Source organism: Balaenoptera acutorostrata, chromosome 1 (genome assembly GCF_949987535.1).
Source record: "Balaenoptera acutorostrata chromosome 1, mBalAcu1.1, whole genome shotgun sequence".
Classification (NCBI taxonomy): domain Eukaryota; kingdom Metazoa; phylum Chordata; class Mammalia; order Artiodactyla; family Balaenopteridae; genus Balaenoptera; species Balaenoptera acutorostrata.
This window is the reverse complement of record NC_080064.1, coordinates 126,807,013-126,879,101: the sequence shown is the minus strand read 5'-3', so window position 1 is coordinate 126,879,101 and position 72,089 is coordinate 126,807,013. Positions and strand designations below refer to the sequence as shown.

Here is a 72,089-nt window from a genome sequence, read left to right as displayed (position 1 = left end):
TGGCTGTTACCAGTATACATCCCACTTAGACCGAGAGTGTACACTATTCTCCACAACTTCTTCAACATCTATTGTTTGTTGACTTTTTGCTGATGGTCATTCTGACTGGTGAGAGGTGATACCTTTGTGTAGATTGGATTTGCATGCGACTAATAATTCCTGATGTTTTGCGTTTATCAATGTCCTTTTCATTTTATTTTAAGATGGAGCTAAACTTACAACTTCAAATTGCCTTCTTGAAAAATTTGCTGCCTTTGGATTTTTCTGGCCATTCCCTACCCCAGGACAGTTGTTGAGGGCATGAGTCATTTACAGCCCTGCAGTCCTTGTGAATATTAGTGACCATTAGCAGTGGATTTAAAGCTGCTGTTTGAGGAAACGGCCTTAGGGTGGCAGCATTTCTACGTTGCCATCTCTGCTTGCTAGGGAAACAGAACCTGGCTGCAATTTGTGCTTTTAGGTTGCAGATTAGAGGAGAAGGTGCCAGGACAAAGCCCCATAATTTTTAGCCTCCTTAATTCTTCTTTGTGCTTTAAGTTGTAGTTTATCTCAGAGTAAATTTGATTGAAAAATATCTTTTGTTCTAGGTGTACAGAATGTTGTCCATTTACACATATACATACATCTATTGATCTTTGGGTCCTTTTCCATGTAGGTTATTACAGAGTGTTGATTAGACCACTCTTGGTACTCCATAGGTCTTTGGGGATGATATATTTTATATGTATTAGTATACGTTTGTTACCCCCAATATCCCAATTTATCCATTCCTCACACCTTTTCTTTGGCTTAACCGTAAGTTTGTCTTCTCAATCTGAGATTGTCTTTCTCTATGGAAAGACGTTCATTTTTATGAATTTTCAGATAATATAAATGATAGCATAGGACATTTGTCTCTCACCTTCTGACTTATTTCACGTGGTGTGATTATCTCTAGGCTCATCTGTGGTGCTGCATATGCCATTCTTTTAATTTTATTCGTGGTTGATATTCCATTCTGTACATATACCACTTTTTCTTTGTCCATTCATCTGTTTGTGGACCTTTTTTTTGCTTCCATGTCTTGGCTATTTCAGTATTGCTGCAGTGAACATTTGCCTGCCTCTGTCTTTCCCTTTCTGGTGGTCGTAGGTTATAGGCCCAGAAGGTGCCCTGCCACATCATATGGTAGCTCAGTTTTTACCTTTTCAAGCAGCTCCATTTAGTTTTCCTTAGTGCTGTTACCACTTTACATCACACCAGCAGCTAGGAGTTACAGAGTTCTCTAAAACCCCTTCAGGATTTACAGTTTGTAGACTCTTTGCTGATGGGCATTTGACTGGTGTGAGCTGAAATCATTTTGGAGGTTGGATACGCATGTGGCTAATAATTGCTTATACTGAGCTTTAGGCATATACTTTTTCTTCTTTTCCTTTTTTCGTTCAACAGTGAGTACAAATTCCTTCTTCATATTGACTTCTGAAACATTTCTCATGTGTTGAATTTTCTTGCCTATTCCCTACCCCAGGGCCTTTTTGAGGGCAGGTGTCCTTTAGAGCCCTAAAACCCTTGTGACTATTAAACAACCAGTAGCACTGGGTTTAAAGCTGCTGTTGTGGGAAACAGCCACAAGGTGGCAGCATTATTACGTTCTCAACTCTTGTTACTAAGGCAACAGGGTCTTCCTGGAGATAGTGTTCCGAGGTTGTAAACTAGAGTGGAATGTTCTGGGACAAGCCCCCAGAAGTTTATGTCTCCTTACTTATGTTTGTTTATTAAATTTAATTTCTATTTCTTATTGTAGTAAATTTGATTAGAGTGTTTTGCTTGTCTGGCTGTACAGAATCTGCTCAAAATTCATACATATGTCTGTTCATCTTCGGATCGTGTTACTATTTATGTGATTAGAGAATGTATATTTTAAAGGTATTGGTGATTATATAATTCATATAGTTTATATGTAATATGTTTATATACATTCAACATACATTAGTATATGTATGTTAACCCCTTAGTCCTAATTTACCCATCCTCCCACCTTTCGTTTTGGCTAACCATTAGTTTATTTGATAAGTCTCTGAGTGTCTTTTTCTGTGGAAATATGTTCATTGGTAGCAATCTTAGGATAACATGTATAAATGAAATCATAGGATATTTGTCGTACCCTTTTGACTTACTTAACCTTATATGATAATTTCTAGGCTCAACTGTAGTCCGGAGAACGGCATTTTTCATTTTTTTCACGAGGCTACTATTCCATTTGGTACGTATACCACTTACTCTTTCTCCATTCATCTGTTTATGGACCTTTTTTTGCTTCCATGTCTTGGCTATTTCAATATTGCTGCAGTGCACATTTGCCTGCCTCTGTCTTTCCGATTCTGGTGGTCTTAGGTTATAGGCCCAAAAGGTGCCCTGCCGCATCATATGGTAGCTCAACTTTTACCTTTTCAAGCAGCTCCATTCACTTTTCGTTAGTGCTGTTACCAGTTTACATCCCACCAGCAGCTATAAGGTGCACAGTTCTCTAAAACCCCTTCAGCATTTATAGTTTGTAGACTTTTTGCTGATGGTCATGACTGGTGTGAGCTGAAACCTTTTTGAATTTGAATTTGCATGTGGCTAATAATTCCTTATACTGAGCTTTAGGCATGTCCTTTTTTTTCTTTTCCTTTTCTTTTTAAAGAGTGAGTACAACTTCCCTCCTCTTATTGACTTCTTGAAAATTTTCTCATGTGTTGAATTTTCTTGCCTATTCCCCACCCCAGGTCATTTTTTTGAGGGCAGGTGTCCTTTAGAGCCCTGCAATCTTGTGACTATGAAGCAACCATTAGCAGGGGGTTTAAAGCTGCTGTTGTGGGAAACAGCCACAAGGCAGCAGCATTATTACGTTCTCAATTCTTGTTATTAGGGCAACAGAGTCTTCCTAGAGGTAGTGTTCCGAGGTTGTAAATTAGAGTGGAATGTGCTCGCAGAAGCCCCGAGAAGTTTATGTCTCCTTACTTATGTTTGTTTTTTAAATTTAATTTCTATTTCTTATCGGAGTAAATTTGATTAGAGTGTTTTGATTATCTGTCTGTACAGAATCTGCTCAATGATTCATACATATGTCTGTTCATCTTCGGATCCTGTTACCATTTACTTGATTACAGAATGTGTATTTTAATTATTTAATTTATTTATTTTTGGCTGTGTTGGGTCTTCGTTTCTGTGTGAGGGCTTTCTCTAGTTGCGGTGAGCGGGGGCCACTCTTCATCGCGGTGCGCGGGCCTCTCTTGTTGCAGAGCACAGGCTCCAGACGCGCAGGCTCAGCAGTTGTGGCTCACGGGCCTAGTTGCTCCGCGGCATGTGGGATCCTCCCAGACCAGGGCTCGAACCCGCGTCCCCTGCACTGACAGGCAGACTCTCAACCACTGAGCCACCAGGGAAGCCCAGAATGTGTATTTTAAAGGTATTGGTGATTATATAATTCATATAGTTTATATGTTATATGTTTATATACATTCTACACACATTAGTATATGTAAGTTAACCCCATAGTCCTAATTTACCCATCCTCCCACCTTTCATTTTGGCTAACCATTAGTTTATTTGATAAGTCTGTGAGTGTCTTTTTCTGTGGAAATATGTTCACTGGTAGCAATCTTAGGATAACATGTATAAATGATATCATAGGATATTTGTCATACCCTTTTGACTTCCTTAACCTTATATGATTATTTCTAGGCTCAACTGTAGTCCTGAAAATGGCATTGTTCATTTTTTTCCCGAGGCTACTATTCCATTTGGTACATATACCATTTCGTCTTTGTCCAGTCATCTGTTTATGGACCTTTTTTTTGCTTGTATGTCTTGGCTATTTCAATATTGCTGCAGTGCACATTTGCCTGCCTCTGTCTTTCCGATTCTGGTGGCCTTACTTAATAGGCTCAAAAGGTGCCCTGTCGCATCATTTGGTAGCTCAGTTTTTACCTTGTAAAGCAGCTCCATTCCTTTTTTGTTAGTGCTGTTACCACTTTAGATCCCACCAGAGCTAGGAGGTACAGAGTTCTCTAAAACCCCTTCAGCATTTATAGTTTGTAGACTTTTTGCTGATGGCCATTTGACTGGTGTGAGCTGAAACCTTTTTGGAGGTTGGATACGCATGTGGCTAATCATTCCTTATACTGAGCTTTAGGCATACCCTTTTTCTTCTTTTCCTTTTTTTGTTAAAGACTGAGTACAACTTCCTTCTTCATATTGACTTCTTGAAAAATTTCTCATGTGTTGAATTTTCTTGCCTATTCCCTACCCCAGGGCCTTTTTTGAGGGCAGGTGTCATTTAGAGCCCTGCAATCCTTGTGACTCTTAAGCAACCATTAGCACTGGGTTTAAAGCTGCTGTTGTGGGAAACAGCCACAAGGCGGCAGCATTATTACCTTCTCAACTCTTGTTACTAGGGCAACAGAGTCTTCCTGGAGGTAGTGTTCCGAGGTTGTAAACTAGAGTGGAATGTGCTGGGACAAGCCCCCAGAACTTTATGTCTCCTTACTTATGTTTGTTTTTTAAATTTAATTTCTATTTCTTATCGGAGTAAATTTGATTAGAGTGTTTTGATTGTCTGGCTGTACAGAATCTGCTCAATGATTCATACATATGTCTGTTCATCTTCGGATCCTGTTAGGATGTATGTGATTACAGAATGAATATTTTTTTTTTAAAGTTCAACTTTTTTTTTTTTAATTTTATAGCTACTTTATTTATTTATTTATTTATTTTTGGCTGTGTTGGGTCTTCGGTTCGTGCGAGGGCTTTCTCTGGTTACGGCAAGTGGGGGCCACTCTTCATCGCGGTGCGGGGACCGCTCTTCATCGCGGTGCACGGGCCTTTCACTATTGCGGCCCCTCCCGTTGCGGGGCACAGGATCCAGACGCGCAGGCTCAGTAGCTGTGGCTCACGGGCCCAGCTGCTCCGTGGCATGTGGGATCTTCCCAGACCAGGGCTCGAATCCGAGTCCCCTGCATTAGCAGGCAGATTCTCAACCACTGCGCCACCAGGGAAGCCCCAGAATGAATATTTAAAAGGTATTGTGATTATATAATTTATATAGCTTATATGTTATATGTATATATATGTTTAACAAACATTACTATATGTATGTTAACCCCATAGTCCTAATTTACCCATCCTCCCACGTTTCATTTTGGCTAACCATTAGTTTATTTCATAAGTCTCTGAGTGTCTTTTTCTGTGGAAATATGTTCATTGGTAGCAATCTTAGGATAACATGTATAAATGATATCATAGGATATTTGTCATACCCTTTTGACTTACTTAACTTTATATGATTATTTCTAGGCTCAACTGTAGTCCTGAACACGGCATTGTTCATTTTTTTTCCGAGGCTACTATTCCATTCTGTCCATATACCACTTCTTCTTTGTCCATTCATCTGTTTATGGATCTTTTTTTGCTTCCATGTCTTGGCTATTTCAATATTGCTGCAGTGCACATTTGCCTACCTCTGTCTTTCCGATTCTGGTGGTCTTAGGTTATAGGACCAAAAGGTGCCCTGCCACATCATATGGTAGCTCAATTTTTACCTTTTCAAGCAGCTCCATTCAGTTTGCGTTAGTGCTGTTACCACTTTACATCCCACCAGCAGCTAGAAGGTACACAGTTTTCCAAAACACCTTCAGCATTTACAGTTTGTAGACTTTTTGCTGATGGTCATGACTGGTGTGAGCTGAAACCTTTTTGAATTGGAATTTGCATGTGGCTAATAATTCTTTATACTGAGCTTTAGGCATATCCTTTTTTTTTCTTTTCCTTTTTTTTTAAACAGTGAGTACAACTTCCCTCCTGTTATTGACTTCTTGATAATTTTCTCATGTGTTGAATTTTCTTGCCTATTCCGTACCCTAGGGCATGTTTTGAGGGCAGGTGTCATACAGAGCCCTGCAGTCCTTGTGACTATTAAGCAACAATTAGCACTGGGTATAAAGCTGCTGTTGTGGGAAACAGCCACAAGGCGGCAGCATTATTACGTTCTCAACTCTTGTTACTAGGGCAACAGAGTCTTCCTCTAGGTAGTGTTCCGAGGTTGTAAATTAGAGTGGAATGTGCTGGGACAAGCCCCCAGAACTTTATGTCTCCTTACTTATGTTTGTTTTTTAAATTTAATTTCTATTTCTTATCGGAGTAAATTTGATTAGAGTGTTTTGATTGTCTGGCTGTACAGAATCTGCTCAATGATTCATACATATGTCTGTTCACCTTCGGATCCTGTTAGCATGTATATAATTACAGAATGTATATTTTAAAGGTAATGCGATTATATAATTTATATAGTTTATATGTTATATGTTTATATACATTTAACAAACATTACTATATGTATGTTAACCCCATAGTCCTAATTTACCCATCCTCCCACCTTTCATTTTGGCTAACCATTAGTTTATTTGATAAGTCTCTGAGTGTCTTTTTCTGTGGAAATATGTTCATTGGTAGCAATCTTAGGATAACATGTATAAATGATATCATAGGATATTTGTCATATCCTTTTGACTTACTTAACCTTATATGATTATTTCTAGGCTCAACTGTAGTCCTGAAAACGGCATTGTTCATTGTTCATATAAGTGACCTGGAAGGCAGAATGGTGGAATTCACTGCTGCGGAGCAGAATAAAGAAAAAAGAATGAAAAGAAATGAAGACAGCCTAAGAGACCTCTGGGACAACATTAAACGCAACACCATTCGCATTATAGGGGTCCCAGAAGGAGAAGAGAGAGAGAAAGGACCAGAGAAAATATTTGAAGAGATGATAGTCGAAAACTTCCCTAACATGGGAAAGGAAATAGCCACCCAAGTCCAGGAAGCGCAGAGAGTCACATACAGGATCAACCCAAGGAGAAACACACCGAGACACATAGTAATCAAAGTGGCAAAAATTAAAGACAAAGAAAAATTATTGAAAGCAGCAAGGGAAAAACGACAAATAACATACAAGGGAACTCCCATAAGGTTAACAGCTGATTTCTCAGCAGAAACTCTGCAAGCCAGAAGGGAGTGGCATGATATACTTCAAGTGATGAAAGGGAAGAACCTACAACCAAGATTACTCTACCCGGCAAGGATCTCATTTAGATTTGATGGAGAAATCAAAAGCTTTACAGACAAGCAAAAGCTACGAGAATCCAGCACCACCAAACCAGCTCTACAACAAATGCTAAAGGAACTTCTCTAAGTGGGAAACACAAGAGAAGAAAAGGACCTACAAAAACAAACCCAAAACAATTAAGAAAATGGTCATAGGAACATACATATCGATAATTACCTTAAACGTGAATGGATTAAATGCCCCAACCAAAAGACATAGACTGGCTGAATGGATACAAAAACAAGACCCATATATATGCTGTCTACAAGAGACCCACTTTAGACCTAGGGACACATACAGACTGAAAGTGAGGGGATGGGAAAAGATATTCCATGCAAATGGAAATCAAAAGAAAGCTGGAGAGTAGCTATACTCGTATCAGATAAAATAGACTTGAAAATAAAGAATGTTGCAAGAGACAAGGAAGGACACTACATAATGATCAAGGGATCAATCCAAGAAGAAGATATAACGATTATAAATATATATGCACCCAACATAGGAGCACCTCAATACATAAGGCAACTGCTAACAGCTATAAAAGAGGAAATCGACAGTAACACAATAATAGTGGGGGGCTTTAACACCTCACTTACACCACAGGACAGATCATCCAGAATGAAAATGAATAAGGAAACAGAAGCTTTAAATGACACAATAGACCAGTTAGAGTTAATTGATATATATAGGACATTCCATCCAAAAACAGCAGATTACACGTTCTTCTCAAGTGCGCACGGAACATTCTCCAGGATAGATCACATCTTGGGTCACAAATCAAGCCTCAGTAAATTTAAGAAAATTGAAATCATATCAAGCATCTTTTCGGACCACAACGCTATGAGATTAGAAATGAATTACAGGGAAAAAAACGTAAAACAGACAAACACATGGAGGCTAAACAATACGTTACTAAATAACCAAGAGATCACTGAAGAAATCAGAGAGGCAATCAAAAAATACCTAGAGACAAATGACAATGAAAACACGACGACCCAAAACCTATGGGATGCAGCAAAAGCAGTTCTAAGAGGGAAGTTTATCGCTATACAAGCCTATCTCAAGAAACAAGAAAAATCTCAAGTAAACAATCTAACCTTACACCTAAAGAAACTAGAGAAAGAAGAACAAACAAAACCCAAAGTTAGCAGAAGGAAAGAAATCATAAAGATCAGAGCAGAAATAAATGACATAGAGACAAAGAAAACAAGAGCAAAGATCAATAAAACTAAAAGTTGGTTCTTTGAGAAGATAAACAAAATTGATAAGCCATTAGCCAGACTCATCAAGAAAAAGAGGGAGAGGACTCAAATCAATAGAATCCGAAATGAAAAAGGAGAAGTTACAACAGACACCGCAGAAATACAAAGCATCCTAAGAGACTACTACAAGCAACTTTATGCCAATAAAATGGACAACCTGGAAGAAATGGACACATTTTTAGAAAGGCGTAACCTTCCAAGACTGAACCAGGAAGAAACAGAAAATATGAACAGACCAATCACAAGTAATGAAATTGAAACTGTGATTAAAAATCTTCCAACAAACAAAAGTCCAGGACCAGATGGCTTCACAGGTGAATTCTATCAAACATTTAGAGAAGAGCTAACACCTATCCTTCTCAAACTCTTCCAAAAAATTGCAGAGGAAGGAACACTCCCAAACTCATTCTATGAGGCCACCATCACCCTGATACCAAAACCAGACAAAGACACTACAAAAAAAGAAAATTACAGACCAATATCACTGATGAATACAGATGCAAAAATCCTCAACAAAATACTAGCAAACAGAATCCAACAACACATTAAAAGGATCATACACCACGATCAAGTGGCATTTATCCCAGGGATGCAAGGATTCTTCAATATACGCAAATCAATCAATGTGATACACCATATTAACAAACTGAAGAATAAAAACCATATGATCATCTCAATAGATGCAGAAAAAGCTTTTGACAAAATTCAACACCCAGTTATGATAAAAACTCTCCAGAAAGTGGGCATAGAGGGAACCCACCTCCACATAATAAAGGCCATATATGACAAACCCACAGCAAACATCATTCTCAATGGTGAAAAACTGAAAGCATTTCCTCTAAGATCAGGAACGAGACAAGGAGGTCCACTCTCACCACTATTATTCAACATAGTTCTGGACGTCCTAGCCACGGCAATCAGAGAAGAAAAAGAAATAAAAGGAATACAAATGGGAAAAGAAGAAGTAAAACTGTCACTGTTTGCGGATGACGTGATACTATACATAGAGAATCCTAAAACTGCCACCAGAAAACTGCTAGAGCTAATGAATGAATATGGTAAAGTTGCAGGATACAAAATGAATGCACAGAAATCTCTTGCATTCCTATACACTAATGATGAAAAATCTGAAAGAGAAATTATGGAAACACTCCCATTTACCATTGCAACGAAAAGAATAAAATACCTAGGAATAAACCTACCTAGGGAGACAAAAGACCTGTATGCAGAAAACTATAAGACACTGATGAAAGAAATTAAAGACGATACCAACTGATGGAGAGATATACCATGTTCTTGGATTGGAAGAATCAACATTGTGAAAACGAGTATACTACCCAAAGCAATATACAGATTCAATGCAATCCCTATCAAATTACCAATGGCATTTTTTACGGAGCTAGAACAAATCATCTTAAAATTTGTATGGAGTCACAAAAGACCCCGAATAGCCAAAGCAGTCTTGAGGGAAAAAAATGGAGCTGGAGGAATCAGACTCCCTGACTTCAGACTATACTACAAAGCTACAGTAATCAAGACAATATGGTACTGGCACAAAAACAGAAACACAGATCAATGGAACAAGATAGAAAAGCCCAGAGACTAACCCACGCACCTATGGTCAACTAATCTATGACAAAGGAGGCAAAGACACACAATGGAGAAAAGACAGTCTCTTCAATAAGTGGTGCTGGGAAAACTGGACAGCTACATGTAAAAGAATGAAATTAGAATACTCCCTAACACCATACACAAAAATAAACTCAAAATGGATTAGAGACCTAAGTATAAGACTGGACACTATAAAACTCTTAGAGGAAAACACAGGAAGAACACTCTTTGACATAAATCACAGCAAGATCTTTTTCGATCCACCTCCTAGAGTAATGGAAAGAAAAACAAAAATAAACAAATGGGACCTAATGAAACTTCAAAGCTTTTGCACAGCAAACGAAACCGTAAACAAGACGAAAAGACAACCCTCGGAATGGGAGAAAATATTTGCAAACGAATCAACGGACAAAGGATTAATCTCCAAAATATATAAACAGCTCATTCAGCTCAATATTAAAGAAACAAACACCCCAATCCAAAAATGGGCAGAAGACCTAAATAGACATTTCTCCAAAGAAGACATACAGACGGCCACGAAGCACATGAAAAGATGCTCAACATCGCGAATTATTAGAGAAATGCAAATCAAAACTACAATGAGGTATCACCTCACTCCTGTTAGAATGGGCATCATCAGAAAATCTACAAACAACAAATGCTGGAGAGGGTGTGGAGAAAAGGGAACCCTCTTGCACTGTTGGTGGGAATGTAAATTGATACAGCCACTATGGAGAACAACATGGAGGTCCCTTAAAAAACTAAAAATAGAATTACCATATGACCCAGCAATCCCACTACTGAGCATATACCCAGAGAAAACCGTAATTCAAAAAGACACATGCACCCGAATGTTCATTGCAGCACTATTTACAATAGCCAGGTCACGGAAGCAACCTAAATGCCCATCAACAGACGAATGGATAAAGAAGTTGTGGTACATATATACAATGGAATATTACTCAGCCATAAAAAGGAACGAAATTGAGTCATTTGTTGAGAAGTGGATGGATCTAGAGACTGTCATACAGAGTGAAGTAAGTCAGAAAGAGAAAAACAAATATCGTATATTAATGCATGTATGTGGAACCTAGAAAAATGGTACAGATGAGCCGGTTTGCAGGGCAGAAGTTGAGACACAGATGTAGAGAATGGACATATGGACACCAAGGGGGGAAAACTGCGGTGGGGTGGGGATGGTGGTGTGCTGAATTGGGCGATTGGGATTGACATGTATACACTGATGTGTATAAAACTGATGCCTAATAAGAACCTGCAGTATAAACAAACAAACAAACAAAACAACTAATACTAAACTTTCATTGGGTTATTTGTATGGAAATATGTTAATATAAATGTTTCAGACATTACATGAAATTTCTAAAAATCTTCTATGTGTATTTGTATGGAAATATGTATGGAAATATGTTAATATAAATGTTTCAGACATTACATGAAATTTCTAAAAATCTTATATGTTCTGGTATAATGTTATAAGTAATAATCCTAGTTATTACTTTAAAATGTATATCTCAGAAATAACTAATTTTCTTGTCAACTGCATTATTATGAACTTTCATCAAATCTTTAACTGTGGTCGTTTTTAAGTCTTTTCTCATTTACAGACAGTTCTGGGTGTACTCTGATGCTTTGGCAAATATGTTCCTAGTAAAGGGTTTCGTCTTCAAGAAATTCATGGCAAAGACTCTGACAAGTACAGGGTTCTGGTAACTGACTGTACTGCTGAACTGAATGAATAAGCATTTTCAGCACTCTAATGAAAAACTGGGGCTTCCCTGGTGGCGCAGTGGTTGAGAGTCTGCCTGCTAATGCAGGGGACACGGGTTCGAGCCCTGGTCTGGGAAGATCCCACATGCCACGGAGCAGCTGGGCCCGTGAGCCACAACTACTGAGCCTGCGCGTCTGGAGCCTGTGCCCCGCAACGGAAGGGGCCGCGATAGTGAAAGGCCCGCGCACCGCGATGAAGAGCGGTCCCCGCACCGCGATGAAGAGTGGCCCCCACTTGCCGTAACCAGAGAAAGCCCTCGCACGAACCGAAGACCCAACACAGCCAAAAATAAATAATAAATAAATAAATAAAGTAGCTATAAAAAAAAAAAAACTGATGAACTCAAAAAAGTGCTAACAAAAGATCAAGATGAAAAAAAAAATTTAATTACGTGGGACTGAGTGAACTGAGGAGGATGAGTATAATTTTTGTGACTTTCTGTCTGAATTTAAAAGAAAATCCCACAAGGACTCAGAGGCAAAGAATATACAAATCAATTTTCACTGCAAAGTAAAGGAGCTGTTACAGTGGAGGATTACTGGACTGAATGTCAATATTATGACATAGTATGAGTGTGTTTCAGGTTTGGTCATTGCAATCGTTGTTGCTTTTGTTGTGGTCATCCATGTACAATGCTTCGTGTCAGTCTATTTATCTCTTGTAAAAATAAAATACACTGTGTGTGTGTGAAAAACAATGTCAACAAACAATAGGTGCTGAAGAAGTTGTGGAGAAAAGCGTAACCTCTCGGTCTAAGTGGGATGTAAACTGGTAACGGCCAAATAATAGGAACAGGACGGCAGTGCCTTTAAAGGTAAAAATTGAGTCACCATATGATCTGGAAGGCCCACTATTGGGCCTGTCACCTGTGAAAGCCAGAATCAAAAAGGCACGGGATGGAAAACCGTGTAATGCAGCAGTATTTACAACAGCCAAGACATGGAAGCAAACAAAATGTCCATCAACAGATAAATGGACAAAGAAGAAGTGGTACACATACCAAATGGAATAGTAGCCTCGGGAAAACGATGAACAATGCCGTCTTCAGGACTACAGATGAGCCTAGAAATCATCATATTAGGTTAAGTAAGTCAAGAGGGAATGACAAATATCCTATGATATCAGGTATACAATGTTATTCTACGATTGCTACCAATGAACATATTTCCACAGAGAAAGACACTCACGGAATTATCAAACAAACTAATGGTTAGCCAAAATGAAAGGTGGGAGGATGGATAAATTAGGACTATGGGGCTAACATACATATACTAATGTATGTTAAATGTATATAAACTATATGAATTATATAGTCACCAATACATATAAAATACATAATGACAAAACACCTACCAAATACCAAGGGAGGTCTACTCAACATTCTGTAATAACATACATGGTAACAGGATCCGAAGATGAACAGACATGCGTATGAATCATTGAGCAGATTCTGTACCAGCCAGACAATCAAAACACTCTAATCAAATTTACTCCGATAAGAAATAGAAATGAAGTTTAAAAAACAAACATAAGTAAGGAGACATAAACTTCTGGGGGCTTGTCCCAGCACATTCCTGTGTAATTTACAACCTTGGAACACTACCTCCAGGAAGACTCTGTTGCCCCAGTAACAAGAGTTGAGAACGTAATAATGCTGCCGCCTTGTAGCTGTTTCCCACAACAGCAGCTTTAAACCAAGTACTAATGGTTGCTTAATAGTCACAAGGACTGCAGGGCTGTAAATGACACCTGTCCTCAAAACATGCCCTGGGGTAGGGAATAGGCAAGGAAATTCAACACATGACAAATGTTTCAAGAAGTCAATATGAAGAGGGAAGTTTTAGTCACTCTTTAAATAAAAAAGGACATGCCTAAAGCTCAGTATAAGGAATTATTAGCCACATGCAAATCCAACTTCCAAAAAGGTTTCAGCTCACACCAGTCAAATGACCATCAGCAAAAAGTCTACAAACTATAAATGCTGAAGGGCTTTTAGAGAACTCTGTACCTTCTAGCTGCTGGTGGAACGTAAAGTGGTAACAGCACTAACGAAAACAGAATGGAGCTGCTTTAAAAGGTAAAAATTGAGCTACCATATGATGCGGCAGGGCACCTTTTGGGCCTATTACCTAAGACCACCAGAATCGGAAAGACAGAGACAGGCAAATGTGCACTGCAGCAATATTGAAATAGCCAAGACATGGAAGCCAAAAAAAAAAGGTCCATAATCAGATGAATGGACAAAGAAGAAGTGGTATATGGACAGATTGGAATATCAGTCACACAAAAAATAAAAGAATGGCATCTGCAGCACCGCAGATGAGCCTAGAGATAATCACACAACGTGAAGTAAGTCAGAATGCGAAAGACAAATGCCCTATGATGTCCCTTATGTTATCTGAAAATTCATAAAAATGAACATATTTCCTAGAGAAAGGCAATCTCAGATTGAGAAGACAAACTTATGGTTAAGCCAAAGAAAAGGTGTGAGGAATGGGTAAATTAGGATATTGGGGTTAACACACATATATTAATACATAGAAAATATATAATCCCCAAAGACCTATGGAATACCAAAAGTGGTCTACTCAACACTCTGTAACAACCTACATGGAAAAGGACCCAAAGATCAATAGATATATGTATATGTGTAAATGAACAAGATTCTGTACACCTAGAAAAAAAGACATTTTTCAATCAAATTTGCTCTGATAAAAACTACAACTTAAAGACACAGACAAGAATTACGGAGGCTAAAACTTATGGGGGTTTGTCCTGGCACATTCCACTCTAATCTGCAACCTAAAAGCACAACTTGCAGCAAGGTTCTGTTTCCCTAGCAAGCAGAGTTGGCAACGTAGAAATGCTGCCACCCTAAGGCCGTTTCCTCAAACAGCAGCTTTAAATCTACTGCTAATGGTCACTAATATTCACAAGGACTGCAGGGCTGTAAATGATTCATGCCCTCAAAAAATGTCCTGGGGTAGGGAATGGCCAAAAAAATCCAAACGTGGCAAATTTTTCAAGAAGGCAATTTGAAGTTGTAACTTTAGCTCCATCTTAAAAAAAAACGAAAAGAACATTGATAAACGCAAAACATCAGGAATTATGAGACGCATGCAAATCCAATCTACACAAAGGTATCCCCTCACACCAGTCAGAATGACCATCAGCAAAATGTCAACAAACAGAGCATTAACCAAGATGGCGGAGTAGAAGGACGTGCTCTCACTCCCTCTTGCGAGAGCACCAGAATCACAACTGGCTGCTGGACAATCACTGACAGGAAGACCCTGGACTTCACCAAGGAGGATACCCCACGTCCAAGGACAGAGGAGAAGCCACAGTGAGACGGTAGGAGGGGCGCAATCAGAGTAAAATCAAATCCCGTAACTGCTGGGTGGGTGACTCACAGACTGGCGAACACTTATACCACAGAAGTCCACCCACTGGAGTGAAGGTTCTGAGCCCCACGTCAGGCTTCCCAACCTGGGGGTCCTGCAACGGGAGGAGGAATTCCTAGAGAATCAGACTTTGAAGCCTAGTGGGAATTGACTGCAGGACTTCTACAGGACTGGGGGAAACAGAGACCCCACTCTTGGAGGGCACACACAAAGTAGTGTGCGCATCGGGACCCAGGGGAAGGAGCAGTGACCCTGGGGGAGACTGAACCAGACCTACCTGCTGGTGTTGGGGGGTCTCCCGCAGAGGCGGGGGGTGGCTCTGTTTCACCGTGGGGACAAGGACACTGGCAGCGGAGGTTCTGGGAAGTGCTCCTTGGCGTGAGCCCTCCCAGAGTCTGCCATTAACCCCACCAAAGAGCCCAGGTAGGCTCCAGTGTTGGGCTGCCTCAGGCAAAACAACCAACAGGGAGGGAACCCAGCCCCACCCATCAACAGTCAAGTGGATTAAAGTTTTACTGAGCTCTGACCGCCACAGCAACAGTCAGCTCTACCCACCACCAGAGCCTCCCATCAAGCCTCTTAGATAGCCTCAACCACCAGAGGGCAGACAGCAGAAGCAAGAAAAACTACAATCCTGCAGCCTGTGGACCAAAAACCACAGTTACAGAAAGATAGACAAGATGAAAAGGCAGAGGGCTATGTACCAGATGAAGGAACAAGAAAAACACCCAGAAAAACAACTAAATGAAGTGGAGATAGGCAACCTGCCAGAAAAAGAATTCAGAATAATGATAGTGAAGATGATCCAGGACCTCGGAATAAGAATGGAGGCAAAGATTGAGAGGATGCGAGAAATGATTAACAAAGACCTAGAAGAATTAAAGAACAAACAAACAGAGATGACCAATACAATAACTGAAATGAAAACTACACTAGAAGGAATCAATAGCAGAAAAACTGAGGCAGAAGAACGGATAAGTGACCTGGAAGACAGAATGGTGGAGTTCACTGCTGCGGAGCAGAATAAAGAAAAAAGAATGAAAAGAAATGAAGACAGCCTAAGAGACCTCTGGGACAACATTAAACGCAACAACATTCGCATTATAGGGGTCCCAGAAGGAGAAGAGAGAGAGAAAGGACCAGAGAAAATATTTGAAGAGATGATAGTCGAAAACTTCCCTAACATGGGACAGGAAATAGCCACCCAAGTCCAGGAAGCGCAGAGAGTCCCATACAGGATCAACCCAAGGAGTAACACACCGAGACACATAGTAATCAAAGTGGCAAAAATTAAAGACAAAGAAAAATTATTGAAAGCAGCAAGGGAAAAACGACAAATAACATACAAGGGAACTCCCATAAGGTTAACAGCTGATTTCTCAGCAGAACCTCTACAAGCCAGAAGGGAGTGGCATGATATACTTCAAGTGATGAAAGGGAAGAACCTACAACCAAGATTACTCTACCCGGCAAGGATCTCATTTAGATTTGATGGAGAAATCAAAAGCTTTACAGACAAGCAAAAGCTACGAGAATCCAGCACCACCAAACCAGCTCTACAACAAATGCTAAAGGAACTTCTCTAAGTGGGAAACACAAGAGAAGAAAAGGACCTACAAAAACAAACCCAAAACAATTAAGAAAATGGTCATAGGAACATACATATCGATAATTACCTTAAACGTGAATGGATTAAATGCCCCAACCAAAAGACATAGACTGGCTGAATGGATACAAAAACAAGACCCATATATATGCTGTCTACAAGAGACCCACTTTAGACCTAGGGACACATACAGACTGAAAGTGAGGGGATGGGAAAAGATATTCCATGCAAATGGAAATCAAAAGAAAGCTGGAGAGTAGCTATACTCGTATCAGATAAAATAGACTTGAAAATAAAGAATGTTGCAAGAGACAAGGAAGGACACTACATAATGATCAAGGGATCAATCCAAGAAGAAGATATAACGATTATAAATATATATGCACCCAACATAGGAGCACCTCAATACATAAGGCAACTGCTAACAGCTATAAAAGAGGAAATCGACAGTAACACAATAATAGTGGGGGGCTTTAACACCTCACTTACACCACAGGACAGATCATCCAGAATGAAAATGAATAAGGAAACAGAAGCTTTAAATGACACAATAGACCAGTTAGAGTTAATTGATATATATAGGACATTCCATCCAAAAACAGCAGATTACACGTTCTTCTCAAGTGCGCACGGAACATTCTCCAGGATAGATCACATCTTGGGTCACAAATCAAGCCTCAGTAAATTTAAGAAAATTGAAATCATATCAAGCATCTTTTCGGACCACAACGCTATGAGATTAGAAATGAATTACAGGGAAAAAAACGTAAAACAGACAAACACATGGAGGCTAAACAATACGTTACTAAATAACCAAGAGATCACTGAAGAAATCAGAGAGGCAATCAAAAAATACCTAGAGACAAATGACAATGAAAACACGACGACCCAAAACCTATGGGATGCAGCAAAAGCAGTTCTAAGAGGGAAGTTTATCGCTATACAAGCCTATCTCAAGAAACAAGAAAAATCTCAAGTAAACAATCTAACCTTACACCTAAAGAAACTAGAGAAAGAAGAACAAACAAAACCCAAAGTTAGCAGAAGGAAAGAAATCATAAAGATCAGAGCAGAAATAAATGACATAGAGACAAAGAAAACAAGAGCAAAGATCAATAAAACTAAAAGTTGGTTCTTTGAGAAGATAAACAAAATTGATAAGCCATTAGCCAGACTCATCAAGAAAAAGAGGGAGAGGACTCAAATCAATAGAATCCGAAATGAAAAAGGAGAAGTTACAACAGACACCGCAGAAATACAAAGCATCCTAAGAGACTACTACAAGCAACTTTATGCCAATAAAATGGACAACCTGGAAGAAATGGACACATTTTTAGAAAGGCGTAACCTTCCAAGACTGAACCAGGAAGAAACAGAAAATATGAACAGACCAATCACAAGTAATGAAATTGAAACTGTGATTAAAAATCTTCCAACAAACAAAAGTCCAGGACCAGATGGCTTCACAGGTGAATTCTATCAAACATTTAGAGAAGAGCTAACACCTATCCTTCTCAAACTCTTCCAAAAAATTGCAGAGGAAGGAACACTCCCAAACTCATTCTATGAGGCCACCATCACCCTGATACCAAAACCAGACAAAGACACTACAAAAAAAGAAAATTACAGACCAATATCACTGATGAATACAGATGCAAAAATCCTCAACAAAATACTAGCAAACAGAATCCAACAACACATTAAAAGGATCATACACCACGATCAAGTGGCATTTATCCCAGGGATGCAAGGATTCTTCAATATACGCAAATCAATCAATGTGATACACCATATTAACAAACTGAAGAATAAAAACCATATGATCATCTCAATAGATGCAGAAAAAGCTTTTGACAAAATTCAACACCCAGTTATGATAAAAACTCTCCAGAAAGTGGGCATAGAGGGAACCCACCTCCACATAATAAAGGCCATATATGACAAACCCACAGCAAACATCATTCTCAATGGTGAAAAACTGAAAGCATTTCCTCTAAGATCAGGAACGAGACAAGGAGGTCCACTCTCACCACTATTATTCAACATAGTTCTGGACGTCCTAGCCACGGCAATCAGAGAAGAAAAAGAAATAAAAGGAATACAAATGGGAAAAGAAGAAGTAAAACTGTCACTGTTTGCGGATGACGTGATACTATACATAGAGAATCCTAAAACTGCCACCAGAAAACTGCTAGAGCTAATGAATGAATATGGTAAAGTTGCAGGATACAAAATGAATGCACAGAAATCTCTTGCATTCCTATACACTAATGATGAAAAATCTGAAAGAGAAATTATGGAAACACTCCCATTTACCATTGCAACGAAAAGAATAAAATACCTAGGAATAAACCTACCTAGGGAGACAAAAGACCTGTATGCAGAAAACTATAAGACACTGATGAAAGAAATTAAAGACGATACCAACTGATGGAGAGATATACCATGTTCTTGGATTGGAAGAATCAACATTGTGAAAACGAGTATACTACCCAAAGCAATATACAGATTCAATGCAATCCCTATCAAATTACCAATGGCATTTTTTACGGAGCTAGAACAAATCATCTTAAAATTTGTATGGAGTCACAAAAGACCCCGAATAGCCAAAGCAGTCTTGAGGGAAAAAAATGGAGCTGGAGGAATCAGACTCCCTGACTTCAGACTATACTACAAAGCTACAGTAATCAAGACAATATGGTACTGGCACAAAAACAGAAACACAGATCAATGGAACAAGATAGAAAAGCCCAGAGACTAACCCACGCACCTATGGTCAACTAATCTATGACAAAGGAGGCAAAGACACACAATGGAGAAAAGACAGTCTCTTCAATAAGTGGTGCTGGGAAAACTGGACAGCTACATGTAAAAGAATGAAATTAGAATACTCCCTAACACCATACACAAAAATAAACTCAAAATGGATTAGAGACCTAAGTATAAGACTGGACACTATAAAACTCTTAGAGGAAAACACAGGAAGAACACTCTTTGACATAAATCACAGCAAGATCTTTTTCGATCCACCTCCTAGAGTAATGGAAAGAAAAACAAAAATAAACAAATGGGACCTAATGAAACTTCAAAGCTTTTGCACAGCAAACGAAACCGTAAACAAGACGAAAAGACAACCCTCGGAATGGGAGAAAATATTTGCAAACGAATCAACGGACAAAGGATTAATCTCCAAAATATATAAACAGCTCATTCAGCTCAATATTAAAGAAACAAACACCCCAATCCAAAAATGGGCAGAAGACCTAAATAGACATTTCTCCAAAGAAGACATACAGACGGCCACGAAGCACATGAAAAGATGCTCAACATCGCGAATTATTAGAGAAATGCAAATCAAAACTACAATGAGGTATCACCTCACTCCTGTTAGAATGGGCATCATCAGAAAATCTACAAACAACAAATGCTGGAGAGGGTGTGGAGAAAAGGGAACCCTCTTGCACTGTTGGTGGGAATGTAAATTGATACAGCCACTATGGAGAACAACATGGAGGTCCCTTAAAAAACTAAAAATAGAATTACCATATGACCCAGCAATCCCACTACTGAGCATATACCCAGAGAAAACCGTAATTCAAAAAGACACATGCACCCGAATGTTCATTGCAGCACTATTTACAATAGCCAGGTCACGGAAGCAACCTAAATGCCCATCAACAGACGAATGGATAAAGAAGTTGTGGTACATATATACAATGGAATATTACTCAGCCATAAAAAGGAACGAAATTGAGTCATTTGTTGAGAAGTGGATGGATCTAGAGACTGTCATACAGAGTGAAGTAAGTCAGAAAGAGAAAAACAAATATCGTATATTAATGCATGTATGTGGAACCTAGAAAAATGGTACAGATGAGCCGGTTTGCAGGGCAGAAGTTGAGACACAGATGTAGAGAATGGACATATGGACACCAAGGGGGGAAAACTGCGGTGGGGTGGGGATGGTGGTGTGCTGAATTGGGCGATTGGGATTGACATGTATACACTGATGTGTATAAAACTGATGCCTAATAAGAACCTGCAGTATAAACAAACAAACAAACAAAACAACTAATACTAAACTTTCATTGGGTTATTTGTATGGAAATATGTTAATATAAATGTTTCAGACATTACATGAAATTTCTAAAAATCTTCTATGTGTATTTGTATGGAAATATGTATGGAAATATGTTAATATAAATGTTTCAGACATTACATGAAATTTCTAAAAATCTTATATGTTCTGGTATAATGTTATAAGTAATAATCCTAGTTATTACTTTAAAATGTATATCTCAGAAATAACTAATTTTCTTGTCAACTGCATTATTATGAACTTTCATCAAATCTTTAACTGTGGTCGTTTTTAAGTCTTTTCTCATTTACAGACAGTTCTGGGTGTACTCTGATGCTTTGGCAAATATGTTCCTAGTAAAGGGTTTCGTCTTCAAGAAATTCATGGCAAAGACTCTGACAAGTACAGGGTTCTGGTAACTGACTGTACTGCTGAACTGAATGAATAAGCATTTTCAGCACTCTAATGAAAAACTGGGGCTTCCCTGGTGGCGCAGTGGTTGAGAGTCTGCCTGCTAATGCAGGGGACACGGGTTCGAGCCCTGGTCTGGGAAGATCCCACATGCCACGGAGCAGCTGGGCCCGTGAGCCACAACTACTGAGCCTGCGCGTCTGGAGCCTGTGCCCCGCAACGGAAGGGGCCGCGATAGTGAAAGGCCCGCGCACCGCGATGAAGAGCGGTCCCCGCACCGCGATGAAGAGTGGCCCCCACTTGCCGTAACCAGAGAAAGCCCTCGCACGAACCGAAGACCCAACACAGCCAAAAATAAATAATAAATAAATAAATAAAGTAGCTATAAAAAAAAAAAACTGATGAACTCAAAAAAGTGCTAACAAAAGATCAAGATGAAAAAAAAAATTTAATTACGTGGGACTGAGTGAACTGAGGAGGATGAGTATAATTTTTGTGACTTTCTGTCTGAATTTAAAAGAAAATCCCACAAGGACTCAGAGGCAAAGAATATACAAATCAATTTTCACTGCAAAGTAAAGGAGCTGTTACAGTGGAGGATTACTGGACTGAATGTCAATATTATGACATAGTATGAGTGTGTTTCAGGTTTGGTCATTGCAATCGTTGTTGCTTTTGTTGTGGTCATCCATGTACAATGCTTCGTGTCAGTCTATTTATCTCTTGTAAAAATAAAATACACTGTGTGTGTGTGAAAAACAATGTCAACAAACAATAGGTGCTGAAGAAGTTGTGGAGAAAAGCGTAACCTCTCGGTCTAAGTGGGATGTAAACTGGTAACGGCCAAATAATAGGAACAGGACGGCAGTGCCTTTAAAGGTAAAACTTGAGTCACCATATGATCTGGAAGGCCCACTATTGGGCCTGTCACCTGTGAAAGCCAGAATCAAAAAGGCACGGGATGGAAAACCGTGTAATGCAGCAGTATTTACAACAGCCAAGACATGGAAGCAAACAAAATGTCCATCAACAGATAAATGGACAAAGAAGAAGTGGTACACATACCAAATGGAATAGTAGCCTCGGGAAAACGATGAACAATGCCGTCTTCAGGACTACAGATGAGCCTAGAAATCATCATATTAGGTTAAGTAAGTCAAGAGGGAATGACAAATATCCTATGATATCAGGTATACAATGTTATTCTACGATTGCTACCAATGAACATATTTCCACAGAGAAAGACACTCACGGAATTATCAAACAAACTAATGGTTAGCCAAAATGAAAGGTGGGAGGATGGATAAATTAGGACTATGGGGCTAACATACATATACTAATGTATGTTAAATGTATATAAACTATATGAATTATATAGTCACCAATACATATAAAATACATAATGACAAAACACCTACCAAATACCAAGGGAGGTCTACTCAACATTCTGTAATAACATACATGGTAACAGGATCCGAAGATGAACAGACATGCGTATGAATCATTGAGCAGATTCTGTACCAGCCAGACAATCAAAACACTCTAATCAAATTTACTCCGATAAGAAATAGAAATGAAGTTTAAAAAACAAACATAAGTAAGGAGACATAAACTTCTGGGGGCTTGTCCCAGCACATTCCTGTGTAATTTACAACCTTGGAACACTACCTCCAGGAAGACTCTGTTGCCCCAGTAACAAGAGTTGAGAACGTAATAATGCTGCCGCCTTGTAGCTGTTTCCCACAACAGCAGCTTTAAACCAAGTACTAATGGTTGCTTAATAGTCACAAGGACTGCAGGGCTGTAAATGACACCTGTCCTCAAAACATGCCCTGGGGTAGGGAATAGGCAAGGAAATTCAACACATGACAAATGTTTCAAGAAGTCAATATGAAGAGGGAAGTTTTAGTCACTCTTTAAATAAAAAAGGACATGCCTAAAGCTCAGTATAAGGAATTATTAGCCACATGCAAATCCAACTTCCAAAAAGGTTTCAGCTCACACCAGTCAAATGACCATCAGCAAAAAGTCTACAAACTATAAATGCTGAAGGGCTTTTAGAGAACTCTGTACCTTCTAGCTGCTGGTGGAACGTAAAGTGGTAACAGCACTAACGAAAACAGAATGGAGCTGCTTTAAAAGGTAAAAATTGAGCTACCATATGATGCGGCAGGGCACCTTTTGGGCCTATTACCTAAGACCACCAGAATCGGAAAGACAGAGACAGGCAAATGTGCACTGCAGCAATATTGAAATAGCCAAGACATGGAAGCCAAAAAAAAAAGGTCCATAATCAGATGAATGGACAAAGAAGAAGTGGTATATGGACAGATTGGAATATCAGTCACACAAAAAATAAAAGAATGGCATCTGCAGCACCGCAGATGAGCCTAGAGATAATCACACAACGTGAAGTAAGTCAGAATGCGAAAGACAAATGCCCTATGATGTCCCTTATGTTATCTGAAAATTCATAAAAATGAACATATTTCCTAGAGAAAGGCAATCTCAGATTGAGAAGACAAACTTATGGTTAAGCCAAAGAAAAGGTGTGAGGAATGGGTAAATTAGGATATTGGGGTTAACACACATATATTAATACATAGAAAATATATAATCCCCAAAGACCTATGGAATACCAAAAGTGGTCTACTCAACACTCTGTAACAACCTACATGGAAAAGGACCCAAAGATCAATAGATATATGTATATGTGTAAATGAACAAGATTCTGTACACCTAGAAAAAAAGACATTTTTCAATCAAATTTGCTCTGATAAAAACTACAACTTAAAGACACAGACAAGAATTACGGAGGCTAAAACTTATGGGGGTTTGTCCTGGCACATTCCACTCTAATCTGCAACCTAAAAGCACAACTTGCAGCAAGGTTCTGTTTCCCTAGCAAGCAGAGTTGGCAACGTAGAAATGCTGCCACCCTAAGGCCGTTTCCTCAAACAGCAGCTTTAAATCTACTGCTAATGGTCACTAATATTCACAAGGACTGCAGGGCTGTAAATGATTCATGCCCTCAAAAAATGTCCTGGGGTAGGGAATGGCCAAAAAAATCCAAACGTGGCAAATTTTTCAAGAAGGCAATTTGAAGTTGTAACTTTAGCTCCATCTTAAAAAAAAACGAAAAGAACATTGATAAACGCAAAACATCAGGAATTATGAGACGCATGCAAATCCAATCTACACAAAGGTATCCCCTCACACCAGTCAGAATGACCATCAGCAAAATGTCAACAAACAGAGCATTAACCAAGATGGCGGAGTAGAAGGACGTGCTCTCACTCCCTCTTGCGAGAGCACCAGAATCACAACTGGCTGCTGGACAATCACTGACAGGAAGACCCTGGACTTCACCAAGGAGGATACCCCACGTCCAAGGACAGAGGAGAAGCCACAGTGAGACGGTAGGAGGGGCGCAATCAGAGTAAAATCAAATCCCGTAACTGCTGGGTGGGTGACTCACAGACTGGCGAACACTTATACCACAGAAGTCCACCCACTGGAGTGAAGGTTCTGAGCCCCACGTCAGGCTTCCCAACCTGGGGGTCCTGCAACGGGAGGAGGAATTCCTAGAGAATCAGACTTTGAAGCCTAGTGGGAATTGACTGCAGGACTTCTACAGGACTGGGGGAAACAGAGACCCCACTCTTGGAGGGCACACACAAAGTAGTGTGCGCATCGGGACCCAGGGGAAGGAGCAGTGACCCTGGGGGAGACTGAACCAGACCTACCTGCTGGTGTTGGGGGGTCTCCCGCAGAGGCGGGGGGTGGCTCTGTTTCACCGTGGGGACAAGGACACTGGCAGCGGAGGTTCTGGGAAGTGCTCCTTGGCGTGAGCCCTCCCAGAGTCTGCCATTAACCCCACCAAAGAGCCCAGGTAGGCTCCAGTGTTGGGCTGCCTCAGGCAAAACAACCAACAGGGAGGGAACCCAGCCCCACCCATCAACAGTCAAGTGGATTAAAGTTTTACTGAGCTCTGACCGCCACAGCAACAGTCAGCTCTACCCACCACCAGAGCCTCCCATCAAGCCTCTTAGATAGCCTCAACCACCAGAGGGCAGACAGCAGAAGCAAGAAAAACTACAATCCTGCAGCCTGTGGACCAAAAACCACAGTTACAGAAAGATAGACAAGATGAAAAGGCAGAGGGCTATGTACCAGATGAAGGAACAAGAAAAACACCCAGAAAAACAACTAAATGAAGTGGAGATAGGCAACCTGCCAGAAAAAGAATTCAGAATAATGATAGTGAAGATGATCCAGGACCTCGGAATAAGAATGGAGGCAAAGATTGAGAGGATGCGAGAAATGATTAACAAAGACCTAGAAGAATTAAAGAACAAACAAACAGAGATGACCAATACAATAACTGAAATGAAAACTACACTAGAAGGAATCAATAGCAGAAAAACTGAGGCAGAAGAACGGATAAGTGACCTGGAAGACAGAATGGTGGAGTTCACTGCTGCGGAGCAGAATAAAGAAAAAAGAATGAAAAGAAATGAAGACAGCCTAAGAGACCTCTGGGACAACATTAAACGCAACAACATTCGCATTATAGGGGTCCCAGAAGGAGAAGAGAGAGAGAAAGGACCAGAGAAAATATTTGAAGAGATGATAGTCGAAAACTTCCCTAACATGGGACAGGAAATAGCCACCCAAGTCCAGGAAGCGCAGAGAGTCCCATACAGGATCAACCCAAGGAGTAACACACCGAGACACATAGTAATCAAAGTGGCAAAAATTAAAGACAAAGAAAAATTATTGAAAGCAGCAAGGGAAAAACGACAAATAACATACAAGGGAACTCCCATAAGGTTAACAGCTGATTTCTCAGCAGAACCTCTACAAGCCAGAAGGGAGTGGCATGATATACTTCAAGTGATGAAAGGGAAGAACCTACAACCAAGATTACTCTACCCGGCAAGGATCTCATTTAGATTTGATGGAGAAATCAAAAGCTTTACAGACAAGCAAAAGCTACGAGAATCCAGCACCACCAAACCAGCTCTACAACAAATGCTAAAGGAACTTCTCTAAGTGGGAAACACAAGAGAAGAAAAGGACCTACAAAAACAAACCCAAAACAATTAAGAAAATGGTCATAGGAACATACATATCGATAATTACCTTAAACGTGAATGGATTAAATGCCCCAACCAAAAGACATAGACTGGCTGAATGGATACAAAAACAAGACCCATATATATGCTGTCTACAAGAGACCCACTTTAGACCTAGGGACACATACAGACTGAAAGTGAGGGGATGGGAAAAGATATTCCATGCAAATGGAAATCAAAAGAAAGCTGGAGAGTAGCTATACTCGTATCAGATAAAATAGACTTGAAAATAAAGAATGTTGCAAGAGACAAGGAAGGACACTACATAATGATCAAGGGATCAATCCAAGAAGAAGATATAACGATTATAAATATATATGCACCCAACATAGGAGCACCTCAATACATAAGGCAACTGCTAACAGCTATAAAAGAGGAAATCGACAGTAACACAATAATAGTGGGGGGCTTTAACACCTCACTTACACCACAGGACAGATCATCCAGAATGAAAATGAATAAGGAAACAGAAGCTTTAAATGACACAATAGACCAGTTAGAGTTAATTGATATATATAGGACATTCCATCCAAAAACAGCAGATTACACGTTCTTCTCAAGTGCGCACGGAACATTCTCCAGGATAGATCACATCTTGGGTCACAAATCAAGCCTCAGTAAATTTAAGAAAATTGAAATCATATCAAGCATCTTTTCGGACCACAACGCTATGAGATTAGAAATGAATTACAGGGAAAAAAACGTAAAACAGACAAACACATGGAGGCTAAACAATACGTTACTAAATAACCAAGAGATCACTGAAGAAATCAGAGAGGCAATCAAAAAATACCTAGAGACAAATGACAATGAAAACACGACGACCCAAAACCTATGGGATGCAGCAAAAGCAGTTCTAAGAGGGAAGTTTATCGCTATACAAGCCTATCTCAAGAAACAAGAAAAATCTCAAGTAAACAATCTAACCTTACACCTAAAGAAACTAGAGAAAGAAGAACAAACAAAACCCAAAGTTAGCAGAAGGAAAGAAATCATAAAGATCAGAGCAGAAATAAATGACATAGAGACAAAGAAAACAAGAGCAAAGATCAATAAAACTAAAAGTTGGTTCTTTGAGAAGATAAACAAAATTGATAAGCCATTAGCCAGACTCATCAAGAAAAAGAGGGAGAGGACTCAAATCAATAGAATCCGAAATGAAAAAGGAGAAGTTACAACAGACACCGCAGAAATACAAAGCATCCTAAGAGACTACTACAAGCAACTTTATGCCAATAAAATGGACAACCTGGAAGAAATGGACACATTTTTAGAAAGGCGTAACCTTCCAAGACTGAACCAGGAAGAAACAGAAAATATGAACAGACCAATCACAAGTAATGAAATTGAAACTGTGATTAAAAATCTTCCAACAAACAAAAGTCCAGGACCAGATGGCTTCACAGGTGAATTCTATCAAACATTTAGAGAAGAGCTAACACCTATCCTTCTCAAACTCTTCCAAAAAATTGCAGAGGAAGGAACACTCCCAAACTCATTCTATGAGGCCACCATCACCCTGATACCAAAACCAGACAAAGACACTACAAAAAAAGAAAATTACAGACCAATATCACTGATGAATACAGATGCAAAAATCCTCAACAAAATACTAGCAAACAGAATCCAACAACACATTAAAAGGATCATACACCACGATCAAGTGGCATTTATCCCAGGGATGCAAGGATTCTTCAATATACGCAAATCAATCAATGTGATACACCATATTAACAAACTGAAGAATAAAAACCATATGATCATCTCAATAGATGCAGAAAAAGCTTTTGACAAAATTCAACACCCAGTTATGATAAAAACTCTCCAGAAAGTGGGCATAGAGGGAACCCACCTCCACATAATAAAGGCCATATATGACAAACCCACAGCAAACATCATTCTCAATGGTGAAAAACTGAAAGCATTTCCTCTAAGATCAGGAACGAGACAAGGAGGTCCACTCTCACCACTATTATTCAACATAGTTCTGGACGTCCTAGCCACGGCAATCAGAGAAGAAAAAGAAATAAAAGGAATACAAATGGGAAAAGAAGAAGTAAAACTGTCACTGTTTGCGGATGACGTGATACTATACATAGAGAATCCTAAAACTGCCACCAGAAAACTGCTAGAGCTAATGAATGAATATGGTAAAGTTGCAGGATACAAAATGAATGCACAGAAATCTCTTGCATTCCTATACACTAATGATGAAAAATCTGAAAGAGAAATTATGGAAACACTCCCATTTACCATTGCAACGAAAAGAATAAAATACCTAGGAATAAACCTACCTAGGGAGACAAAAGACCTGTATGCAGAAAACTATAAGACACTGATGAAAGAAATTAAAGACGATACCAACTGATGGAGAGATATACCATGTTCTTGGATTGGAAGAATCAACATTGTGAAAACGAGTATACTACCCAAAGCAATATACAGATTCAATGCAATCCCTATCAAATTACCAATGGCATTTTTTACGGAGCTAGAACAAATCATCTTAAAATTTGTATGGAGTCACAAAAGACCCCGAATAGCCAAAGCAGTCTTGAGGGAAAAAAATGGAGCTGGAGGAATCAGACTCCCTGACTTCAGACTATACTACAAAGCTACAGTAATCAAGACAATATGGTACTGGCACAAAAACAGAAACACAGATCAATGGAACAAGATAGAAAAGCCCAGAGACTAACCCACGCACCTATGGTCAACTAATCTATGACAAAGGAGGCAAAGACACACAATGGAGAAAAGACAGTCTCTTCAATAAGTGGTGCTGGGAAAACTGGACAGCTACATGTAAAAGAATGAAATTAGAATACTCCCTAACACCATACACAAAAATAAACTCAAAATGGATTAGAGACCTAAGTATAAGACTGGACACTATAAAACTCTTAGAGGAAAACACAGGAAGAACACTCTTTGACATAAATCACAGCAAGATCTTTTTCGATCCACCTCCTAGAGTAATGGAAAGAAAAACAAAAATAAACAAATGGGACCTAATGAAACTTCAAAGCTTTTGCACAGCAAACGAAACCGTAAACAAGACGAAAAGACAACCCTCGGAATGGGAGAAAATATTTGCAAACGAATCAACGGACAAAGGATTAATCTCCAAAATATATAAACAGCTCATTCAGCTCAATATTAAAGAAACAAACACCCCAATCCAAAAATGGGCAGAAGACCTAAATAGACATTTCTCCAAAGAAGACATACAGACGGCCACGAAGCACATGAAAAGATGCTCAACATCGCGAATTATTAGAGAAATGCAAATCAAAACTACAATGAGGTATCACCTCACTCCTGTTAGAATGGGCATCATCAGAAAATCTACAAACAACAAATGCTGGAGAGGGTGTGGAGAAAAGGGAACCCTCTTGCACTGTTGGTGGGAATGTAAATTGATACAGCCACTATGGAGAACAACATGGAGGTCCCTTAAAAAACTAAAAATAGAATTACCATATGACCCAGCAATCCCACTACTGAGCATATACCCAGAGAAAACCGTAATTCAAAAAGACACATGCACCCGAATGTTCATTGCAGCACTATTTACAATAGCCAGGTCACGGAAGCAACCTAAATGCCCATCAACAGACGAATGGATAAAGAAGTTGTGGTACATATATACAATGGAATATTACTCAGCCATAAAAAGGAACGAAATTGAGTCATTTGTTGAGAAGTGGATGGATCTAGAGACTGTCATACAGAGTGAAGTAAGTCAGAAAGAGAAAAACAAATATCGTATATTAATGCATGTATGTGGAACCTAGAAAAATGGTACAGATGAGCCGGTTTGCAGGGCAGAAGTTGAGACACAGATGTAGAGAATGGACATATGGACACCAAGGGGGGAAAACTGCGGTGGGGTGGGGATGGTGGTGTGCTGAATTGGGCGATTGGGATTGACATGTATACACTGATGTGTATAAAACTGATGCCTAATAAGAACCTGCAGTATAAACAAACAAACAAACAAAACAACTAATACTAAACTTTCATTGGGTTATTTGTATGGAAATATGTTAATATAAATGTTTCAGACATTACATGAAATTTCTAAAAATCTTCTATGTGTATTTGTATGGAAATATGTATGGAAATATGTTAATATAAATGTTTCAGACATTACATGAAATTTCTAAAAATCTTATATGTTCTGGTATAATGTTATAAGTAATAATCCTAGTTATTACTTTAAAATGTATATCTCAGAAATAACTAATTTTCTTGTCAACTGCATTATTATGAACTTTCATCAAATCTTTAACTGTGGTCGTTTTTAAGTCTTTTCTCATTTACAGACAGTTCTGGGTGTACTCTGATGCTTTGGCAAATATGTTCCTAGTAAAGGGTTTCGTCTTCAAGAAATTCATGGCAAAGACTCTGACAAGTACAGGGTTCTGGTAACTGACTGTACTGCTGAACTGAATGAATAAGCATTTTCAGCACTCTAATGAAAAACTGGGGCTTCCCTGGTGGCGCAGTGGTTGAGAGTCTGCCTGCTAATGCAGGGGACACGGGTTCGAGCCCTGGTCTGGGAAGATCCCACATGCCACGGAGCAGCTGGGCCCGTGAGCCACAACTACTGAGCCTGCGCGTCTGGAGCCTGTGCCCCGCAACGGAAGGGGCCGCGATAGTGAAAGGCCCGCGCACCGCGATGAAGAGCGGTCCCCGCACCGCGATGAAGAGTGGCCCCCACTTGCCGTAACCAGAGAAAGCCCTCGCACGAACCGAAGACCCAACACAGCCAAAAATAAATAATAAATAAATAAATAAAGTAGCTATAAAAAAAAAAAAACTGATGAACTCAAAAAAGTGCTAACAAAAGATCAAGATGAAAAAAAAAATTTAATTACGTGGGACTGAGTGAACTGAGGAGGATGAGTATAATTTTTGTGACTTTCTGTCTGAATTTAAAAGAAAATCCCACAAGGACTCAGAGGCAAAGAATATACAAATCAATTTTCACTGCAAAGTAAAGGAGCTGTTACAGTGGAGGATTACTGGACTGAATGTCAATATTATGACATAGTATGAGTGTGTTTCAGGTTTGGTCATTGCAATCGTTGTTGCTTTTGTTGTGGTCATCCATGTACAATGCTTCGTGTCAGTCTATTTATCTCTTGTAAAAATAAAATACACTGTGTGTGTGTGAAAAACAATGTCAACAAACAATAGGTGCTGAAGAAGTTGTGGAGAAAAGCGTAACCTCTCGGTCTAAGTGGGATGTAAACTGGTAACGGCCAAATAATAGGAACAGGACGGCAGTGCCTTTAAAGGTAAAAATTGAGTCACCATATGATCTGGAAGGCCCACTATTGGGCCTGTCACCTGTGAAAGCCAGAATCAAAAAGGCACGGGATGGAAAACCGTGTAATGCAGCAGTATTTACAACAGCCAAGACATGGAAGCAAACAAAATGTCCATCAACAGATAAATGGACAAAGAAGAAGTGGTACACATACCAAATGGAATAGTAGCCTCGGGAAAACGATGAACAATGCCGTCTTCAGGACTACAGATGAGCCTAGAAATCATCATATTAGGTTAAGTAAGTCAAGAGGGAATGACAAATATCCTATGATATCAGGTATACAATGTTATTCTACGATTGCTACCAATGAACATATTTCCACAGAGAAAGACACTCACGGAATTATCAAACAAACTAATGGTTAGCCAAAATGAAAGGTGGGAGGATGGATAAATTAGGACTATGGGGCTAACATACATATACTAATGTATGTTAAATGTATATAAACTATATGAATTATATAGTCACCAATACATATAAAATACATAATGACAAAACACCTACCAAATACCAAGGGAGGTCTACTCAACATTCTGTAATAACATACATGGTAACAGGATCCGAAGATGAACAGACATGCGTATGAATCATTGAGCAGATTCTGTACCAGCCAGACAATCAAAACACTCTAATCAAATTTACTCCGATAAGAAATAGAAATGAAGTTTAAAAAACAAACATAAGTAAGGAGACATAAACTTCTGGGGGCTTGTCCCAGCACATTCCTGTGTAATTTACAACCTTGGAACACTACCTCCAGGAAGACTCTGTTGCCCCAGTAACAAGAGTTGAGAACGTAATAATGCTGCCGCCTTGTAGCTGTTTCCCACAACAGCAGCTTTAAACCAAGTACTAATGGTTGCTTAATAGTCACAAGGACTGCAGGGCTGTAAATGACACCTGTCCTCAAAACATGCCCTGGGGTAGGGAATAGGCAAGGAAATTCAACACATGACAAATGTTTCAAGAAGTCAATATGAAGAGGGAAGTTTTAGTCACTCTTTAAATAAAAAAGGACATGCCTAAAGCTCAGTATAAGGAATTATTAGCCACATGCAAATCCAACTTCCAAAAAGGTTTCAGCTCACACCAGTCAAATGACCATCAGCAAAAAGTCTACAAACTATAAATGCTGAAGGGCTTTTAGAGAACTCTGTACCTTCTAGCTGCTGGTGGAACGTAAAGTGGTAACAGCACTAACGAAAACAGAATGGAGCTGCTTTAAAAGGTAAAAATTGAGCTACCATATGATGCGGCAGGGCACCTTTTGGGCCTATTACCTAAGACCACCAGAATCGGAAAGACAGAGACAGGCAAATGTGCACTGCAGCAATATTGAAATAGCCAAGACATGGAAGCCAAAAAAAAAAGGTCCATAATCAGATGAATGGACAAAGAAGAAGTGGTATATGGACAGATTGGAATATCAGTCACACAAAAAATAAAAGAATGGCATCTGCAGCACCGCAGATGAGCCTAGAGATAATCACACAACGTGAAGTAAGTCAGAATGCGAAAGACAAATGCCCTATGATGTCCCTTATGTTATCTGAAAATTCATAAAAATGAACATATTTCCTAGAGAAAGGCAATCTCAGATTGAGAAGACAAACTTATGGTTAAGCCAAAGAAAAGGTGTGAGGAATGGGTAAATTAGGATATTGGGGTTAACACACATATATTAATACATAGAAAATATATAATCCCCAAAGACCTATGGAATACCAAAAGTGGTCTACTCAACACTCTGTAACAACCTACATGGAAAAGGACCCAAAGATCAATAGATATATGTATATGTGTAAATGAACAAGATTCTGTACACCTAGAAAAAAAGACATTTTTCAATCAAATTTGCTCTGATAAAAACTACAACTTAAAGACACAGACAAGAATTACGGAGGCTAAAACTTATGGGGGTTTGTCCTGGCACATTCCACTCTAATCTGCAACCTAAAAGCACAACTTGCAGCAAGGTTCTGTTTCCCTAGCAAGCAGAGTTGGCAACGTAGAAATGCTGCCACCCTAAGGCCGTTTCCTCAAACAGCAGCTTTAAATCTACTGCTAATGGTCACTAATATTCACAAGGACTGCAGGGCTGTAAATGATTCATGCCCTCAAAAAATGTCCTGGGGTAGGGAATGGCCAAAAAAATCCAAACGTGGCAAATTTTTCAAGAAGGCAATTTGAAGTTGTAACTTTAGCTCCATCTTAAAAAAAAACGAAAAGAACATTGATAAACGCAAAACATCAGGAATTATGAGACGCATGCAAATCCAATCTACACAAAGGTATCCCCTCACACCAGTCAGAATGACCATCAGCAAAATGTCAACAAACAGAGCATTAACCAAGATGGCGGAGTAGAAGGACGTGCTCTCACTCCCTCTTGCGAGAGCACCAGAATCACAACTGGCTGCTGGACAATCACTGACAGGAAGACCCTGGACTTCACCAAGGAGGATACCCCACGTCCAAGGACAGAGGAGAAGCCACAGTGAGACGGTAGGAGGGGCGCAATCAGAGTAAAATCAAATCCCGTAACTGCTGGGTGGGTGACTCACAGACTGGCGAACACTTATACCACAGAAGTCCACCCACTGGAGTGAAGGTTCTGAGCCCCACGTCAGGCTTCCCAACCTGGGGGTCCTGCAACGGGAGGAGGAATTCCTAGAGAATCAGACTTTGAAGCCTAGTGGGAATTGACTGCAGGACTTCTACAGGACTGGGGGAAACAGAGACCCCACTCTTGGAGGGCACACACAAAGTAGTGTGCGCATCGGGACCCAGGGGAAGGAGCAGTGACCCTGGGGGAGACTGAACCAGACCTACCTGCTGGTGTTGGGGGGTCTCCCGCAGAGGCGGGGGGTGGCTCTGTTTCACCGTGGGGACAAGGACACTGGCAGCGGAGGTTCTGGGAAGTGCTCCTTGGCGTGAGCCCTCCCAGAGTCTGCCATTAACCCCACCAAAGAGCCCAGGTAGGCTCCAGTGTTGGGCTGCCTCAGGCAAAACAACCAACAGGGAGGGAACCCAGCCCCACCCATCAACAGTCAAGTGGATTAAAGTTTTACTGAGCTCTGACCGCCACAGCAACAGTCAGCTCTACCCACCACCAGAGCCTCCCATCAAGCCTCTTAGATAGCCTCAACCACCAGAGGGCAGACAGCAGAAGCAAGAAAAACTACAATCCTGCAGCCTGTGGACCAAAAACCACAGTTACAGAAAGATAGACAAGATGAAAAGGCAGAGGGCTATGTACCAGATGAAGGAACAAGAAAAACACCCAGAAAAACAACTAAATGAAGTGGAGATAGGCAACCTGCCAGAAAAAGAATTCAGAATAATGATAGTGAAGATGATCCAGGACCTCGGAATAAGAATGGAGGCAAAGATTGAGAGGATGCGAGAAATGATTAACAAAGACCTAGAAGAATTAAAGAACAAACAAACAGAGATGACCAATACAATAACTGAAATGAAAACTACACTAGAAGGAATCAATAGCAGAAAAACTGAGGCAGAAGAACGGATAAGTGACCTGGAAGACAGAATGGTGGAGTTCACTGCTGCGGAGCAGAATAAAGAAAAAAGAATGAAAAGAAATGAAGACAGCCTAAGAGACCTCTGGGACAACATTAAACGCAACAACATTCGCATTATAGGGGTCCCAGAAGGAGAAGAGAGAGAGAAAGGACCAGAGAAAATATTTGAAGAGATGATAGTCGAAAACTTCCCTAACATGGGAAAGGAAATAGCCACCCAAGTCCAGGAAGCGCAGAGAGTCCCATACAGGATCAACCCAAGGAGTAACACACCGAGACACATAGTAATCAAAGTGGCAAAAATTAAAGACAAAGAAAAATTATTGAAAGCAGCAAGGGAAAAACGACAAATAACATACAAGGGAACTCCCATAAGGTTAACAGCTGATTTCTCAGCAGAACCTCTACAAGCCAGAAGGGAGTGGCATGATATACTTCAAGTGATGAAAGGGAAGAACCTACAACCAAGATTACTCTACCCGGCAAGGATCTCATTTAGATTTGATGGAGAAATCAAAAGCTTTACAGACAAGCAAAAGCTACGAGAATCCAGCACCACCAAACCAGCTCTACAACAAATGCTAAAGGAACTTCTCTAAGTGGGAAACACAAGAGAAGAAAAGGACCTACAAAAACAAACCCAAAACAATTAAGAAAATGGTCATAGGAACATACATATCGATAATTACCTTAAACGTGAATGGATTAAATGCCCCAACCAAAAGACATAGACTGGCTGAATGGATACAAAAACAAGACCCATATATATGCTGTCTACAAGAGACCCACTTTAGACCTAGGGACACATACAGACTGAAAGTGAGGGGATGGGAAAAGATATTCCATGCAAATGGAAATCAAAAGAAAGCTGGAGAGTAGCTATACTCGTATCAGATAAAATAGACTTGAAAATAAAGAATGTTGCAAGAGACAAGGAAGGACACTACATAATGATCAAGGGATCAATCCAAGAAGAAGATATAACGATTATAAATATATATGCACCCAACATAGGAGCACCTCAATACATAAGGCAACTGCTAACAGCTATAAAAGAGGAAATCGACAGTAACACAATAATAGTGGGGGGCTTTAACACCTCACTTACACCACAGGACAGATCATCCAGAATGAAAATGAATAAGGAAACAGAAGCTTTAAATGACACAATAGACCAGTTAGAGTTAATTGATATATATAGGACATTCCATCCAAAAACAGCAGATTACACGTTCTTCTCAAGTGCGCACGGAACATTCTCCAGGATAGATCACATCTTGGGTCACAAATCAAGCCTCAGTAAATTTAAGAAAATTGAAATCATATCAAGCATCTTTTCGGACCACAACGCTATGAGATTAGAAATGAATTACAGGGAAAAAAACGTAAAACAGACAAACACATGGAGGCTAAACAATACGTTACTAAATAACCAAGAGATCACTGAAGAAATCAGAGAGGCAATCAAAAAATACCTAGAGACAAATGACAATGAAAACACGACGACCCAAAACCTATGGGATGCAGCAAAAGCAGTTCTAAGAGGGAAGTTTATCGCTATACAAGCCTATCTCAAGAAACAAGAAAAATCTCAAGTAAACAATCTAACCTTACACCTAAAGAAACTAGAGAAAGAAGAACAAACAAAACCCAAAGTTAGCAGAAGGAAAGAAATCATAAAGATCAGAGCAGAAATAAATGACATAGAGACAAAGAAAACAAGAGCAAAGATCAATAAAACTAAAAGTTGGTTCTTTGAGAAGATAAACAAAATTGATAAGCCATTAGCCAGACTCATCAAGAAAAAGAGGGAGAGGACTCAAATCAATAGAATCCGAAATGAAAAAGGAGAAGTTACAACAGACACCGCAGAAATACAAAGCATCCTAAGAGACTACTACAAGCAACTTTATGCCAATAAAATGGACAACCTGGAAGAAATGGACACATTTTTAGAAAGGCGTAACCTTCCAAGACTGAACCAGGAAGAAACAGAAAATATGAACAGACCAATCACAAGTAATGAAATTGAAACTGTGATTAAAAATCTTCCAACAAACAAAAGTCCAGGACCAGATGGCTTCACAGGTGAATTCTATCAAACATTTAGAGAAGAGCTAACACCCATCCTTCTCAAACTCTTCCAAAAAATTGCAGAGGAAGGAACACTCCCAAACTCATTCTATGAGGCCACCATCACCCTGATACCAAAACCAGACAAAGACACTACAAAAAAAGAAAATTACAGACCAATATCACTGATGAATACAGATGCAAAAATCCTCAACAAAATACTAGCAAACAGAATCCAACAACACATTAAAAGGATCATACACCACGATCAAGTGGCATTTATCCCAGGGATGCAAGGATTCTTCAATATACGCAAATCAATCAATGTGATACACCATATTAACAAACTGAAGAATAAAAACCATATGATCATCTCAATAGATGCAGAAAAAGCTTTTGACAAAATTCAACACCCAGTTATGATAAAAACTCTCCAGAAAGTGGGCATAGAGGGAACCCACCTCCACATAATAAAGGCCATATATGACAAACCCACAGCAAACATCATTCTCAATGGTGAAAAACTGAAAGCATTTCCTCTAAGATCAGGAACGAGACAAGGAGGTCCACTCTCACCACTATTATTCAACATAGTTCTGGACGTCCTAGCCACGGCAATCAGAGAAGAAAAAGAAATAAAAGGAATACAAATGGGAAAAGAAGAAGTAAAACTGTCACTGTTTGCGGATGACGTGATACTATACATAGAGAATCCTAAAACTGCCACCAGAAAACTGCTAGAGCTAATGAATGAATATGGTAAAGTTGCAGGATACAAAATGAATGCACAGAAATCTCTTGCATTCCTATACACTAATGATGAAAAATCTGAAAGAGAAATTATGGAAACACTCCCATTTACCATTGCAACGAAAAGAATAAAATACCTAGGAATAAACCTACCTAGGGAGACAAAAGACCTGTATGCAGAAAACTATAAGACACTGATGAAAGAAATTAAAGACGATACCAACTGATGGAGAGATATACCATGTTCTTGGATTGGAAGAATCAACATTGTGAAAACGAGTATACTACCCAAAGCAATATACAGATTCAATGCAATCCCTATCAAATTACCAATGGCATTTTTTACGGAGCTAGAACAAATCATCTTAAAATTTGTATGGAGTCACAAAAGACCCCGAATAGCCAAAGCAGTCTTGAGGGAAAAAAATGGAGCTGGAGGAATCAGACTCCCTGACTTCAGACTATACTACAAAGCTACAGTAATCAAGACAATATGGTACTGGCACAAAAACAGAAACACAGATCAATGGAACAAGATAGAAAAGCCCAGAGACTAACCCACGCACCTATGGTCAACTAATCTATGACAAAGGAGGCAAAGACACACAATGGAGAAAAGACAGTCTCTTCAATAAGTGGTGCTGGGAAAACTGGACAGCTACATGTAAAAGAATGAAATTAGAATACTCCCTAACACCATACACAAAAATAAACTCAAAATGGATTAGAGACCTAAGTATAAGACTGGACACTATAAAACTCTTAGAGGAAAACACAGGAAGAACACTCTTTGACATAAATCACAGCAAGATCTTTTTCGATCCACCTCCTAGAGTAATGGAAAGAAAAACAAAAATAAACAAATGGGACCTAATGAAACTTCAAAGCTTTTGCACAGCAAACGAAACCGTAAACAAGACGAAAAGACAACCCTCGGAATGGGAGAAAATATTTGCAAACGAATCAACGGACAAAGGATTAATCTCCAAAATATATAAACAGCTCATTCAGCTCAATATTAAAGAAACAAACACCCCAATCCAAAAATGGGCAGAAGACCTAAATAGACATTTCTCCAAAGAAGACATACAGATGGCCACGAAGCACATGAAAAGATGCTCAACATCGCGAATTATTAGAGAAATGCAAATCAAAACTACAATGAGGTATCACCTCACTCCTGTTAGAATGGGCATCATCAGAAAATCTACAAACAACAAATGCTGGAGAGGGTGTGGAGAAAAGGGAACCCTCTTGCACTGTTGGTGGGAATGTAAATTGATACAGCCACTATGGAGAACAACATGGAGGTCCCTTAAAAAACTAAAAATAGAATTACCATATGACCCAGCAATCCCACTACTGAGCATATACCCAGAGAAAACCGTAATTCAAAAAGACACATGCACCCGAATGTTCATTGCAGCACTATTTACAATAGCCAGGTCACGGAAGCAACCTAAATGCCCATCAACAGACGAATGGATAAAGAAGTTGTGGTACATATATACAATGGAATATTACTCAGCCATAAAAAGGAACGAAATTGAGTCATTTGTTGAGAAGTGGATGGATCTAGAGACTGTCATACAGAGTGAAGTAAGTCAGAAAGAGAAAAACAAATATCGTATATTAACGCATGTATGTGGAACCTAGAAAAATGGTACAGATGAGCCGGTTTGCAGGGCAGAAGTTGAGACACAGATGTAGAGAATGGACATATGGACACCAAGGGGGGAAAACTGCGGTGGGGTGGGGATGGTGGTGTGCTGAATTGGGCGATTGGGATTGACATGTATACACTGATGTGTATAAAACTGATGCCTAATAAGAACCTGCAGTATAAACAAACAAACAAACAAAACAACTAATACTAAACTTTCATTGGGTTATTTGTATGGAAATATGTTAATATAAATGTTTCAGACATTACATGAAATTTCTAAAAATCTTCTATGTGTATTTGTATGGAAATATGTATGGAAATATGTTAATATAAATGTTTCAGACATTACATGAAATTTCTAAAAATCTTATATGTTCTGGTATAATGTTATAAGTAATAATCCTAGTTATTACTTTAAAATGTATATCTCAGAAATAACTAATTTTCTTGTCAACTGCATTATTATGAACTTTCATCAAATCTTTAACTGTGGTCGTTTTTAAGTCTTTTCTCATTTACAGACAGTTCTGGGTGTACTCTGATGCTTTGGCAAATATGTTCCTAGTAAAGGGTTTCGTCTTCAAGAAATTCATGGCAAAGACTCTGACAAGTACAGGGTTCTGGTAACTGACTGTACTGCTGAACTGAATGAATAAGCATTTTCAGCACTCTAATGAAAAACTGATGAACTCAAAAAAGTGCTAACAAAAGATCAAGATGAAAAAAAAAATTTAATTACGTGGGACTGAGTGAACTGAGGAGGATGAGTATAATTTTTGTGACTTTCTGTCTGAATTTAAAAGAAAATCCCACAAGGACTCAGAGGCAAAGAATATACACATCAATTTTCACTGCAAAGTAAAGGAGCTGTTACAGTGGAGGATTACTGGACTGGATGTCAATATTATGACATAGCATGAGTGTGTTTCATGTGTGGTAATTGCAATCATTGTTGCTTTTGTTGTGGTCATTCATGTAGAATGCTTGTTGTCAGTCTATTTATCTCCTGTAAAAATAAAATACAGTGTGTGTGTGAAAAAAAAAATAAAAAATAAAAAAAAAATAAAATGGTAGACCTAATCTTTAACATAGCAATAATTACATTAACTGTAAATGATCTAAATAACCAAGTCAAAGACAGAGATTGGAAGAGTAGATGGAAAAATTACAAGCATGATCCAACTATATACTGTATATAAGAAGCTTACTTTAAACATCATGATATAGGTAGTTCAAAGTAAAAGGATGAAAAAGGTATATCATGTGAACATTCATCAGAAAAAGCAGGAATGGCTATATCAATATCAGATAAAGTAGATTTCAGAGCAAAGGAAATTATTAGGGGCAAAGAGGGTCATTACATAAAGATAACAGAAATAATCCACCTAGATGACCTAGTGATACTAAATGTGTGTGCACCAAACAACAGAACTTCAAAACACATGAAGCAAACACTGAAAAAGGTAAAAGGAGAAAATTTCAAATCCACAATTATTATTTGAGACTTCAACACAGCAATTTATAGAACTCCCAGAGAGAAAAATCAGCAAGGGTATGGAAGAACTGAAAACATCATCAATCAACAGGATATAACTGACATTTAAAGAACACACTCAATAAAAGCAGAATACATATTCAAGTGTCCATGGAACATTCACTCATATACCATACACTGGGTGATAAAAAAACATTAGCAGATTTAAAAGAATTACAATCATAGAGAGTATGTTCTCTAGCCATAATGGAACCAGACTAGAAATCAGTAACAGAAAGACAACAGGAAAATCTTCAATCACATGAAAACTAAACATCACAATTCCAAATAACTCATGGGTAAAAAGTCAAGGAAAAATTTTTAAATGCATAGAATAAAAGAAAATGGAGATATAACAGATCAACGTTTGTGGAACGAAGTGAAAGCAATGCTGAAAGGGAAGTTTATAGCACTAAATTGGGAAAGAAAATATTTCAAAGAAATAGTCTAATTTTCTATATTAAAATAGTAAAAACGGAAGAGGAAAAAACACTAAACAAGCAGAAAGAAGGAAATAATAAAGATGAAACAAAAATCCATGAAACTGAAAACAGGAAAATGGCGGGGGAGGAAATCAATGAAACAAAAGGCTGCTTCTTCGAAATAAACAATCTAATCAAGAAAGATGTAGCAAGACTGATAAAGATAAAAAGAGAGATGGCACAAATCACAGATATCAGAAATGCAACCAGGGATACCATGACATATCCTGCAGGTTAATAAGGGACAAGTTATTATGAACAAGTCTACACTATAAATTCAAAAATGTGGATGAAATGGACCAATGCTTCTACACCCAAAACTACCAAAACTCAGCCAAGATGAAGGAGACAATCTCAATTTTCCTGTAACTATGAGAAACACTGATTTTTCACTTAAAAACTCCCAAAAGAAATATTCAGGCTTAGATGTTTCACTTTTACCCAAGACTTAAAGAATTAACACCAATTTTACATGACTTGATAAGAAACAGAAGTAGAGGGAACAGTTCCTAATTAATTTTATGAAGCCAGTATTACCTTGATACCAAAGCCAGACAGGGATAGTATACAAAGAAGAAAACTACAGACCAGTATTTTTTATGAAATTGGCTGTAAAAATCCTCAGCCAAATATTAGCAAATTAAATCCAGAAATATATAAAAAGAATAATATACCATGACCAAGTGGTATTTATTCCAGTTATGCAAAGTTGGTTAAACATTTGAAAATCAAACAATGTAATCTACCATATCCAATAGATTAAGGGGGAAAAGTCATGTGATCCTAATCATTAATGCAGAGAAAGCATTTGATAAAATCCAATCCCATTCATGATTTTAAGAAAAGAAGAAAAACAACTCCAAGCAAACTAGGAATAGAAAAGGAACATACTGAAACTCCTAAAGATGATCTACAAACAACCTATACCGACATTATATTTAACTGTGAAAGACTGAACGCTTTCTCTGTAAGATCAGAAACAAGGCACCGATACCTGCTCTCACCACTTTTATTAAATATATTACTGGAGGTTCTAGTAAGAAAATAAAGCAAAAATAAATAAATAGATAAATTTAAAAGTTAAATTTTTAAAAAGTTTATTTAAAAGATGAAAGAACTATTCCTACTATGTTGAATAGGAAGGAATAAATCCTACTGAATGTTGAATAGTAATATATCCTATTATATTGAATAAGGAAAACTAAAACTGTCTATAACTGAAGATAAGATGATAATCTAAATGGAGAAAATACCAAGGAATCCACAAAAAGCTTGAGAAATAATATTAGTTTGTAAATGTTTTAGAGTACAAGATCCACACAATTTTATCAAATTATATATTAATAACAAATGTGTAGAAGCTTAAATAAAAATATGTGATGCCATTTACAACTGACCTAAATAAATACTTAAATAGAAGCCCAATAAGACATTTATAGGACCTCTATACTGAAAATTACAAAATGCTGATGAAGAAAATTTTAAAAGTCCCAAACAAATAGGGAGACATACCTTGTTCATGGATTAGAAAACACAACATAATAAAGATGTCAATTCTCCCCAAGTTAAGAGGCTTAACACAATTACTCTTAAAATGCCCTCAAGGTTTTTGTGGATATAGACAAGCTTATTCTAAGATTTATACGGTAGGAAGAGGCTGAAGAATAGCTAAAACAATTTGTAAAGGAAGATTAAAATGGGAGGAATTAATCTACCCAATTTCAAGATTTCGCAGTAATGATGGAGGGTAGATACATAGATCAATGGAATGGAACAGAGAACCCAGAAATAGACTGACACAAATACATTTAACTTGGTTTTGACAGCAGTGCAAAAGCTATCAAGGAAGAATAGACTTTTCAAAAAATGGTACTGAAACAGTTGGACATCCCTCGACAAAAACAAACAAACAAACAATGAACCTTAACCTAAACCTTACACATCTTACACAAAAATTAAATCAAAGTGGATCATAATCTTAAATGTAAAAGCAGGGCATTTTTAGAAAAAAAAATAGGAGAAAATCTTTGGCATCTAGAACTAGGTGAATAATTCTTAGACTTGACACCGAAAGTATGATCAATAAAAGCAAAAACTGATAAATTGGATCTCATCAAAATGAGTTAAAAATGCTTCATAGAAGATCCTTTTAAGTGGATGAAAACTCAAATTACACAGTGGGAAAACATATTTGAAAATCCCCTAGGAGATAAATGACTTGTATGTATAATATACAAAGAACTCTCCAAACAACTTAAAAAAATCCAACTAGAAAATAGGCAGAAGACAGGAACAGACATTTCATGGAAGAGAATATACACATGGCAAAGAAGCACATGAAAAGATGTTCAACATCGTTAGCCACCAGGGAAATGCAAATTAAGACCCTAATGAGATATCAGAGAATAACTAAAATTAAAGTATAGTGACAACATCAAATGCTAGCGAGTACGTAGAAAAATTCTATCACATCACTGGTGGGAAAATAAAATGGTTTAGCCACTCTGAGAAACAGCTTGACAGTCTCTTTTAATCCTGAAAGTAGATTCACCCTACAATGCAGTAATTGTACTCTTGAGCATTTATCCAAAAGAAACAAAAACTTAATGAAGTTCCCACAGAAACTTACACATAAATGTTCATAGCAGTTTTATTTCTAATAGCCAAAAACTGGCAACTACCCAAATGTCTTTCAATGGGTGAATGTTGAAACAAATTGTGATAAAATCTTATGATAGAATACTACCGAGCAACAACAAGGAACAAATTATTAATATATGCAAAAATTGAAATGAACTTCAAGGGAATGATGCCGAGGGAAAATTTTTTAAAAGCCAATCTCCGAAGATTAAGTAATTCATGATTATGTTTACATATTATTCTTAAAATAACAAAACTGTGGAGATGGAGAACAGATTAGAAGTTGCCAAGGGTTAGAGATGGGGGTAGAAGGTACAGCAGGGGAACTTTGTGAGGTTTTTGTGGTCCCAGTACAAATAATACAGCAATCTTGGTTTTAATCCCTAAAGATTTTTAAAAGCAATTCCTAATAAGAGGTGTCCAGATATTTAGCAATGGCAGCAGATTAGAGGTATAGCTCCCCAACATGACAACTTCGAAAGAGATCTATACTATCAATACTAATTTAATGCATATGTTAATTTTTAAAAGGCCAGTCACAATACTTAAATGGTACATATCTTAACGATATTACTCTGGGTATCCAGCTATACCAGATGGACTAGCAGGATTTTCTGTACATTCAATCTTATTTAAGACAGTAAATCTTATAATAAGACAGTTAAACAAAGAAAAAGAAAAAAAACAAACCTCAACTACAGTTGGATATTCTCACAGCAAGATGAGGTGAAAATACGTAGCAGCGGTTCAAAAGCTTAAGCAGTGGCACCTAAATTTGGCTACACATTAGAATCTTCTGAAGCACTATTTTTAAAAAACCCTCACACCGACGGTTGGTCATGCTAGACCAATACAATCATTTTAAATCTCCTCAGACGATGCCAATGTCTAGCCAGAACTGAGAACCAGCGGACTAAGCAGAAGGGGATGTTTCTACAAAGATCTCTTAACAATAAGTCCTCTCACCCAATCAAGATTTACCTCCCCGCAAAGGGGTAAAGAAGGCTAGATGTTGTCCATACTTGCTTAGCTTTAATTAGCACTTGTGACTTGCCCAAAACCGAGATCATGTTTCCCCTAAATTTCATGTTATTCCCTAAGTTTTTCAAACCCAAGGCTAAGGGGTTTGCCAGGATGAGATTTTAAGTGCTCACACAGGGGAAGTCCCTGGCAAACCAGGACAGCGGTCACTCTACATTGCAACGTAAAGCATCCTAAATAACCCTGCCACTGCTCCCAGATACTAGTCTGTGCCAACCAGTGGAGAAAAGGCATTCTCCATTACTACCATGGCAAATGCTACTGTACTTACCTTGGCTAGTCCCTATCTTTTCCAGGCATCACTCCCCTTCACCTGCTGGTGGACGCTTTGGCCAGCTGACAATGCAGATATTTTCAAACTTTAAGGTGAATAAAAATCATCTGGAGGGCCTGTTGTAACAGAGATCCCTGAGCCCCACCAGAGTTGCTGATTCCATAGGGCTGGGACCGGGCCCTAAAGCTTGAATATCTAACACATTATCAGGGGATGCTGGGAAAGCTGGTCCAGTAATGGTAAAGCTGGCCAGGAAAAAGAAACCCGACGTGTCAGATCATAAAGGACGGAAGGGCAAGCCCGCCGGCAGTCCAGGCCGGGGGGGACCGGGGTCCCCAGCCCTACAGGGCCAACGGCAGACCGGCTCGGGCGCCCCTCGAAAGCGCGGGGTCCCCGCGGCCGAGTCTGTGCCCCCGGCCGGCCCCGGCTCCCCTCTGCCCACCCTGCGCGCGGGGGCTGGAAACGGCCGCGGAGAACCAGGCAGGGCGGGAAGGGGGGCTCCAAAGAGGGTCTGGCGACTCGAGTCGCTCCGTTTCTCGGTGGGCTCAGCGCGCGCCGTGGGGGAAGAGAGGTGGAGGTCCGGGAAGAGGGGACGGGCGGCACTCACGTACACCAGCAGCAGCCATGGGTAGACGGCGGGCTCGTCCACCACGGGCGACTCCAGCCTCAGCTTCTCCCCCATGTTTTCGCGCGCCGCCCCCGCACCAGGCTAGTCTGGCGGTTGGGGGAGGGGGGGGGCGCCGCCGGCGGGGCGGGCGGGCGGGAGGCTGAGGGGAGGGAGCCTGGCCTGGGCCTCAGCCAGCGCCGCCGCCGCCGCCGCCGCCGCCGCTGCCGCCCTGCTCCCGTCTGGCCCCCGGCTCCCTCTTTGTGGTCACAGGCCCGGGGCCTCCAGCGCTGCTGCCAACTGGGGCCGGCGTGAGGCAAGCACAATGAGCCGGGGCCCGGCTGAACCACTCACTCGCGGCGAGCGCCTCCCGCGCCGTGGCCCCGCCCCCTCGCACGCACGCACGTACGCACGCACGCACGCACGTCTTCAGCTGCCCCCGGCCACACCCACCGGCCCGAAGTGGAGACCCGGGGAGACCCCTCGGGGCCTGGGGTGGCGGGTTCGACTCCCGCCCTTGACGTACCGTGACACCTCCCCCCCAATAATAAGACTATAATTCCTCATTAAATATGGCAGCCGGAATCCTGGCTTCTGTTCACAAAAATGCTGTGTATTTAGCCTATGCTAGGCACCAGACCTGGACGCTCAGTACTGGCAAAAAAGGAAATGCCCTGCCCTCATGGCGCTGCCATTTTAATTGGAATAGTAGTGACAATGGTCAAGGGAGAAAATAAAGTGTCATCATCGCCACGGGGATGGTTAATCTCATGTGTGCACTGCGTGGGGCCCTGGCAACCACAAACATTATTCCAGATGTGGCCAGGAAGGTATTTTTCAGAAGAGATGAACACTGAAATTGGTCCACTTTGCATAAAGGAGATTGTCAATGCCGTGGCGTGGGTGGGCCTCGTCCATCAGTTGAAGGACTGGAGAGAAAAATGAGGTTCCGTAGAAAGAGGGAACTGTTCCTCCAATGGCCTTGGGACATCAGCTCTTCCCTGTGTCTCCAGCCCAGAGTCCTGCCCTGACTTGCCTGCCTCACGGTCACATGAGTCAACTCCTTAAAACAAAACTATATATGTAAAAATACTGAATATATACAAGCCTATTAATTTGTATATGTGTGTATACATATTATATATATGTATACACATATGTTTATATGTGCATGCGTTTGTAGTATATGTGTAAGTACTATATGCAGTATACATACAAGCCTATATATTTGTGTGTATATATTGTATACATGTATGTATGTGTATATATAGAGAGTATACATAGTATAAATGCGAACATGCTGTATATATACACACACCCATATATTGATATATGGGTGTGTGTATATATACAGTGTATGTACACTGTATGTATGTATGTATACAGTGTATATTTATATATAGGTGTGTATATATGTTGTATACCACCATGTGTATATGTTTCTACGTATCATATGTATATATGAATATACTATTATATACACACTTGCGTATGAATTTATATGTGTATGTACATGCGCATATTTACATATAGGGGTGTGTGTGTGTATACATTGTATATATGTATGTGTGTATATCTTATATATATGATATATGTATGTATATATACGATGAATTTCTATATACAGTACATATATATTTTTATGCTATATGCTTTTATATGTAGGTGTATATGTGTGTCTATATGTATGTATGTGTCTGTATTGCATATATTATATGTGTATGTATGTATACTGTCTATATGCACACCTAAATATCTTTGTATGTGTGTATATATATATGATATATATGTAACTAGGTGTGTATATTGCATATGTTATACGTATGTGTACATACTGTATATATACAAACTATGCATTTTATATGTGTGTATGTATAGTGTATATGTATGTGTGTATTGTCTATATTGTGTGTATTGTCTATATTGTGTGTATATGTGTGTATGCATACTGTATATATACAAACTGCATTTTATATGTGTGTATATATGTATGTGTGTATTGTATATACTATATGTGTATATGTGTGTACGCATACTGCATATGTACAGAGCTGTATATTTTTGTATGCTTGTACAGATGTACGTGTGTGTGTATATACACACACTCCCCCCTATGGATTCTGTTTGTCTGGAGAACCCTCACTGAATCGGACACTTATGACAATTGAGTACCTGCTCTTTGCCAGCCAGGGAGCCAAAGGCTTGTCTTTCGGTGTCTCCCTTAAGTGTCACAAGTCCCAAGAGGGAAGGTGATGCTGCTCCTACCAGTTGAGGTGCCTCAGGGTCAGTTAGGTGGACAGGGCGGGGGGCTGGAGCCTGGTGGAGCCCAGGTGGAGTTCTAGCAGCAGTACAGCCTAGCAGTCCCACTTCCCCGGGTGCTTCTCACAAAGACGCCGAGGGAGAGTCGGGATCTGAAGGAGGGGATGAGGAAGCTTCCGTGGGTCCGCAAGCCCAGACCAAGGCTGACTCGTCAAGAGTGTTAGAGGTCAGGACTGTGGTTACCCTGGGGGTGGGCTTACACAGAGCCATTCATATTCTGAAAAGTATCCATTCTGCTCTTGTTTGTATGGTTACCCCCCTCCCCCAAATCTTTTAAAAACAGATTCTCTTGGTTGCTGGGAACACACACGGGGAAGTTGTGTGTGAGGGGGTATGATCCAGGGGACAGGGAGGATAAGCCCCCCACTCGTAGGGCCAGGAGTGGCTCAGCTTTGTGAGCTGAGGATGGCCCTCGAGGTTCCAGAGAGAAGGGTCCCTGCTCCGTCCCTGCTCTGTGCACCCCATTCCCAGCCTGAGAAGCCCAGAGCCACCCCCGCACCCCCCCGCAACACACACACACCAGGGAGGAGAGCCAGTCACCCTGGCTCCCAGGCTCCGGCTCCAAGGCTCCCGGCACTTGGAGCTATTTTCAGCTTTCATGCCCTAGGACACGGCCAGAGCTATTGTCTCCGGAAACTCTCTGTCTGTCTCTCGCCCGGCCTCCCTCCCTTCCTCCCTCCCTCCTCCGCTTCTTCCCCTCCTGCTCCATCTGTCCTCCCCTCCACCCTGCATTTCTACACAGGATGGCTCACAGACAGCTGCTCCCCGTGCTCACCTGCCACCATTCCATGGATGTCAAAGCAAGCCCTGGGGACTTCCCTGGAGGTCCAGTGATTAAGACTCCGAGCTTCCACTGCAGGGGACGCGGGTTCGATCCCTGGTCAGGGAAATAAGATCCCACATGCCACACGGCACGGCCCAAAAAAAAATGAATACATAAAGTTATAGTGATGAAACAGCCCTAGTGGTGCAAGGATGGGACGTATAGCTCTATGGTATAGAAAAAAGGTCCAGAAACAGATATATGAGAACTTGATATGATAGAAAGTGGGGAAATTAAGGAGTTTTCAATAAATGGCATTAGGACAATTGCATATCCATGTGGGAAAAAGTAAATTAGAAAAAAAAAAAGCAAGCCCTGGTCAGGTGTGACCTTGGGCCCAGGGCCATTGGCACACGTTGTCATGTGGGACGTTCTTCCTTAGACTCCTCCCTCCCTCCTGTGTCACTGTCACTTCCTCCAGAACCTTCCTGGACTCCCCTCCACAAGCCCGGGGTGTGCCCTCACCCGCCCTGGATCACCAGAATTCCAATCCCGGCCCACCCTTCCCCACCAGGTAGAGAACTGTGCATGGTCAATAAGACCGTAGAGGTCATTGGCCATTGCTATTGCAGCTGGAATTGTTACTGTGTTTAGATAGGGTGACCAACACCCGCCCGCAGTTTGCCCAGGACCGCTCAGGTTTGAGCGCTGGAACTCTGGGGAAACCCTCAGTCCCGGGGGACCCCAGAAGGCTGGTCAGCCTATTTAGGACAGATCTTTCACTTGATCTCCCAACCCCCGAGAGCCAGAAAGGGAATCTCCCCCCTCCTTCCATTGTAACCTTCATTCATTCATCCACTCATCCCTTTATTCAGCAAGTATTTATGAAGCATCTACTACACCGCAGACACTCTTCTAGGTGCTGGGGACATAACAGCATCCCTGTCCTCAAAGAGCTCACGTTCTAGCGAGGGCAGCAAACAGTAAACTGAGAAGGTGTGATTTATTACATGGGGATGATGTCTCGGAGACCACTGCAGGGCAGGGGAGGTGGGAGAGGAAAGGGGCAGTTCTAAATGCAGGCGCTGACGGGATTGGGGCAGACCTTGCCCTGGGCCAGGCTGGTTGCTTCAACACAGCTGTCCTCGCCCAGAGCCATCCTGCCCCCGCCTCACCCAGTTCTTCCGTGATGTGTGGGGAAAATCTGTGGTTGTCACAACTGGGAGGGAGGGGCCCCTGGAATCAAATGGGTGAGGCCAGGGATGCTGCTAAACCCCACACAGTGCCCAGGAGGGGCCCTCAGCAGAGGATGACCCGCCCCGAATAACCCCAGTGCCACGGGGGAGACCCTGCACTAATATTATTCAGACCCGCTGGTGCCCCCAGATTCCTGCACAGGCAGGGACTCTAACCGGGTCACCTCTTTATCCCGAGGTGACCTAGAGTGGGGCAGCCAGGAGGGCTGAGATGAGTATCGGGGGTGAAATGACAAACCTCTGCACCCACTCTCCCCACTGCACCCCAGGGGCGATGGTCTCTCTCTCCTCCCTGTGCAGGTAGCTTGTCCCTGAGCCATTTCTTCTTGTCAAGGTCCCTGTCGCAGGTTGGGTTCCCCGAAGACGACGTTGAGAGCAAGGATTGGAGTGCAGGTGGTTGATGGGAGGCGTGCAGGAACAGATACAGCTGCCATAGGATCCCACAATTCCACTCCTGGGCATAGATCTGGAGAAAACTCTAATTCAAAACTATACATACACTCCTGGCATTTCCCTGGTGGTCCAGTGGTTAAGAATCCATGCTTCCAGTGCAGGGGGCATGGGTTCCATCTCTGGTCAGGGAACTAAGATCTCACATGCTGTGTGACAATAAAAGAAGAAAGAAAGAAAAAAGAAAGAAAGAAAGAGAGAAAGAGAGAGAGAGAGAGAAAGAAAGAAAGAAAGAGAGAAAGAGAGAGAGAGAAAGAAAGGAAGAAAGGAAGAAAGAAAGAAGAAAGAAAGAAAAGATACATGCACCCCAATGTTCATTGCAGCACTATTTACAATAGCCAAGACATGGAAGCTACCTAAATGTCCACTGATGGATGAATGGATAAAGAAGATGTGGTACATATATACAATGGAATATTATTCAGCCATAAAAAGAATGAAATAATGCTATTTGCAGCAACGTGGATGGACCTAGAGATTATCATACTAAGTGAAGTAAGTCAGAAGAGAAAGACAAATATCATATGATCTCACTTATATGTGAAATCTAAAATACGACACAAATGAACTCGTCTACGAAACAAAAACAGACTCACAGACATAGAGAACAGACTTGTGGTTGCCAAGGGGGAGAAACAGTGAGGGAGGGTTGGATTGGGAGTTTGGGGTTAGCAGATGCAAACTATTAAATATAGGATGGATAAACCACAACGTCCTACTGTCTAGCACAGGGAACTATATTCAGTATCCTGTGATAAGCCATAACGGAAAAGAAAAAAGTTTTATTTATAGGTTCCATCCCTAACTGAGCTGGCCCATCCCCATGGTTCTAAGTGCAGCCCGAGGCTGCAGACTTCCCACCGTGGTCTTCAGCTCCAGAGCAAGCCACCTGCAAACCACCCACATCTTCCCAGGGGCTGGCAACTCTCCTTTGCTACTGATTCCAAGACACATCCAGATAGCAAAAATGTGACCATGAAAAGAAACTCAGGCATGTTCAAATCAGGGAAATAACATTCTTAGCTCTGTTCAGTACTCGCTTAATTTTAGAAGAGCTTAGAGTTACAAAAAAGTTGCAAAGATCTGTACAGAGTGTACAGAGTGCCGTGGACCCTGACCCAGTACCCCTATTTCCAACTCGTTAGTACCTTAGTACGACATGTTTATCCAACTAAGGAACCAAGATGGATACATTGTTATTAACTAAAGTCCACACTTTATTAGAATTTCCCTAGTGTTCCCCTAACATCCTTTTTCTGTCCCAGTCTCCTCTGGGCTGTGACATTTCTCAGACGTCGCTGGGTTTTGATACCTTGAAAGTTTTGAGGAGGACTGGTCAGGTATTTTGTCGCTCAATTTGTTTGTCTGTTTGTTTTCTGATGTTTTCTTATGGTTGGTCTGGAGTTATGGGGTTTGGGGCGGAAGATACAGACAGAGATAAAAATGCCATTCTCCTCAGGTCACATCAAGGATACACACCATCAACGGGACTTATGACAAACGATTTTACCCTTGATCACCTGGCCAGTATCGTCTTTTTTTTCTTGCTGCGTTGGGTCTTCGTTGCGTGTGGGCTTCTGTAGTTGTGGCACGGGGGCTCAGTAGTTCTGGCTCCCAGGATCTAGAGTGCAGGCTCAGTAGTTGTGGCCCACGGGCTTAGTTGATCTGCGGCACCTGGGATCTTCCCGGACCAGGGCTTGAACCTGTGTCCCCTGCATTGGCAGGCGGATTCTTTTCTTTTCTTTTTTTCTTTTGCAACCAAAACTTTAATCCCAAGGATTCTCACAAAACATATTACAAATGACAGCATGAAAAAAAAATTGCACAGTAACTCAAAGTTCAGCTCTACAATATACTCTTAATCTGACATTGGTATCTTGATAATCTCAAATTTCCAAAAAATATTACAAAGAGCTATGTATTCATGTACAGCAATCACAGAGGGGACGTATGACCTAACTCAAAGGTAAACTAACTTCCTTGAAACTTCTTAGATTTTAAACTCCCTGGACAACCTCTTGTCCGGTGTGAAGACGAGTGGAATATTTTTTTTAATTTTATAGCTACTTTATTTATTTATTTATTTATTTATTTTTGGCTGTGTTGGGTCTTCGGTTCGTGCGAGGGCTTTCTCTAGTTGCGGCAAGCGGGGGCCACTCTTCATCGCGGTGCGGGGACCGCTCTTCATCGCGGTGCGCGGGCCTTTCACTACCGCGGCCCCTCCCGTTGCGGGGCACAGGCTCCAGACGCGCAGGCTCAATAGTTGTGGCTCATGGGCCCATCTGCTCCCTGGCATGTGGGATCCTCCCAGAGCAGGGCTCGAACCCGTGTCCCCTGCATTAGCAGGCAGATTCTCAACCACCGCGCCACCAGGGAAGCCAGGAATTTTTAAACCTCTAATCTAGGGTAAGGGTGCGGCTTTCATTTTTACCTGCTGGCTTGGGTTCACAGCACCTTTTAAAGACTGCTTGCTTAACTACAGCTGCATACCATATCCCAGCTACAGAAAGTCTTTTCAATGTTTGCCAGTGTTGCTTCCATAATAGTAAACATCACACTTTAGGTGGGCAGGAGTTAGAGTTTTATTATCAGTCTAGGCCAGACCAAAAATTCAAAGCAAATTCAATTTTGCTTAAGGGAACATTGTAAGGTAACAATTCTTCGTATTACATGCCTCACAGGACCCATTTCAAACCATAGAGAATGACACCTTTATGTGTCACTGTCCCAAGAGACAAACAAATGTGAACAACTAAAACATTTAAAAAGTGCACCAAGCTTCGGAAGTCTCAAACAAAACTTGAATTTTCTGTACATACTCCTGCCAAATGAAGTTATTGCCTGTACACCACTCCTCTTGCAAAGTGGTCTTCTATTTCCTTTCATTTGACCTAGATCGGCTAGGAGACCTAGAGAAAGATCGGGACGGCTTGTGATTTCTCTCTTGGGACAGGGATCTCTCTCTTCTCCTATATCTAGAAAGGGACCTGCTCTGGCTGACGGAGAAGGCTCTCCATCTTGGAGATGTGTGGGAGGTGGAGGACTCCTCCTCCCATAATCATCTCGAGGGCGACGACCCCAAGAATGAGGCGGTCATGATTTCGACTTCTCTTTTCCCCATCCACAGGTCCACTCTTACTCGGCAGCCACATAGTGTTCTCCCATCTAGTTCTTGGACAGCATCGGCTGCATCTCGGGGATCTTCACATTCAACGAGAGCGAAGCCGGGAGGGTTTTTAGCACCCCACACACTTCAGAGTGGTCCATAATAGCCTAAAGCTCGTTCCAATTCAGCCTTGTTACCACTGTTTCCAAGATTCCCTACATAAACTTTACAGTCCAATGGACAGGAATCACGATGCAAGACCCTCGTGGCTCCTGGGTTTCACGGGCCACAGGGTGGTCCCGGGCCTCTAGAATCTGGCAGCTGAATCTGCTTACACAAGCTGTCCTGTGGGGATGCTTTTCCACCTATGTGTCCAGCCCGGGGCCCTGCTGTCTTGGCCCAGCCTCCCGGGTGAGAGGGTGAACCCCGGCTCCCTGGAGCAGACACTCAGAGCCCTGGTGACCGGACTCACAGCTGATGGGGCTGGAGCGGCGGCTGGACACGTGTGGCCAGTCTGGTGGTGTTTGGCCCCGTCTGCAGTTCCAGTTCCAGCTGAGAAAGAGCCTCCCTGTGTTGTTTTCTCCTGGTTGTGTAAGGATCCCCGGTGTCATTTGACAGAAGTGTAGATGGTGTGTTCTTTCTCTCTTTTCTCCCTGCTTCCTCTCCTCCCTCTCTCCCTCCCTCTCTCCCTGTCCCTCTTTCCCTGTTCCACTCTCCCTCTCCCTCTTTCCCTCTCCCTCTCTCTCTCCCTCTCTTTCTCTCCATCTGTCTCTCCCTCTCTCCCTCCCTCTCTCCCTCTCCCTCTCTCTCTTTCCTCTCCCTCGCTCCCTCTCCCTCTCCCTCTTCCCTCTCCCTCTTCCCTCTCCCTCTCTCCCTCTGCCTCCTTCCTCTCCTTTTTTCATCTCCCTCTTCCCTCTCCTCTCTCCCTCTCCCTCTCTCTCTTTCCTCTCCCTCGTTCCCTCTCCCTCTCCCTCTTCCCTCTCCCTCTTCCCTCTCCCTCTCTCCCTCTGCCTCTTTCCTCTCCTTCTTTCATCTCCCTCTTCCCTCTCCTCTCTCCCTCTCTCCCTCCCTCTCCCTGTGCCTGTTTCCCTGTCCTTGTTTCCCTGTTCCGCTCTGCCTCTACCTCTTTCCCTCTCCCTCCCTCCCTCCTTCTCCCTCTCCCTCCACCTCCTTCCCTCTCTGGAGAGGGAAGGAGGTGGAGGGAGAGGGAGAGAGAGCAGGAGAGGGAGGGGGAGAGGGAGAGAACGGGGGGTAGAGGGAGAGAGGGATAGAGGGACGGAGGGAAAGACATCTCTCCCTCCCTCCCTCTATCCCTCTCTCCCTCCCTCTATCCCTCTCTGCCTCCCTCTCTCCCTGTCCCTCCCTCCATCACTTTCCCTCCTTCTCACTCTCCCTCCCTCTTCCTCTCCCTCTCTCCCTCCCAGAGAAGGAGAGACAGAGGGAGAGGGAGAGGGGGGAGAGAGGGACACGGAGAGGGAGGGAGGGAGGGAGACAGAGAGGGAAGCAGGCACCCTCTCTCCTTCTCCCTCTCCCTACCTCCTTCTCCGACTCCCCCTCTCCTTCGCTCCCTCCCTCTCCTCTTCCTCTGTCTCTCCCTCTCCCTCCCTCCCTCTAGGAAAGGAAGAGGAAGGGAGGGAGAGGGAGAGAGGGAGGGGGAGGGAGAGGGAGAGGGAGAGGGAGAGACGTCTTGCCCTCCTTCCCTCTCCCTCCCTCGCATTTTCCCTTCCTCTCTCCCTCCCTCTCCCTCTCCCTCCCTCTGTCTCTCCCTCTCCCTCCGTCTCTCCCTCTCCCTCACTCGCTCCCAGAGAGGGAGAGATGGAGGGAGAGGCAGAGACCAGAGAGACGGGGAGAGGGAGGGGGGAGAGAGGGAGAGGGAGAGGGAAGAGGGAGAGAGGGAGAGAAGGAGGAGAGAGGGAAAGAGAGGAAGGAAGAGACCTCGCTCTCCCTCTCTCCCCTCTCTCTCTCCCTCTCTCCCTGTCCCTTGTCTCTGCCTCTCCCTACATCTCTCCATCTCTGGGAGGGAGTAAGGGAGATGGAGAGACGGAGGGACAGGGAGAGCGAGGAGAGGGAGAGGGATAGAGGGAGGGAGAGACGGATAGAGGGAGTGAGGGAGAGATATCTTTGTCTTTCCCTCCCTCCCTCTATCCCTCTATCCCACTCTCCCCTCTCTCTCCCTCACCCCCCTCCTTCTCCTGCTCTCTGTCCTTCTTCTTGAAACTCCTTCCCTTCTCCCTCCTGGCCCTTTTAGGCCACTCAAGCAAGCAGGAAATGCCAATCAGCACTACAAAGAAGTCTCACTTCCCAGCGGTCAGAAGGGCCATCCTAAAAAAGTGTAAAAACCAGAAATGCAGGACAGGCCAAGTAGAAAAGGGAGCCTTGTTAGGCTGATGGGTGGGATGTAAATTGCCAACGGCCACTCTGGAGAAGAGTATGGGGTTTCCTAAAAGATCTAAAAAACACAGCTAGAGAGCATATGGCACTTCCACTCATGGGCATATAAATTGGGAAAACTAAATATCAACAAGACACAGGCACCCCAAAGTATAGGGCTGCTCTGCTTACAAGAACCTCCACTTCGGTACACCTTAGATATCCCAGGAAAGAGAAAAATGGATATAGAAGTTGCAGTACTTATGTACAATGGAATATCACTCAGCCATGAAATCAATGTCATAAGGCTAGTAGCAGCGTGATGAGTGGATTGAGGCACGAAGATTCTAAGTGAAATAAGTCACACGGAAAACAACACCTTTCAAAAGATATCACTTATAGAGGGAATGTAAAAATCGCTACAGATAAACTGAATTACAAAACGGAACAAACTCACACATTTAGAAAACACACTAGGGCTGCTTAACGGGAAAGCTGAGGTGGGGTGATGCATAAAACAAGGGTATGAAATTAGCACAGATACCGTTCCATAAACCAAATATGTGATAGAGAAGACCTATTCCTTGCTCAATGAACTGGACTCAACACCCTCTATTCACCGCACAAGAATATATCTGACTAGTAAGAATCTTAAAACCTATGTATTGATATCTCTAAGTAAGAGAAGCAAGTGGGTGTAAAGCAGCATAAGCACAGCATTGAAAATCAGATAAACCCCATTATAAAAATAAATTCCAAAAAAATAAAGACAGTGAAAGAGAGAGACATACTTACAAAATTGGTTCGGGGGCTGTGATGCAACCTGGATTGACCATATCTAGACCCACAGCTGAATGAGACATAAGGCTGGACACTCACCGGGCTGCGAGGTTTGGTGAGGTTGGGTGCGCAAATGCAGACCCTTTAAAGTAATACTGCATGGTACCCATTCCATGGGCCCAAAATCTCCAGGTTCAAGGGAATCTTCTTACAGCGAAAACATGCATAGGAAACCCAGAGGATGGTACACCGTGTGATCGGGAATGGTTTCTAAAACTCACCTCATTTCTCATCTCCTGGTGCTCTGGTTCGCCATTCCAGCTGCTTTCCTAACAATCTCCGCACTTGGAGTATCACCACCTTTAAGTTCCTGTTTCGTACAGGTTGCAATTTGTCCTGAGGATGAACGGGAAGAGGGGGAACCAATGAGAGACTAGCTCTAGCTATTCGGACAGGCGCTGCTCACTCTAATTTCTCATCAGGAAGAAGAATTAACCATAGGCTCAGCCCGCTTCCCCGAACCAGAATAGGGCCTGAAGCAATCCTGCGGTTTTGCGGCCAGCTCCCAAAAAAGCGAGTTGAAAAATGGAGCTCAGGGGCACTACAATTCACAAACCTGCAGAGTTATAAATGATAACTATCGTCCAAAAATATATTGAGGGAAGGCAACAAAGAGGATTTGAAAGTAAGGCAGAATTGCAGGAAACAGATTTCAGGAGGTAGATTCGAATGTCCTTTAAAGCACATGAAAAGCGGCAAAACGTTGACAATGATGCCCTTGGCCAAAAAGGGCGTATGCGTTTTTTCCTGAATATATTCAGGAAAAAACGCATACGCGCTTTTGGGCCAACCAAGCAAGCAGGAAATGCAAATCAGCGCTACAAAGAAGTCTCACTTCCCAGCGGTCAAAATGGCCATCCTAAAAAAGTGTAAAAACCAGAAATGCAGGACAGGCCAGGGAGAAATGGGAGCCTTGTTACGCTGATGGGCGGGATGTAAATTGCCAACGGCCACTCTGGAGAAGTGTATGGTGTTTCCCAAAACATCTAAAAAACACAGCTAGAGAGCATAGGGCACTTCCACTCATGGGCGTATAAATAGGGAAAACTAAATATCAACAAGACACAGGCACCCCAAAGTTTAGGGCTGCTTTGTTTACAAGAACCTCCACTTCGTTCCACCTTAAATATCCCAGGAAAGAGAAAAATGTAATAAAGAAGTTGTGCTACTTATGTACAATGGAATATCACTCAGCCATGAAATCAATGTCATAAGGCTAGTAGCAGCATGATGAGTGGATTTAAGTACGATGATTCTAAGTGAAATAAGTCACACAGAAAAAGACACATCATAAGATATCACTTACAGAGGGCATGTAAAAATCGCTACACATTAACTGCATTACAAAACAGAAGAGAGTAACACATTTAGAAAACACACTATGGTTGCTTAACGGGAAAGGTGAGGTCGGGTGAGGCATAAAACAAGGGTTTGAAATTAGCACAGATACCGTTCCATAAACCAAATGTGTAATAGACAAGACCTACTCCTTGCTCAGTGAACTGGACTCAACTCCCCCTATTCATCGCACAAGAATATATCTGACTAGTAAGAATCTTAAAACCTATGTATTGACTTCTCTCTGTAAATGAATCAAGTGGGTGTAAAGCGGCATAAACACAGCAGTGAAAATCAGCTAAACCCCATTATAAAAATAAATATATTCAGAAAAAACGCATACGCCCTTTTTGGCCAATCAAACAAGCGGGCAATGCATATCCATACTACAAAGAAGTATCACTTCGCATTCATCAAAAGGCCATCCTGGAAAAGTGTAGACAGCAAAAATGCTGGACAGGCCATGGAGAAGAGGGAGCTTTGTTTCGCTGATGACGGGGATGTAAATAGCCAACGGCCACTCTGGAGAAGTCTATGGTGTTCCCTAAAACGTCTAAAATACAGAGCTACAGAGCATACATCTCTTCCACTCTTTGCCGCATATCTTGGGAAAACCAAAAATCTACAGGACACAGGCACCCCATACGTTTAGTGCTGCTCTGTTTAGAAATGCCTCGATTTGGGTACAACTTACATGTCCTTGGAAGCAATAAATGGATAACGAAGATGTGGTACTTCTGTACAATGGAACATTACTCTGCAATTAAATCAATGAAATAAGGCCAATTGCAGCAACTCGTGGAGACTGAGGTACGATCATTCTAAGTGACCTAAGTCAGACATAAAAAGAGACTTACCATAAGGTATCACTTATAGATAGTATCTAAAAATGGCTACACATGAACTCAATTACAAAACAGAAACAGTCACACATTTAGAAAACACACTTATGGCTGCTAAAGAAGAAAGGTGGGGTGGGGTGATGCATAAACCAGGAGGTTGAAATTAGCATAGATACAGTTCCATAAACAAAATAGGTATTCGACAGGACCTACTGTATAGCTCAACGAGCTGGACTCAGCACACTGTTGTCACCAGAATAGGATATATAAGACTGGTAAGAATCTGTAAAACAATTTATTGATGTCTCTCTTTAAGTGAATCAAGTGGATAGATGCAGAGCAGGAAGAAACACAGTATTGAAAATCAGCTATACCCCATTATAAAATTAAATAACAAGAACAAAAAAAAAAGACAGTGAGAGAGAGAGAAATTCTTACAAAATTTGTTCAAGGGCTGTGATGCAACCTGGACTGACCACATCTAGACACAGAGCTGGATGGGACCTAAGGCTCTACACTCGTTGGTCTGAGAGGCTTCGTGAGGATGGGACAGCAAATGCAACACTTTTAGAGTAATACTGCCTGGCCCCCATTCCATGGGTCCCATATCTCCAGGTGCAGGGGACCCTTCCTACAGCTAAAACATTCATGGGACATCCAGAGGATGGTACACCGTCTGATCGGGAAGAGTTTGGAAAAGTCACCCCATCTCCACTTATCCTGGTATTCGGGTTCCCCAGCTCCTTTCCTTAGAGTCTCCCCACTTTGGGAAGGCAGCACACTCAACAGCCAGTTTTTCACGGCTTGGAATTTTCTGGTGAAGAAGGGGAATGGGGGGATGGAATGAGACACAAGCCTTAGATGTTTGGACAGGCATATGCCACTCTAGTTTCCTAATCTGGAAGAAGAATTTCCCTATCCTTCAGGTGCCCCAGTAACCGGAATGGGTCTGTAGAAATCCTGCCCCTTTGTGTCTGCTTCCCTAAACAACAAGTTGAAAACCAGTGCTCAGGGGCACTGCAATTCACAAACATACAGGGTTGTAATTGACACCTCTAATGGAGCCATTTCTTCAGCCAAGTATTCCTAAAGGCCTTGTAAGCAAGGCAGAATTGCAGGAAAGGAATTTCAAGAGGTAGTTTGCACTCACCATTAAAGCACATGCAAAGCTGCTGAACATCGCCAATGATGCAGTTTGCCAAAAAGGCCGTATGCGTTATTCCTTTATATATTCAGGAAAAACCCTTACTCCATTTTTGACCAACAAAACAGGTGGGCAATGTAAATTAATACTACAAAGAGATATCACTTCGCACCAGTCAGAATGGCCAACCTCACAAAGTGTAAAACCTGAAATGCAGGACAGGGTGTGCAGAAAAGGGAACCCTGACAAGCTGATGGGGGGAATGTAAATTGCTAACAGCCACTCTGGAGAAGTGGGTGGTGATTCCTTAAAAATCTAAAAACCAGAGCTTCAGAGCATATGGCGATACCACTCCTGGGCCTGTATCTTGGAAAAGACGTAAATTGACAGGACCCAGGCATTCCAAAATTTATGCAGTCCTGTTTACAAGAGCCTCTACTTGGAAGCTACCTAAAAGTCCTTGGAAGGAAGAATGGATAAAGAAATTATGGTAGATATGTACAATGGAATATTACTCAGCCATGAAATGAATGAAATAAGGACATTTGCAGCCACTCGGAAGGACCTAGATACATTCATACTAAGTGTCATAAATCAGACAATGAAAAATATCATATGATATTACTTATCGGTGGAATCTAAAAATTGATAGAAAGGTACTATCTTACAACACAGAAACAGAGTCCCAGACTTAGAACACAAACTTATGGTTACCAAACTGGAAAGGTGTGTTGGAGGCATAAATCATGAGGTTGGAGTTAGTATATACATATTTACAGAGAGAAAACTTGTAATCAACATGGACCCGCTGTAGAGCACTTGGAACTCTTCTCAACACCCTTTAGTAACCTCAACGGGAAAATAATTCTAAAAAGAATATATAGTCATCTCTGTCTAAATGCATCATGTTGGTGTATGTCAAAAATGAACACAATATGGTAAATCAACTATACTCCATTATAAATTTAAAATTAAATTACAGAAAAGAAAAATGATCACTAAATTCGTTTAGTCGCGGTGAACGTGCTAGTGTCACATCCCTGGACACAGACCCAATTTGGTCCCAAGACTGGACTGTTGTGGGCCTGAGGACCTCGGGAGGATATGCCAGCTAATTCACCCCCCTTGAACATGTAGTACCTGGTCCCCTCTGCATGGGATCACAATCTCCAGATCTAAGTGTGCCCTCATACTACTAAATCAACCCTCTGACACCCAAAGGATGGTGGACTCTCTGGGCTGGATGACACTTGGAAAATCACCTGGTCTCAACATATCCTGGTGTTTGGGTTCCGACCTCCAGACTTCTTCATTCGGGTCATCCCACTCTGCAAGACAGCACCCTCAACAGGTGATTTTGCAGGGGTTTGTATTTGTTCGGGGGATGAAGGGTAAGGGGGAAGAAGGAATGAGACAGAAGCCCTTACATGTTTGGTCAGGCACATTCCACTCTAATTTAAAACCCAGGAACAGGACTTTCCCTACATCTAAGGTTGTGTCAGCAACCAGACAGGGACAGTAGAAATCCTGCCGCCTTCTGTTTCCCATAACAACAACTCTAAAAACTGGACCTTATAGGCACTTCATATTCACAATGCCTGGGGAGCTGTAAATGACAACAGCCCTCAAAAAATGTCTTAGGGTAGGTAATCGAAATAGACTTCAAAACAAGGCAACCTTTCAATAACCCTTTTTCAAGGGGTAAATTTTACTCACACTGTTCAAAAAAAAGCACATATGAAGATGCTCACCATTGCTTTATGTTAGACAAATGCAAATCAGATGTACAAAGAAGTATCACCTGGAACCACTCAGAATAGCCATCATCACAATGTCTACAAACACGAAATGCTTCAGATGGTGTGGGAAAAAGAGAAACCTACTACTTATTATTATTTTTTTAATCTGCGTTGGGTCTTCATTGCTGCATGCGGCTTCTCTCTAGCTGCAGCAAGCGGGGGCTACTCATCGTTGTGGTACAAAGCCTTCTCTTTGCGGTGGCTTCTCTTGTTGTGGAGCACAGGCTCTAGGCACACAGGCTTCAGTAGTTGTGGCTCGTGGGCTCTAGAGTGCAGACTCAGTAGTTGTGGTGCACGGGCTTACTTGTTCTGTGACATGTGAGGTCTTCCCGGGCCAGGGCTCGAACCTGTGACCCCTGAAATGGCAGGCAGATTCTTAACCACTGTGCCACCAATACTATGCTATTGGTGGCAATGCCAATTGGTAATAGCCACTATGGAGCACAGAATGGAGGTTACCAGAGTAAGGGGAGGCGTCAAGGATAAATTGGAAATTGGGATTGACATATACACACCACTATATATAAAAGAGAAAACAAATAAGGGCTTACTGTATAGCACAGGGAACTCTACTCAATACTCTGTAATGACCTGTATGGGAAAGGAATCCAAAAAGGATTGGATATATGTATAACTGCTTCACTGTGCTGTGCAGCAGAAAGTAACACAACATTGTAAATCAACTCTTCTCCAAAAAAATTGAAATTGAAATGAAATGAAATAAAATAAAATAAAATAGAGCTACCAGATGATCCCGCAAGTTCACTCCTGTGCGCATATCTGGAGGAAAGCATAAATCGAAAAGACACATCTTCCCCAATGTTCACTGCAACACTCTTTACAATAGCGAAGACATGGAAGCAACCAAAATGTCCATCAACGTATGAATATAGGTAAAGAATATGTGATACATATATATAATGGAATATGACTCAGCCATAAAATAGAAGAAAATAATGCCAATTGCAGTCACATGGATGGACCTAGAGATGATTGTACTAAGTGAAGTAAGTCAGACAGAGTAAGACAAATATTGTATGATATCACTTCTAGGTGGAACCTAAAAATTGATACAAATGAACTAACTTGCAAAACAGAGGCAGACTCACAGACTTGGAAAACAAACTTATGGTTACCAAAGGGGAAAGGTGGGGGGTAGGGATAAATCAGGAACTTGGGGTAAACATACGAATACTACTATATATAACATAGATAAGCAACAAGGACCTACTGTATAGCACAAGGAACTCTACTCAATATTCTGAGAATACCTTTATCAGAAAAGAATCTGAAAAAGAATGAATATATGCATATGTGTAACTGAATCACTTGCTGTGCAGCTGAAATGAACACAACATTGTAAATCAACTATACTCCAATAAAATTTAAATTACAAAATAAAGAAAATCACCTATATTTCAAAAGAAAATAAGAATCCCCATCTATTTTTATGGCTTGATAGTTTACTTTTTTAGTGCTCAATATTATCCCATTCCCAGAATATATTAATACTATATCATTTCATTCACCTATTGGAGGACACCTTAGTTTCATTCACATTTTGGCAGTATTGAATTAGGTGCTATAAATATCCATATGCAGGTTTTCATCTGGAAGTATGTTTTAAACTACTTTCAGTAAATATCCATGAGAACACTTGCCGGATTGTACAGTAAGGGAATGTTCAATATTATAGCAAGTGTCAATCAGACTACCAAAGTAGCTGTATTATTTTTCATTTCCACCAATAACAAATGACATTTCCTATTGTTCCACATCTCCTACAGAATTTGTTCTTGTCATTGTTCACATTTTAGCCATTCTAAGTGTTACGTAGTGGTATGTAATTGTATTTTTAATTTGCTTTTTCATGGCAGCATGTAATCTGGATTATTCTTCTGTATACTTATATGCATAGTGTCTATTTTCTTTGGTGAGGTGTCCATAAAGTATATTGGTCCACATTTTATTTAGGTTGCTTTCATTTTTTTCTACCCAATCTGTATTTGTTTTATTTATTTTCGTGCCTTATTGCATTAGCAAGGACTTGAAGTAAAATATGGAAAAGGAGCCATGAAAGAGGACATCCTTGCTTTTACCTGAACTTAGTGGAAAAGCTTCATGTTTTTGACCATTAATCATGATGTAAGATAAAAGTTTCCTGTAAATCTTTGTTATCAACTTGAGAAAGCTCCAGTCTATTTCTTTAACTGAGAGTTTTTATGAAGAATGGGTGTTAGATTTTTTCAAAGGGCGTCTGAATCTACTGATATGCTAATGATTGTCTTTAGGGTGTTGATATGATGGATATAATTATTTGATTTTAGAATGTTGAACCAGCCTTGCATACCTGGGATTATTCTCTCTCATTCATGATATAAAATTCTCTCAAAATATTGTTGGATTCGATTTGGTAATATTTTGTTGAGGATTTTTGCACTGATGTTCCTGAGAGATATTGGTCAGTTTTCTTTACTATTCGTATGTTCCTCTAAGTTTGGATGTTGTGGATTTAGTGTCAGACATTCATTTGGGGAGATTCTCAGTCATTTTTAGAAAATATTTTCGGTTCTTTGTTATCTTTATCCTCCTCCTGCTATACCCATTATGTATAGGTCGCAGCATTTTTCATTGTTCCACAATTATTGATTACTCTGTTCTGTTGATTTCTTTCCTGCCCATTTTCTCTTTTCTTTTGAGATTTAAAGGTTTCTCTTGATATTTCTTCAAGCTCACAGATATTTCTCCTCAGCCAGCTCTTTGACTGCTAAAACAAAATATGAGAGACTTGGTATTTTATAAACAACAGAATATTTTTGTTTTCTCATAATTGCTGAGGCTGAAAAGTTCAAGAACAAATTACCAGGGGCTTCCCTGGTGGTGCAGTGGTTAAGAATCTGCCTACCAATAAAGGGGACAAGAGTTCGAGCCATGGTCCGGGGAGATTCCACATGCCATGGAACAACTAAGCCCGTGCACCACAAATACTGAGCCTGTGCTCTAGAGCCCACAGGCCACAACTACTGAGCCCGTGAGCCACAACTACTGAAACCCATACGCCTAGAGCCTGTGCTCCGCAACAAGAGAAGCCACCCAATGAGAAGCCCGCACACCGCAACAAAGACCCAACACAGCCAAAAAATTAATTAATTAATTATCTAATTAATTTTTTAAAAAAAGAACAAGTTGCCAGCTGACTTAGTGTGTGGCGAGCGACCAATTTCTGGTTCATAATATGGGTCTTCTCGCTCGGCAATGAAATCATGGAATGGGCATAAGATCTTCTGTGTGCTACATTTATTAGGTCACTAAGCCCATGTTTGAGGTCTCTGGCCTCATGACCTAATCACCTCCCAAAAACTCCACCTCCTAATACCATCAACATGGGAGCTAGGTTTCAAAATTTTAAAATTAGAGGTACAAATTGTTTACACCATAACAGGGACCACAGAGTTAACTGACTTTTCCTTTCATGTTAAAGGTTTGCACATTTATATTTATTATATAATCCCCAAACCCTTGTTTTTTTTTAAGATTCTTTTTCCGTATATGCCAGTACAGACCATTGAGTAGAGTTCCCTGTGCTATAAAGCAGGTCTTTATCAATACTTATCTATTTTATATATAGTAGTGTGTATATGTCAGTCCCAATCTCCCAATTTATCCCTTCCCCACTTATCCCCTGGTAACCATAAGTTTGTTTTCTATATCCATGACTCTATTTCTGTTGTGTAAATAAGTTCATTTGTACCTTTTTTTCTTTTTTAGATTCCTCATATAAGCAATATCATATGATATCTGTCTTTGTGTGTCTGAGTTGCTTCACTCAGTATAACAATCTCTAGGTCCATCCATGTTGTTACAAAACCCTTAATTGTTAAGTATAACTCTCAATTTTTTCCAGTATCATCAGCAATTCTTTCTGGCAGACACGTGATAACACTTTAAACAGGGATATTGAGACCAAGGCTCCTGACCTGCAAACAAACAAAACATCATTCATATAGTGAAAACTTTGCACATAAAAGGATGAAAGCACTTGGTCTAAATCCTTTTGCACCCACTGCTGACAGAGGGCAGAGGAGTTTGATTCACTAATCTTCCTTATGTGCACTTCTTCCTAATGGGGTATTCCATGTAAAACTTATAAGAAGCGGGAATGCATCATGGAACACACCAATCTCTACTACAGATTCTGAAGCAGCAAAAAAAACAAAACATGATGAATCCATCCAAAGGGTTCTGTCCACATTGTTACAATAGCTTCCCTCGCACTGTGAACCCTTTTCAAACCCTATCACTTGAACCTATTTTTATTTTTTTCAACAAAAATAATGTTAATCTGCAGTCAGACACTCCAGTAATATTACACTATCCCTTGTGCAAGTATGTAGGGATTTGAGGAGCTATGGGAGGCCATCATGAGAGGTTGCCTAGAGTAATTAGGACATTTCATTTAATGTTGGCTCTTCTCCCTAAGATGTCTGCTGTCCTCTTCTTTTTGTAGCTACTAGCATTGAGAAAGTGACCAAGATAAGGCCCTTCTCTTTTACTGCCCATGAACGCAGCTGTGATTAACCCCACAGAACTTGGTGCTTCCAGAATCCCCTGAACCTACTGACCCTCCATGAATGGCATGACATAGGTAAGAATGGTGACGTGTATCCTTGTATAGAGTATGCTATAAAATTTTCGACTCTTCCCTTCCTCACAATTCCAAAGAATAGATTTCTTTGGATTTCTGCTTAATGCTGCTGGAGTTGGCACATAAGTTGAGGGAGGTATCAGGGCACACCAAAAGAGAGGGTAACTGCAGAGAAATTACAAGCAGGTACATTTCTGTGTAGTTTCAAGCAGCTTATTTGCTATATCAACCATGGTGACATGTTGACCCTTCCTCTTTCTACTAGTAGTACAACAAACATAAAGGATATTTAGGCTGCTTGTTTTATACCCACCTCTCACAATTGATCTGCATTAACATATAGGACAATGAAGGGCCCTTTCTACCATCTTAACCAATATTTGAGAACTAGAAAATGTCCAGATTTTTCTGGGGATTATTTTCATATTCCCCAATCAGGCCTATGAAGGAATCTTACCTATTGTGTTTAATGAAGTCATATCTCTGACAACATTCCATCATCAACAAAACTGGAAAGAAATTTGAAGGGTCTTCGATTTTACCATATTTGAAATAACAATATTTTAGCCTGACACGTTTTTGGATTTTAGAAAAAAATATTTTAAAGGAGACAAAAAATCATTTTTATGGCACAAAAAGACAGCAATAGTTTTATATTTTTATCTGTTCCACTTGCACACAAGTGTCTCATGGGGTTATGTAAAGCACTCCTGTTGGGTGCTGTGCATGGTGCAAGTATGGATTAAAGCTTAGGAATCTTAAGCTTCAGTCACCTGAAACATTTAAATTAGGATGCAAGCAATCCTGTCCAACATTTGAACAGAGCAAGACACTCTCTTTATTTTCTTTGTCAGGTAATTAATCTGTCTTTTCCCCAAGGAGAGAAACAACTGGCATCTTCCATCAATGTGTTGTACAAAAATCTTTGAACAGAGAGTGCAAGCAGAGGCTGATACAAGATGTGAAAAAAAAAGAGAGACCCTTGTGGCATTTTCTCCTAACTTATTGCAATCTCCAATTTAAAATGTGGGAATAATCAATCTTCTGAGGAAAAAGGCCCAAGGAAGGTTTTTGCTTCTGTGGAATAATGGGATTGCTAAAGATTTCAGGAGGCAAGACGAATTACTGAGAATGACCATGAGAAATGAGAGAAAAGTCAGATCCATGGATGAAGTGATGTTTACCACTGTGAATCAATGAGAAGTAGGAGCAAATGAAAAGAAAACTGAATACAACATTTTCTGAATAAATGTAACCTTTCAGCTGTCATAGAAAAATTAATACTATGATACAACATATTTAGTTGAGAAAGTTAACTTAATTTTAAAGCTTAATAATTAGATTTATTAAAGAAACGAAAACATATTTGTGGTTTAGAATAAATAATGTGTTCTGCTACAGATAAGAAGACTACATAAATAAATAGAAATAAGACTAAATAAATAAATAAAGAAGAAAATAACAAATTAGATGTTATTAACATTAAAAACTGACACTCATCTAAAGAAAGAGAAGGAGAGACAGAAAGAGAGAAGAACTCATATCAAGCATATATTAAAAACTCTTAAATAAAAAGTCTTCAGATGTTAAAAAAAAAGAAGTCTTCAATAAGAAGATAATGGAATAGCAAAATGGGGAAAATATACCAAAAGATACTTCAAAAAAGAGAGTACAGAATGTAAACTAAACATATCAAAAGATGCTTGGCTTCTTAGTGTCAATTAAATGCAAAAACGTGATACCTGGAATTATCACTCACCAACCAGAAAGTTCAAATGAAAATGACAAGTATTATCAAGTTTGACAAGAATGTGTATAATCCTTGAATCGCATTCATTGCTGCTGAGGATGAAAAATCATACAAATGTTTTGAAAATATTTAGAAATATCTAAAAAGATAAACACAAGAAAGCTATGACTCGTAAATTTTACTACTACATGTATACTGAACAATAATTTATACACACACCACCAAAGCTCAAGTTCTAGAATTTATATACCAGTGCTGTTCTCAATAGACACAAACTGAAAATCACTCATATTGTAATACACATTGGAATAAATTAATTAATAGTTAAATATTTACACTATGAAATCCTATGCATCAGTGGCAATGCATGATCACAACAACAGGCAACCATATAGGCATATTCACAAACAACATAAAATAAAAAAGCCCAATCCAAAAGTGATTTTACTGTGCCATAACATTTATATAAAATACAAAATACAGGTAAAGTTATCTTTTTGTTAGATACCAGAACAATATTAAACCTTAAGGGGAGTCACTAGAATGGGACCAGGGGACCTCTGAGTATCTGGCAATTTTCTGTGTCTTTATCTAGAAGCTATGTATAGAGTGTATTCAGATGCTGAATTTTCTGAAATTTGTCATTTCCTTACAAACCATGCATGTTTTTAGTTGTTTTTTATACATAACAAAAAGTAAAAAAGATAGACTAGGGAAGGTAATTATATTAGCACTTTAATATCCATGCTTTTCAAGGTGGAAGTGAAAGGTATTAAATACTTGACATTGTGATTACTTCTTAAATGTAAGGTGAAACTTTGAGGTTAATAAATAAGACATACTTCTTCATATATAATCCTCAAAGAGGAGGGGTAGAAAGGAGTATTATTATTTTTCTTTAAGAAAGAATCGTTAAGATAGAAAATAATGAAAACAGACTAGGTTAAAAAAGAGCACACTGGACTTCCCTGGTGGCACAGTGGGTAAGAATTTGCCTGCCAATGCAGGGAACAGTGGTTCACTCCCTGGTCTGTGAAGATCCCACATGCCACAGAGCAACTAAGCCTGTGTGCCACAACTACTGAGCCTGTGCTCTAGAGCCTGCAAGCAACAACTATTGAGCCTGTATGACACAACTACTGGAGCCCATGCACCTAGAGCCCATACTCCACAACAAGAGAAACCACCGCAGGGAGAAACCCACGCACCACAACGATGAGTAACCCCTGCTTGACACAACTAGAGAAACCCTGTGCAGCAACGAAGACCCAACGCAACCAAAAATAAATAAAATTAAATCTTTTGACTTCTGAGATGACTCACTCACGTGGCTGTAGGTAAGAGGCCTCAGTTCCTTGCCACATGGATCTCTCCTTAGGGCTGCTTGAGTGTCCTCATGACATGGCAGCTGGCTTACCCCAGGATGAGTGACCTAGCAGAAACCAAAGCAGAAGCTGCAATGTCTTTTATAACTTTGGAAGCTGCACTTTGTCATTTCTGCAATTTCTTATTAGTTAAACAGTCAACCCTTTTCAAGTGCGAGGAGCCACACAGGTACATGAAGACTGGGAGAAAATTAGGGGATAATTAGGGCCATCTTGGAGGTTGGCTACCAAAGTGGCTGACAAGCCGAAGTCTGAATTTTGTTTTCTTCACTTCTGGAGAGAAAATGGTCAGTGATTCTCTTTGGTGGTCTTTGAGATGTACCAAAGCTACCTCTTGCTCTCACCCCCAGCCGTGTGGCTGACAGGGTCTTGGTACTCCAGCCGGGTGTCAATCCTGTGCCTCTGAGGTGGGAGAGCCGAGTTTAGGATATTGGTCTACCAGAGACCTCCGGCACCTTGTAATATCAAATGGTGAAAGCTCTCCCAGAGGTACCCTTCTCAATGCTAAGACCCAGCTCCACTCAGAGACCAGCAAGATCCAGTGCTGGACGTCCCATGCCAAACAACTAGCAAGACAGGAATGCAGGCCCACCCATTAGCAGAGAGGCTGCCTAAAATCATAATAAGGTCACAGACACCCCCAAACACACCACCAGATGCGGACCTGTCCACCAGAAAGACAAGATCCAGACACACCCACCAGAACACAGGCACCAGTCTCCTCCATCAGAAAGCCTAAACAACCCACTGAACCAATCTTAGCCACTGGGGGCAGACACCAAAAACAACGGGAACTATGAATCTGCAGCCTCCGAAAAGGAGACCCCAAACACAGTCCCCAAAGCCAAATGAGAAGACACAGAAACACACAGCAGATGAAGGAGCAAGGTAAAAACCCACCAGATCAAACAAATGTGGAGGAAATAGGCAGTCTACCTGAAAAAGAATTCAGAGTAATGATAATAAAGATGATCCCAAATCTTGGAACTGGAATGGAGAATAGACAAGAAACGTTTAACAAGGACCTAGAAGAACTAAAGAGCAAACAAACAATGATGAACAGCACAATAAATGGAATTAAAAATTCTCTAGAAGGAAACAATAGTAGAATAACTGAGGCAGAAGAATGGATAAATGACCTGGAAGATAAAATAGTGGAAATAACTACTGCAGAGCAGAAAAAAGAAAAAAAGAATGAAAAGAATTGAGGACAATCTGAGACACATCTGGGACAACATTAAATGCACCAACATTCGAATATAGGGGTCCAAGAAGTAGAAGAGAAAAAGAAAGACACTGAGAAAATATTAAAAGAGATTATAGTTGAAAACTTCCCTAATATGGGAAAGGAAATCATTAATCAAGTCCAGGAAGGGCAGAGAGTCCCATACAAGATAAACCCAAGGAGAAACATGCCAAAACATATATTAATCAAACTATCAAAAATTAAATACAAACAAAAATTATTAAAAGCAGCAAGGGAAAAACAACAAATAACATACAAGGGAATCCCCATAAGGTTAACAGCTGATCTTTCAGCAGAAACTCTGCAAGCCAGAAGGGACTGGCAGGACATATTTAAAGTGATGAAAGGGGAAAAGCTACAACCAAGATTACTCGACCCACCAAGGATCTCGTTCAGATTCGACAGAGAGATTAAAACCTTTACAGACAACAAAAGCTAAGAGAATTCAGCACCACCAAACCTGCTTT

General features: G+C 40.7%; 1 pseudogene; it reads right to left on the bottom strand.

Moving 5' to 3' along the window:
• Positions 1 to 53,573: 53,573 nt before the first annotated feature.
• Positions 53,574 to 54,542, bottom strand: LOC130709246 (serine/arginine-rich splicing factor 3-like; annotated as a pseudogene).
• Between the last annotated feature and the right edge of the window lie 17,547 nt (positions 54,543 to 72,089).